General features: G+C 41.5%; 6 protein-coding genes across 9 annotated transcripts in view; 4 read left to right on the plus strand and 2 right to left on the minus strand.

The window, feature by feature from the left end:
* LOC113003267 (protein ANTAGONIST OF LIKE HETEROCHROMATIN PROTEIN 1-like) overlaps nt 1-479 on the minus strand; it is a 2,539-nt gene extending 2,060 nt beyond the window's left edge. For 2 of the 4 annotated variants that reach the window (XR_005575101.1, XM_039451040.1), the window contains exon 1: nt 349-479. The gene's annotated coding sequence lies outside the window, so the exon portion shown is untranslated. The other 2 variants (XM_039451041.1, XM_039451042.1) reach the window with 2 other exon arrangements.
* Nucleotides 480-3,838: 3,359 nt separating this feature from the next.
* LOC105203937 (zinc finger MYM-type protein 1-like) lies at nt 3,839-7,064 on the plus strand. Its single transcript, XM_039450469.1, has 3 exons — nt 3,839-3,979; nt 4,174-5,908; nt 7,012-7,064. The coding sequence occupies exons 1-3, from the start codon at nt 3,839-3,841 to the stop codon at nt 7,062-7,064; spliced, it is 1,929 nt and encodes a 642-aa protein (XP_039306403.1).
* A 1,082-nt stretch (nt 7,065-8,146) lies between these two features.
* On the plus strand, nt 8,147-12,329 carry LOC113002799. Its single transcript, XM_039450981.1, has 3 exons — nt 8,147-8,457; nt 8,555-8,683; nt 9,742-12,329. Exons 1-3 carry the CDS (start codon nt 8,349-8,351, stop codon nt 10,068-10,070), a joined length of 567 nt encoding a protein of 188 aa, XP_039306915.1. The 5' UTR covers nt 8,147-8,348; the 3' UTR covers nt 10,071-12,329.
* A 24,512-nt stretch (nt 12,330-36,841) lies between these two features.
* LOC105202196 lies at nt 36,842-37,414 on the plus strand. Its single transcript, XM_011170588.1, has one exon. The coding sequence runs from the start codon at nt 36,842-36,844 to the stop codon at nt 37,412-37,414; it is 573 nt and encodes a 190-aa protein (XP_011168890.1).
* An 8,161-nt stretch (nt 37,415-45,575) lies between these two features.
* LOC120358035 lies at nt 45,576-54,464 on the plus strand. Its single transcript, XM_039450470.1, has 8 exons — nt 45,576-45,642; nt 45,716-45,873; nt 46,623-46,750; nt 46,832-47,201; nt 47,280-47,415; nt 47,570-47,703; nt 47,799-48,034; nt 54,347-54,464. Exons 1-8 carry the CDS (start codon nt 45,576-45,578, stop codon nt 54,462-54,464), a joined length of 1,347 nt encoding a protein of 448 aa, XP_039306404.1.
* A 12,352-nt stretch (nt 54,465-66,816) lies between these two features.
* LOC105194554 lies at nt 66,817-67,326 on the minus strand. Its single transcript, XM_011159531.2, has one exon. It carries the CDS (start codon nt 67,324-67,326, stop codon nt 66,817-66,819), a length of 510 nt encoding a protein of 169 aa, XP_011157833.2.
* Nucleotides 67,327-72,089: the final 4,763 nt, after the last annotated feature.

The following is a 72,089-nucleotide window of genomic DNA, read 5'->3' on the forward strand; positions in this document are numbered from 1 at the left end:
CTAAAAAATAAATTGAGCGTTTTATATTAGATTATTGTCAAACCGTTAACAAGTAAAGTTTTTAAATAATTTCATACAATTCCATTTTAATTGGTACCTAGTACTTGTACTAAATTTGTTTAATTCGATGTTTTTATAGTGCAAATATCGAATTAAACAAATTTTTATATAATTTATACCAAAACTTTGATATACGTACTAAAATCTTTACCAATTAGTTTAATAACCTCAACCAAGTGTTTTGGTACTGATGTAATATAGTACTTAGTAAGCGTATCAAAATAATAAATTTAAATTAAATAATTGCCTTTCACTGTATATTGTACAATCAAAGATTTTTATACATACGCTGTCCGAAAAGTTGAACATTAGGCCTGTTCCAAGGTCCGTGGATTGGCGTTGGAGGGGAAGGAAGGTCGTTGCATCCACTTCAACGATGTGGAACGAAAATGGCGGCGGCCATACTTTTACTGCACACTCGCTCACTCACACAACTAATAGCTGTAGTACCTTACTATCTACGTACATACACTAACACTGACTCGCTGTCTCGAAAATGGCGGCTATGCAACGACCTTCCTACCCCTCCAACGCCAATCCACGGACCTTGGCCTGTTCGTGTTGCTGCCCTTTTTGAATTAATTTCTTCGTCGTCTCTCTCTTTTTCACGGTCGAATATATATTTATCTCATCTCGAGTGCAAAAATTTTTGGGGATTTCAAGCAACTCGAACAAACCTATTGTCGAAGTTTGGGCACCGCTAGTGTCACTAGAATATCACTAGACAGTTATTATGGCTGCTGAAGATCAATTTTTTTTAATTTTATAAAAAACGTAAAATCAAATAGATTTGCATATCATTAATTATGAAAAAACATAATAAAGATAGTTTATAATTTAAAAGTTCATTTATCAAATTAAGTGAAAATTAACGTTTCTATTATTCTCAATTGAACATATTTCATTGGCTGTTGCTCAACATTTGAAACAGCGCTTGAGCACTGGTGCTAAAGCGCCGGTGTCTGCATGAGGATTCAGCCTAAGTTTCCGCCGTTTTACAAAAAATGGCGCCACTAGTATATTATGGTTGAAATTGTCTGTTGTAAAACGTTATATCGTAAGGTTGGACATCTGGCAACAACATAACCTTAAAATATTAGCAATTTTGTATCAGCATCATATATCTTTTTTCGTGCGAAAATGTCGAGTTTTGAGCCGAATAAGCGTCATTTGCGGGAGCTTTTTATTTACTTCTTTAATTTGAAGAAATCTGCAGCCGAGGCGCATCGATTGCTTGTAGAAGCATATGGTGAGACTGCCTTAAGTGAGAGAAGTTGTCGTGAGTGGTTTCACAAGTTTAAGAACGGTGAATTCGACGTCGAAGACAAAGAACGTAGCGGAAGACCGAAAGAGTACGAAGACGCGGAATTGGAAACATTATTAGATTTGTGCCAAACGCAAGAAGCACTTGCACTTACTTTAGGAGTGACTCAACCAGCAATTTCACATCGCTTAAAATCATTGGGAATGATTCAAAAACAAGGAAACTGGGTTCCATATAAACTGAAGCCGAGAAACGTTGAACGCCGATTTTTCACATGTGAAATGTTGCTTGCCAGGCACAAACGAAAGGGTTTTTTGCATTGTATAGTCACTGGTGATGAAAAATGGATTCACTACGATAACCCAAAGAAGAAGAAATCATGGGGACAACCTGGCCATGCTTCAACATCGACAGCCAAGCCGAACATTCATGGAAAAAAGCTCATGTTGTGTATTTGGTGGGACCAGCTTGGTGTCGTGTATTATGAGTTACTCAAACCGAATGAAACCATTACTGGGGCTCTCTACCGAACACAATTAATGAGATTGAACCGAGTACTCAAGGAAAAACGTGCCCACTACTACTCCAGACACGACAAAGTTATTCTTCTGCATGATAATGCTCGTCCACATGTTGCGGCGCCGGACAAAACCTACCTGGAAACACTCAATTGGGAAGTTTTACCCCACCCGCCGTATTCACCAGATATTGCTCCTTCTGATTACTACTGTTTTGATCGATGGCGCATGGCCTGTCTGAGCAACACTTCACATCATATGAAGATACAAAAAATTGGGTCGATTTGTGGATAGCTTCAAAAGATGAAGCATTCTTCCGACGCGGTATCCGTATGCTGCCAGAAAAATGGGAAAATGCAATAGCTAGAGATGGACAATACTTCGAATAAAACATTAAGTACCGTTCTTTCACAATAAATGCCCAATTTTTGATAAAAAACGGCGGAAACTTATTTATACTCCTAATAAAAAAACAATTAAAAAATATTGTTTGTTCATTGGGCTGTAGATCGAGGTTTCTTTATATATGGACCTATTTCGTCTATTAATATAAATATTTATGTTTCTTAACAATACTATGATGCACACAGCACTACGGAACCGCATGTCTTTTTCTAGACATCTTAGAGTCAACATTTAAAGGATGTCTGCAGATGTCTATGCAAAGTCAATTTGCAGTCAACTTTGAAAGCCTGACTTGGATGAGTCAACTTACAGTCGATATAAGGACGGTTGTAGTCTTAGGGAATGTAGAGATTCAGCGGAAAATTTAGTAACGTCGCCCGACCTTAATTCAGGGCCGGATTTTGGCATAAGCAATATAAGCAGTTGCTTAGGGCCCCGCGCCAGCAAGGGCCCCAAAGTTCCATACAACTAATTTCATACGAGTATTAAATTAACGGAAAAAATGAAAAAAAAATACGTTTTCAGTATTACATAAAAGAAATATTTTCTGAATTTTGTGTTGCTAGAGATGAATTTGCAGGGGCCTCTATAAAGTCTTAATAAAATCAATGTAGAAAATATTTTACATACAAAACAATAATAAATCTCTGTTATACTTTTCTCCGTTAATTTTTATTTCGTGAAAAATATTTTTAGAGCACTATCAAGAAGCATTTGTGAATACTCTCTCTTCGATTTTTTAAATGGTCTATTGCGATGTTGATAGTCTGAAGGTCCCTTCTTAATCCAGTAATCAACTATAAAAAATATGTTTTAGACAAATGTGTGATTCTAAATAAGACCAACATCAAATCACTGAATATTTTGCAGCGATTGCGAAAGGATATGCATTATTAGTATTGGTCAATGGTCATATCATTATTCATTTGATTTTTCTCAACTGCATTTGTAGATATTTCAGCTTTCTCTGAATTTAAATCAGTGCTTTCATGCGTAAGTAGGATCCTGCATGTATATTCAAAATATAAATGCTACGTTATTTTTTATTCCATTAAGTTAAATCACTCCAAATCTAAAGTGTAATGCTTTGTCACGTGTGTAAAATATGAATATATAAAAGGCATAAAATCTTTCTAAAATGCGCCGACCATTTTTTTCACGATTATTAACTTATTGTTAGTTAAATATTAAAACACAACACCTTTGCATTTAAGTTTTCAATTTTCTGCAATTTTTCCTTCGCACGTATAAAATTCGTAATTTTTGTTAATTTTTTTAGAGCTTCTTCCAATCCTTGTGCTTTTTTTTTCTTTTTTGGGACTCATTTTCGTATATTCTTTTCATTGTTAGTAAATGATTTTAGAATAATAAAGAAGTATCCGCGATTTCAAGTTAAAACACTTGACCGTCTATTCGTAGACTGTCTTCTTTTTTTTTCCTACCAAGTCACTGTTTTGTCTTTGTCTTTTTTGAGATCTTTTGTTTTAACGCATGCTGCAGACGGTCGATGTGCGAGTAAACGATCAGTGCTCTAACTTGAAATCGCATAATCGCAGATACTTCTTTATTATTCTAAAATCGTTTATTAACAATGAAAAGAGTGTACGAAAGTGGCTCCCAAAAAAGAAAAAGAAAGCAAGAATTGGAAGAAGCTCAAAAGAAATTAACAAAAATTACAAATTTTATAAGTGTGAAGGAAAAATCACAGGAAATTGAAAACTCAAATTCACAGGTATTGTGTTTTACTATTTAACTAACAATAAGTTAATAATCTAGAAAGAAATTGTAGGCACAGCGTTTGAAAAAGAATGTATTTCTTTCATATTCATATTTTACACATTTGATAAAGCATTTACACTTTAGATTTGGAGTGATTTAATTTAATGGAATAAAAAATAACGTAGCATTTATATTTTGAATATACAGGATCCTACATTTGAAGACGCTGATTCAAATTCAGAGAAAGCTGTATCTACAAATGAGAAAAATCAAATAAATAATGACATGCCCAATACCAATATTTCTTCAAAATCGCTGCAAAATATTCAGTGTTCTGATGTTGGTCTTTGGAGTCATTTATCTAAAACGGATTACTGGATTAAGAAGGGACCTTTAGACTATCAACATCGCAATGGACCATTTGATAAATCAAAGAGAGAATTCACAAATGCTTCTCGATATTGCTCTAAAAATATTTTTCATGGAACAAAAATTAACGGAGAAAAGTATGATAGAGATTGGTTAGTTTACTCTCCTGCAACGGGATGTGTTTATTGTTTCGTATGTAAAATATTTTCTGCATCGTCAACATCTCTTGCAAACGAAGGATTTAGTGACTGGCGTAATCTAATTTCTATTCAACAACACGAAAATTCTGAAGACCACAGAAATGCTTTATTTTCATTTTTAACGAGGAGACGTGAATCGAATTTGGATTTGCAACTTGACATGCAAGTTACTCAAGAAAAAGAATATTGGAAACAAGTTTTACGCCGAGTAATAGACGTCATTAGTACTCTAGCAGAACGCGGCTTAGCTTTCCGAGGAAGTGAAGAAAAATTCGGCTCATCAAATAATGGCAATTATTTAGGAATCCTGGAACTGATTTCAAGATATGATCCATTTCTTGCGACTCATATTGGACAATACGGTAATAGCGGTTCTGGAAAATCATCCTATTTATCAAAAACAATATGTGATGAACTCATCCATTTGATGGCCTTAAAAATCAGAGAATCAATTTTACAAGATATAAAAACTGCAGGATATTTTAGTATATCTGTTGATTCGACGCCAGATTTATCACATATTGATCAATTGGCTGTAATTATTCGATATGTCTCACCGGATAATGGATTACCTATTGAAAGATTTCTAACATATCTTGACATAAAAAGTCATACTGGCGAAAATTTAGCAAAGGTTGTCTTAACATATTTAAAAGATGAATGCCAAATTAATTTTAGTAATTGTAGAGGTCAATCTTATGACAACGCTGCTAACATGTCCGGAGTATATAAGGGAATGCAAGCTAAAATTCGAGAGGAAAATGAATACGCTATATACATTCCATGTGCTGGCCACTCATTAAATCTCGTTGGACGCTCTGCAGTTGATTCGTGTCTTGAAGCTGTTCGATTTTTTTCTACCATTCAAGGGTTGTACGTATTTTTCTCAGCATCGCCGAAGCGTTGGTCCATCTTGAATGAATATTCGCAGCAAAATAAATCCTTTTTACAACTTAAACGACTTTCTGATACAAGGTGGAATGCTCATGCACAAGCTACTTCAGCTGTAGCTGGAGGTTACAATGAAATAATTGCTGCTCTTTACCACATTGCTGAAGATGGAAATGAAAGCGGGGAATATCGAAATGAGGCTTCTGCTCTGATTAACATAATGGAGGAGCTCGAATTCGTCTTTATGTTAGAATTTTGGGAAAAAATATTAAATGAGTTCGACAAAACATCTAAAGCTCTCCAAAATGCAGAAATAACAATAAGCACAACTGCAAAACTTTACTTTGCACTGTCTCAGTATGTGCAAAACGTTCGGCAAGATTTTGATGACATCGAGTCTCAGGCAAAAGGAAAACTTCCTGATATTGATTATAAATCTGCGAGAAAACGAAAGATAAAGAGAAGGAAGCAAGTTAATGATGGTAATGCCCCTGATGCTGCGGAAAATTTATCTCCTAGGGATAAATTTAAAATGCAATCTTTTATTCCAATGATTGATGCACTGAAAAGAAATTTGGAAGAGAGAGCGTTAATTTATAAAAATGTATCTAACATGTTTTCTTTTTTGACAAATTTGGATGCATCGGAAAAAGAAATCCAAAAAGACTTACTCTTTCTAAAACAGGAATTTCCAAAAGATGTCCAACATGACTTTTCCAGCGAAATAAAACATTTTCATATGTACGCAAAACAAGTTTATCAAGAAAAAAAATATTTAAGTCATGAACAGTTATATCAATTAATTTTTCAAGATAAAATTCAAACCGCGTATCCTAATGTAGAAGCAATTTTACGTTTATTTTTATCTTTAATGGCGACTAATTGTTCTGGAGAAAGATCGTTCTCAAAATTAAAACGAATAAAAAGTTATTTGCGTACAACAATGACTCAAGAAAGGTTAGTAGATTTAACATTAATGTCCATAGAGAACGACAAATTACGAGCTATATCTTTTAATGAAATTATTGAGCAATTTGCAGCAATTAAAAGCAGAAAACAAAATTTTAAATAGGCTTTATATACAGAAAAATATGTTAAAATAAATTTTAATATATATGATTTATTTATTGTGTTTTCTATATTTGCCTTTACCATAAGTCAGTTTGTTAGGTTTGGTTAAGTTAAAAGGGCCCCCTTCAAAGCCAGTGCTTAGGGGCCCCCTACGACCTAAATCCGGCCCTGCCTTAATTTGCTAAATGCGGATGAATAATTATGGATGAGTTAAATTAATATATTATTATACGCGAATATTCTGCTTTGGCTCTTTATTGCCACTACTTTATTAAAAAATTATGATATTGCAATGTTTCCGGAATATTACTGGCATATGTCATGCGATGTTGCAGGCATATTGTTAATTTATGTTTCTGCAATGTCTCCGTAATATTGCATTGCAATCTGCAACATTGCAACAGTGCTGCAATGTTGCTGGAATTTTCTGTGCTGTATGGGAAACAAAACCAATATTAGAGGAGAAGCAATTGCTTATCGCTATTTGGTTTATGGCTACGCCTGATTTTTACAGGTACAGGGGTTGAACAAAATAATATGAACACCTATTCTAAATCCGAAAGATAGGCATAATTCAAGAAAGTGTAACTTTGTTAAAAATGATCGTAAAAAATTTAAAAAAAAGCATTTTAAAGCTTGAAATCTCTAGTTTTGAAATTGATAAGTCATTAAACGATTTGAAGGTTGTTTATGAAATTACGCGGATTTAAATGAGAATGCGTTAAATCTTGAAATATTTAACAAACTTTGCATAGCTCCACAACGCAAAATAAAATTGCATGCAAAATGCGGTTTACAGCATTCGAAAGCGTGAATTTTTGCCTTTAATTTGCCTTTCTGGTGAGCGTGATACAATTTTTATTCACTGAATTATACAACATTGAAGCAAAAGAGGCCATTTTTGCTTTAGACTCAGAGTCCTTGGGTGTACACCCAAGGACTTTGATTCTGTCCATGAGGAAATTTTCCAAACTAAGAAGTCACCACTTTCTACATACTCGCAGTTCATGATTAATGAAACGACTAGAGCTTATTGGTCGTTACGTTAATCATGAACTGTAAGTATGTAGAAAGATAGTGACTTCTCAGTTTGGAAAATTTCCCCATGGACAGAATCAAAGTCCTTGGGTGTACAAATTTAAATTCACAACATATGCGCAGGAGCGCATAGTTTGCAACAAGTTTTACTTCGAGCTGATGCGCTCCTCATGCGCTAATGGTGGGAACAATCTAGAGAATTTCATGCGCTACTAATGCGCGCATTAAAAGCATATATGTAATACTCCTATATTGCTAACGGCAATGGAGAGCTGCCGAAAACATCACGGTGCAGACGATCGTTTCTCACTTCCACAATTCGTGTACTTTCGCAATGCGCATGCGCGTGTTCCCAACCTATATTTCATTACCACGTTTATTGTGTCCGACCAGTTCGACGTATTCATCAGTAGCTTTATATATTTCTGTATTCAGTGTTCAGTAGTGAATATTTAAAGAAGGAAATAATACCGCGATCTTGTTATTTGTGTAAAAGAAAAACCACGGAGGATGAAAAGGTTACTTTACATAAGTAAGTTTAATGACAAATAATGAAAGTACATACGTATCTGATTGTTTACAATAGTTAATAAGAATTAAATTATTCTTTTTAGATTTCCGAAAACACCCGAAATACGAAAAAAATGGATCGACGCTTGCGGATTCCATGAAAAAGATGTGTTCAAAATTTATATTTGCTCACATCACTTTGATTTACCTAATAACACTGAAAAGAGATTACCTCCTGGGGCTATACTCACTGTACAAATAACTGTACCAAATCAATCAGTTGAATTATCAAATGCATCAACAATGAGAAGTACTACAGTGAATACGTCGAAATCATTTGAAGTAAACATCTTCAATGCTGATTGTGCTAACGCTGTTCATTCAATATCGGAAGCTTTAACTTATCATTCATGTAAGTTACATATAAATTATGTAGAAATAAAAATATGTACACTGTAAGAGGAAATAACATAAATGTCATTTTTGTGATAAATATTTTATTCTTTCAGTGCCAATAATAGAAAATACTAGTGCGTCAAATTCATCTGAAGAAAATATTACATCTCCAATTGTATCTAATGAAATAGATTTTGATGATGAAGTTCAGCCAATATCCGAAGTTTCCACTTATTATCCATGTAAGCTACATACGAGGTGTGTTCAAAAAGTATCGCGAATTTTGAATTTTCGCGGGTTACGTATATTCGAATTTCGATCTTTTTGTGGCGTTATGTTGGTACTCATGTCTCTCACTTATGCCGACAAGCTCGGCCATTTTGAATGTTCACTTAATTGTTGACAGCTGCTTTGCTTGCACGTGTTTTGGATCGTCTTCGATTTTTACCTATTCAAAAAAATGGATCAAAGAACCTGTATCAAATTTTGTGTGAAAAACGAAATTAAGTGCGCGGATGCATTCCGAATGTTGACTGTGGCATACGGAGAAGCTACCTTGGACCGAAGCAACGTTTATCGGTGGTACAAAATGTTCTCAGAAGGCCGAGAAGATGTGAACGACGAAGAGCGTGCCGGACGCCCGAGCACTTCAACAACAGACGAAAAAATTAATGAAGTGGAGAAAACGGTATTGGCCAATCGTCGAATCACCGTTAGAGAAGTTGCTGAGGACCTAAACATATCGATTGGCTCGTGCCATTCGATTTTTATCAATGATTTGGGCATGAGACGGGTCGCCGCGAAATTCGTACCAAACGCCCCTGCTCACACATCGTTGCTTGTGCGCGACTTTTTGGCCAAAAACAACACACTAATGATGTCGCAGCCACCGTATTCCCCAGATCTGGCCTCCTGTGACTTTTTCTTGTTGCCTAAACTGAAGAGGCCCATGAAAGGACGACGTTACGCTACGCTTGACGAGATAAAGACGGCATCGAAGGAGGAGCTGAACAAGATAAAAAAAAATGATTTTTTGAAGTGCTTCGAAGATTGGAAAAACCATTGGCACAAGTGTATAATATCTCATGGGAATTACTTTGAAGGGGACAAAATAGATATTCATGAATAAATAAATAATTTTTGAAAAAACACAAAATTCGCGATACTTTTTGAACACACCTCGTATAAATAATATAAGTGATATGGCTCAATAAATTAAAAATAATTAATATAATAGAAAGGCTATAAGGCTAAAGGCTAAATAAGTATCATTTTTGTGATAAATATTTTATATTTTTAGCTTGTGAAGAGAACATTTCTCCTCCTCGAAAGAAATGTACGTTTGCAGAGCCAAGATATATCTCAGAAATTAATACTAGTGACGTTAGCACACCGAGAAGAGCGAGAAAAGTAATCAGTTTTATTAAACAAAAGGATAAAAAGAAAAGTGAACAAATTAAATCTTTACAAGATGAAAACAGAAGACTTCAAAAGAGAATTGTTACATTGCAAGAACTAGTATCTCATTTGAAAGAATCAAAATTAATTTCTGAAGATGTTGCAGATAATTTAATAGTATGTTATGGACTAATAACGTATGGAATATTTTTTCTTAGGCTGGGTTGTTAATTATTATGAATAATTAATTTTTAGGATATTTTTTATAATTATTAATAAATGAATCGTAGAGTCAACTTAAAGGTGATAAAATAAGTATTATAAATTTGTTTCAATTATTTTCTTTCTATTATATTTAGAATACATTACCGGAAAGTGTGAAGGCGATAATATCAAGAAAAATAGGAAAAGGTGGTACTTATTCTCCTGCAATTCGCAGCTTTGCATTAACATTGCACTTTTATTCACCTAAAGCATTTAATTATGTACGAGAAAAGTGGGATAACTTGTTGCCAAATCCTTCTACGATACGAAATTGGTATCGTGTAGTTGATGGATCTCCAGGTTTCACAACAGAAGCATTAAATGCCATTGCAAAACGCAAGAATAATAATAATTCTAAACCTCTTATTATTAATTTAGTTATAGATGAAATGTCAATAAAGGAAGAAATGATTTATGATAAAAAAAGACTTCACGGTGGTATTGACTATGGTATTATAGAAAATGATAACGATTCTGCTTCTGCTGCTAATAACATGTTAGTGTTCATGGCAGTATCTCTAAATGATAGTTGGAAAGTTCCAATTGGATATTTTTTAATTAGATCATTAAACGGTTCAGAACGCGCGAATTTGTTAACACTTGCATTTGAACAATTAAATAATATTAATTGTAAAGTTTTTTCCATAACTTTTGATGGTGCTTCAAGTAATATTAGTATGTGTAATGCTTTAGGTGCAAACTTGCAATATGAAGAAAATTTCAAGCCATTCTTTACAAATCCTGTTACATTAGAAATATGTTACGTGTTTTATGATCTATGTCACATGTTAAAATTAGTGAGAAGTACTTTAGGTGACAAACAAATTTTGAAAACATCAAGTGGTGAAAGAATTGAATGGGCTCATATAGTTAATCTTCACAAATTACAACAAAAAGAAGGCTTGAAAGCTGCAAATAAACTTACTAGTAAACATATTTATTATAACAATAACAGAATGAATGTTAAGTTAGCAATACAAACTTTAAGTGAAAGTGTATACAATTCACTTATGTTTTTATTAAACTTACCAGACCCTACAATAAACAGTCAATTTGCTAATTGCAAACCAACTGCTGAGTTTTGCTTAAATTTCAATAACATGGGTGATATATTAAATTGCAAAAAATAAATTTTCTCGTCATAAGTTTAATACACCATTAACTTCTGAAAATTATGCACAACTACAAACACATGCTAAATACTTTGAAGAATGTATTAATACATTACAAGACGCAAATGGCATTCCCATATTACGATCTGGTAGAAAAACTGGTTTCCTTGAACTAATTGTATGTTTAAGAAATATATTTCCTTTATTTGATTGTTTAAAGACCTTCGGGATGACATATTTGTTAACATATAAATTATCTCAAGATTTTCTAGAAACATTTTTTAGTGCTATAAGGAGTCGTGGAGGATTTAATAACAATCCTAATGTTCTACAAGTAAAAAGTGCATACAAACGTCTATTAATCAGGCATGAAATAAAACAGTTTGATATCGGCAATTGTCTTTCAGATAGTTTTGAAATTTTGCACGTATCATCGAATTCAAAAAAAATTTAATGTCCCATAGTAAATGAAGAAATTGAAAACTATGATGAAGAAATATTGGCTTTTGATCATGACTATATGAAAACAATGTGGCAGCTAACATCATATGTAGACAATATAGTTCAATATATAGCAGGATATATTTGTAATAAACTGTATAACATTATAAATTGTGAAATATGTAAAACTCAGTTAGTAGGTGAAAAAATGCCTTTATTATCAGAACTTAAAAATAGAGGGCCATATTTAAAACCATCTGATGATGTTTGCATTATCTGTAAGGTATCAGAAACCACAATTCGGCAGTATACGGACGAATTAAAAAAAAATAATATTAAACAGTTTTTAACAAATATCATACTTCGTAGATTATCGTCTCCATTTTCTAACAATACCATGCAAAATCACATATTCACTCAAGAAATATTCGATAACCATAGAACGCAATTGTGTAAACATATTGTATCACTGTACATTGATGTAAGATTGTTTCATGAAGCCAAAAATATGTCTAGCAAAGACGATTACGTTCGTCAAAAATATACAAAACTTATTTTATTTCATCATCAGTAATATTAATACTCTATAATTAGGATTGTGCAAAATTTTGTACTTCTAATATATGTAGTATGTTGTGTTTTATAAATAATAAAAACATGTTCAAGTTATAAACACGCTTATATTTATTTCTATTCATATTTTAACGTATTTTATGTATTTTTAAAATTAATTGTAACTGTATTTATTAATAATTAATAATATATGCACCAGTAATTCACAATTAGAAAACTCACATTTAATTTATTTTTTATGTAAGTGTAAAAGTTAAAGAAATTACTAAGAAATCAAATGTGACTTTAATAATTATAGATTTTAGATATGGTATTTCTTTTAATTGTACTTTATAATATCTAACCTCTACAATACACGTATGCCATGAGTGCACGCGCATACATTCCCACGCATGCGCATTGCGAAAGTACACGATTTGTGGGAGCGAGAAGTCGATTTTCTATCTCACTCTCTTGGCACACCCCCCACTCTCAAAAAGAGGCTGCGTTAGCAATATAGGAGTATTACATATATGATTAAAAGAAACGGAACGGTTGTCTATGCAGTCTATGTTTATTGCGCGAGAAACGGAACGCACCTCTATTGTGTCTATTAGTCGTAGCAAGCGTCCTCCCCTCGAATCGCGTGTGTTACGCGAACTCGCGCTCGCGCGCGAGGCAGGAGGATTTTAATGCGGAGGTTACACGATTTAAGGTATGAAAAGATAAGTTGACATAACTTGGTGGAAGGAAACCTGAGGATAGGAAAAATATTAATTTCGTGTAAAGGATATTCATTTTTTCAGTATTTCCTGAGTTTACCGGATTTAGGAATTGTAAGGGGACAGTAGAAAATAATGTGATTGGCGTCCTGCCGGCTTTCTTCACAAGGGGCAACCCGGTGAGTCTACCATGTTTTTCCTGTACAAGCTGTAATTGAGGTTGTAATGGTTGCTCCTCACACGATTGATGACTACAATTTCTTCTCTGCTAAGTTTTTTGTAGTAAAATCACGGCCTCTTGTAATATGTTTATTGATATAAAGTGGCGTGTTGGGTGCCCTTACTACGAGATGTTTCTTCTAGATAGGCATTGAATTTTTTCACAGCGCTTTCTTTTGCTTGGGCGAAGAAATCTGTATGCGGGATGCGGAACGGAGGGACGTACCCATATTGAGTCGCCTCCTTGGCGGCCTTATCCGCGGCCTCGTTTCCCGTAATTCTTTTATGCGCCGGGACCCAGCAAATAATTAAGTTGAAGCCTGCTTGTTTAAGAGAGGAGAGTTTGTGTTTGATCCGGTATAGAATATAGTGGTCTGATTTATGGTTTTGTAGAGCGATGGCATACAGGACACTTAATGAGTCTGTAAAGATGACCGGAAAGAATCAAACCCCTTACACTCAAAAATTTAAAGACTTGATCCACAGATTTCTGCAGAAGACTAATAGCACTCTCAGCATCCCTGGCAGCGACAAACAGCGCGATGTCATCCGCATATTAAAGAATTTAAGTATCCATTGTAATCTGCTTGCTAATATTTATTAAGTAGATGTAGAACAGGATCGGACTTAGGGTAGATTCCTGTGGAGTACCCCTGTGGGAGTGATATGAAACCTTCAATTCACCGTTAACGACAAAGAAAACTTTCCTTTCTCTAATAAGATTAACTATGAACCTACAAAACTTCCAGGGTATTCCCATATTTTTCAAATCTTGAGCCAGGATTGCAGGAATCACATTGTCAAAAGTACCCTTAATGTCTAGAAACACACGGGAGGGTTCCGATAGCGCACATCCCGATAGCCCACCAACCAATCATCTTGACTTATCTAACCCAACATACGGAAAATCTCTAGGCATCTGCCATTGTGAGTAGTTTGTGTGCTATCGGGATGTGCGCTATCGGGACCCGTCGGAAACACACAAGCAACAGATTTATTTTCCAAAAAGGCAGAATGGACGAAACACGAGAGAGAGACCAAGTTGTCCACACAAGATCTGCTCGGTTTGAATCCGGCCTGGAAATCCGGAAGAGAGCAATCGTTCCCAATGGCCCACCTAAGCCTGAAATTTAAAATTTTTTCAAGTAACTTGAGAAAACATGATAGGAGGGAGATGGAACAAACCCCTCCCTGCGGCTTAGGAATGAGAACAATAAGAAAGTGAGTCCATTGTTCCGGAAAGAGGCCTTCCCTCAATAAAGCATTGTAGAGCTCAACTAAAACTTCTAAGTATTTATATGGTAAAGCTTTAATGATCTTGTAAGAAAACTGGTCTAGACCAGGGGCTGAGGCTTCCCTCATACTTCTTATAATTGTGATAATTTCCGAAAGAGAGATATTCGAATTCAATACCTTATAACTCTCATTATCAATTTCTTTCTTAAACCTGCGAGAATAATCTGTTTGCTCAGTGTTTCTCAGGGCCTCAAAGTGGTCCAGGCATGAAGATGGGCATAGTTTTTCTATGGTTGCAAGTTGAGATTCTATTACTTTTGCTGGGTCGTTTTGATTAAGAGATTAGGCCAAATTACGCTTTTTAAATAACTTTATCAAAGACCAGAGCTCTGAAGTAGGAGTCTTTGAATTAAAAGAGTTACAAAGTTTCCTCCAGCTGTTTCTTTTCTGCTTTTTCAAGATTTGGGAGCAGGATCTCATAGACTGTAGTAATTGTAATTGTCTAGAGAGGGGTAGTTTCTGTATATAGCTGTGGCCTCTCTGAGGAGGTCGACAGCCCTCTGATATTCGTCGTTTCACCACGGGGGGAATTTTTTGAGAAGTTATGGTCTTTGGATGCTTGTTTTTGTCTGGGATGAGGCTAAATAAAATGTTTTTGATATGCTCTGTAAAATGTTCATATTTCTCGGTACTATGTAACCCCGGAAGTTCTTCAAAAGTTATTGGGTTATTAGCGCACATGGCTCTGAAGGTATTCAATTGCTCATTGGATAAAGACCATTTATATATGTATTTATTGCCTTGTTTTACCAAACCATTTATTTGTGTGACCACAGGTTAGTGATCACTACCCCAAGCGTCTCCCAAAGTCTTAGACAAGCACAGCGGAGCCAGCCTGCGAGAGAAAAGCAAAAGGTTGATGATCAAATTTCTGGAGCCTGGTGAAAGAATAAGCATAGGAGATTTATCATTTAGAATGACAAAACTGTTATAATCTATGGCTTTAGCTAGAGATCTGCCCGGACCGTCATCGTATGCATTACCCCAGTATAAATGGTGACAATTAAAGTCTCCTACCAGAAGAACAAGGTCGAATTTTTCTTGTAGCTTAAGCAAGTTGTTCATAATACTGAACGGGGTACTTCTACCCGGGTGCCGATAAAAGTTGACAAAGAGACACTGTAAATTGTTAATTTCAATAACTATGCCTAGAATTTCTATACTGGGATCAAAGAAAGAACTGAGATCTACAATGGCGAACGTAATGTTGTTACGAATAAGTGTGCATTTACCTCGCAAATTATTACCGGTGATGTCACCTCTAACTATACTGAAAACTGTAAGATGGAAACTGCTAGACCTATACAGAATTGATTCTTGAATACAAATGACATCGTAATCATACGCGATATTTTGCAAGATGGGAATCTTACTGCGAAGACCCTGACAATTCCATTGTAAAACATTGATTGTTTTACTGACGTCAGTTCTTTGATCGGAAGGGAGGTATCTTCTGGTTTTGTTGGTGTTGTTATTTATATAGATGCGTTGGTTAGGATTCATCACGGGGAATGAGATAAAACAAGATTAAGGTTTTAATTGAAAAGTTGGTGTTAACAAGTCTAGGCCTGGAAAACGCTTCCCAGCAAACATTTTGTACGCAAAAGGATATCAAATTGGCACCAATTTCAGCGGAATTTTGTACCAAAACCGTATCCTACTGTGTCCGCATTAGGATACACAATGTAAACCAAATTTAACGAATATATCTGAAGTCAAATTGAAATCAATACCAGAACAAATTTGATAATAATAATGTGAAGACAAAATGGCATCAAACAAAAACCAAATCTGTTATCAAATGCGTTAACAAAATAATGCCAAATACAAACCAAATTTGTTTTTAAATGTGCTGACAGAATGATACCAAATACAGATCAAATCTGATGTTTTCAAGACCAACAAAAAAATTTATTTTTTTTTTACAAATCTTATTATTCTTATAGCTTAATATGTATCCACAGTTTTACATGTAACATTTTCATTCACTTATTACAATTACGCATTATTTTATAAATTTTTGAAAACGCATGTCGGCGCCGGCGGGATTCGAACTAAAATTTCGGAATAACAACTTAATACGCTAACACTGAGCTAATCATACACATGTGATATCGTTAACAAAAAGTTATATTTAAAGTAAAGCTGAATTGAACCAAAAGAAACTTGCGTTTTGAATATTACGCGAACACTATCATTAACCCTATGATTATTTAGCCTTAGATATTTTAAATATAAACTATATAAATAATTAAAATTTTTTCCTGCCCATGGCCAATCAGTCAAAAAATAACAATTAAAAGTATTAAAGCGTAATAAAACATTGTTGACCTAAAAAGCACGTTGCAAAAGTTAATTTTGCAATTAATTGTTATAAACAAATTGTTAAAAATAACTGTAGAGAAAAACTAATTGCACCAATCGATTCACCAGGAAAAATTACTAAAAAAACATATATGACGCTTTCTTAATTGTTATAGTTGTTATAATTATTATAATTATAAGCAAATATTATAATTGTTATAATTATAAACAAATTAGTTGCATAATTGTTTTGACAAAGGTAATGGCCGAATTTCGTAAAGAGAGCATGATGTGCGTAATGTAACATTTTATCCTTGTTTAACTTTTGGTAATCAACAAGGATTATGTTATGCGTATTATGAGCTTTACGGAACTCAACTAATGTTGCATTCTTGTGTGGTAAATGCTGACATTTTTGTAATAGCAAGCTTGCTTACTATCTGCCATCAATTTGTCAATCATACATACAACAGATCTGTCTGCTATCAACTTCCAATCTGTCGTGTATTTTGACAAAAGGATAATATTGCATTCTTGCGTGAAAATTACTAACATTTTTGCAATAGCAAACTTGTTTAATATTTGTTATAAATTTGTCGCCAAAACTTTCAACAGATTTGCTTGCTTTTCAACGTCAATTTGTCATATATTCTGACAACAAGGTTGTAGTATATTTGATATAAATCTGCTAATAGTACCAGAAATACTAATGTATGCGGACCATATGTGAACCAAAATCTGTTACCAACCTTTGCAGTTGCAGAAATGGTTATAAGGGTTGGCCGGAAGCAGCTTGGCCAGAGGCATTCCCCCCACTCGGTAAGATTCTGGAATTGTCTATGTGATGATCTGTGATCAAATTGATGCCGGTGTTGCTATTGTCCTTAAAGTTATCGTCCTTATTAATGTTATGATGATTGCCGCTTATGAAGTCAATGACATTTTTAAAAATTCCATTTGAACCTATATAATTAACTAGAAAATTAAGAGAGGCATCTATTACTGCCGTAGAGTCCTTTGTGTAAATCAGCGGCAGGAGTTCCTGCATGAAGAACACCCCAAATTCCTTAATAAAACTGCCTACATCAAATGTGTTAAAAACCTGTTTGCCTTTTGATCCATTGTCATGTCTTATTTCTTTTTCATTATTATAAGTTATCCCGTTCTGAGAAGGAGTCAATAATAAGCGGCCATTGGGGTAAATATGACACACAAAATATGCCTTGGTCAACCTGTTGTCTAATTTGAGGAGGACGTCGAGGAGATGTTGGTGATGGTTGTGAGTTACCACCAGAAACAAATCGGGCACGAGTCCCTCTAGCAGCGGTACTTGCGTAGGATTCGCTTGTGCCTTGTGGCGCAGAAGACCCGTAGTCATCACTCTTGTGATTTTATATCTCATATCTGTTTTGACTATGAAAAGGTGAGAAATTCGAGGAGTCTTGTGTAAGGTTATGGTTCCTATTTTTTAACCGAGGAAAGTTCGTAAAGTCTGTTCTACCGTCGCGTATTGGATCAAGAGGTAAAAAGCTTATTAAGTTGTTACTATTGCTCTGCCTGATAATTTTCCTGGCTTCAAAGAGTGGAATATTTTCAGTTGCCGCCAGGACAAGTACCTGTCTGTACCTGATCACGATTGGTCAATCTGATAATGTGGCGAGATAATCTCCTTTGCAATTGATGCATTCTGGAGGCTTGTTTAACATGGGACAAAGATCATCTTCCTCATGACTTTCCTGGCCACACTTGAAACATTTTTCTATTCCTCTGCAGGTGTTTCTGATATGCCTTATCCTAAAACATTTGTAGCATGTCTTAGATCTGGGAATATACGGGTAAACTTCATGCCTGGTCTTTAAAATAAACGCGTATTTAGGTAGAGTTTGTCCTGTAAATTTAACGCAGATTAGCGATGAGGGTATTAACTTATTAGACCCCGTGGCAGGGTCTCTTTTTTGTAATCTTTTAACTTCTAGAATTTTTTGCGAGTATGCGAGTATATATTCAACAGATTTAATTATAGTATCTATACTAATATTAGGGGGACGTCTCTAATGATACCCACACGCATGATGCGTTAGGAGAGTATAAAGGTACGTAGGCCTTGAGCAGTCAAAATATGAGAAGTGATAAGATTGTCAGCTGCCTCGGCCGACTTAAGTTCTTCCACAACCCTTCCTACCCCGACCAATTTTTTTGATTTCTAGAATATCCTGAGGGACTATGTTAGATATGATGCGACTAACATGGAGAGGATGGGCGATCTCAGAATTGTCTGAATTGTATACTATGTATGGAGAGCTATCTTCTTGTGTGTATTTGTAAGAAGCAATTTTCCCCACCAAAGTAGAATTTTGGGGAGTATTCAAGTCGTTGTTGCTTTTTTTGCTTGAGGCGGCGTTACCATTTTGTTTATTGTGATTAGAAACAGTGATATGTGCTTTGATGTCCGAGACTTTGACCGTAACCTTTTTTTCTTTTTAGGTTAATTTGGATAGTTTGGATTGATGTCCATGCTTTCTTGCCCTTTATCTCCTGAATGAATGGCATTTGCACTTTGTTGTAGCGAATTTGACGTGGTGTCTAAGCCTTCTATAGCATGTTCTGAGCTTTCTTCACTGTTTTTGCTAGAAGTATTCATCTGGAACATTTGAATGTCTTTAGAAATCACACTGGGATTGCCACAGTTCAATACGGATTCAAACTCGTTGATTTTTTTGGTAAGAACGCCTTTATTGATAGAAAGATAAGGAGGGTGGGGAGGAGGAGGAGAAGGGCTAATGGAACCCGTGAGGATCCCCGAGCTCGACCGGCCGGGATTTCCCTCCGGCGAGACTACCCCGCAACCCCTCGCCCCGACGGCCGAGGAGTCACCATCCATAACTTGTCGTACGCTTATGCTAAAAGTCCGGTTCGCGCACAACGGTACCGATAATAAGAAAGCAGAGGAGTTGCTTCCTCGATGCAAAAACGCTCAATTACCGCCTAAAGACTTATTTGAACAAGCACGCGGTCTAGTCAAGACACATCCAGTCGCCATGACAGTTCGGCGCGAACCCCACGAATCAAACACGAAAAGTACACACTTTAACTTCAATCTAGTTTCTACAAAAACTTTCATTGTTCCATTCATCGATATAAAAGGGCTGTTTTCCAACTAGAGGCTTGTTTTTTATTTCTGCACTGGACTGCATTGGAACGTTCCTTCTTGCTTTCCCTAACTTTCAAGCATATACTTATTTCATTTTAAGTTTATACTAATTCAGGAAGTTCAGGAACAAAAAACAAACGGTAAGACACACTGGGTGCATTCGTTTATGCAGTGGTTAGCGCAGCTACTACTCTTTCATCTGCCGATCACATGACCTTTTTTTTTTTTGTTTACGGAGAGGAAATGCGTTACCGCATACCCCAGGCCCCGGGGGAGGCCTGGTGGTTATGTGGGGCTCTTCCCCGCCGACGACGTGTCGGCGGGGACATACCCACTAAAACCTCTCCGGGTGTCCTGCCCTGGTCCATGACTGGAGGGCTCCGGGAACGCGTGAAGCATACTTCCGGAGCCCCCCGCCGATCACATGACCTAAAGGCTGGTCTACAATGAGTTGCAAAGCGTAGTTGCAAATTGCAAGCGGCTAGTTGTCAGTCGCAAGTTGTAAGTAATTTCAATGCCTAAAGGCTGGTCTACAATGAGTTGCAAAGCGTAGTTGCAAATCGCGAGTGGCTAGTGGCGAGTCGCAAGTTGTAAGTAATTTCAACATCTAATCAACATTTGAATGTCGAGATTGTCGAAAGGTGCAAATTGAAAGTTTGATTAAACGAAATATGTGAACACCAGACGTTTAAGATATCACTACCAAAAATTGTCCTACCACAAATCACGTTTGTCGCAATTCTCGCTACGCTTCGCCACGTTTTTTCAATTCACTTTACAGGGTTAAAGTGGTGCGATCGCCAATTGCTATCGCCAAAGTTAAAAGTTGGCCAACTCTCGTTTGGCAACCGCGATACTCTCTTGCCACCGGAAATAGCGCTAGTTGCCATTCTTTGCAACTGGCAACAGAGCGTTTTCAACTTATTGTAGAACAGCCTTAATCCACATTTGAATGTCAAGTTTGTCGAAAGGTGCAAATTGAAAGTTTGATTAAACGAGATATGTGAGCACCAAACGTTCGAGATATCACTACCAAAAATTGTGCTACCACAAATTACGTTTGTCGTAATTCTTACCGCGCTCCGCGACGCTCTTTCAATTCACTTTATAGGGTTAAGGTGGTGCGATCGCCAATTGCTGTCGTCAAAACTAAAGCTAGTTTACAATGAATTGCAAAGCGTAGTTGCAAATCGCGAGTGGCTAGTTGTCAGTCGCAAGTTGTAAGTAATTTCAACATTTAATCCACATTTGAATGTCGAGATTGTCGTAAGGTGCAAATTGAAAGTTTGATTAAACAAAATATGTGAACACTAGACGTTCAAGATATCACTACCAAAAATTGTCCTACCACAAATTACGTTTGTTGTAATTCTCCCCACGCTCCGCCACGCTCTTTCAATTTACTTTATAGGGTAAAGGCTGTTCTACAATGAGTTGCAAACGCTCCGTCGCCAGTTGCAAAGAATGGTAACTAGCGTTATTTCCGGTGGCAACGGACTGTCGCGGTTGCCAAACGAGAGTTGGTCAACTTTTAACTTTGGCGACACCAACTGGCGATCGCACCACCTTAACCTTATAAAGTGAATTGAAAGAGCGTAGCGGAGCGCGGCAAAAATTACAACAAATGTGATTTGTAGTAGGACAATTTTCGATAGAGATATTTTGAATGTCTGGTGCTCAAATATCTTGCTTAACCAAACATTCAATTTGCATTTTTCGACAATCTCCACATTCAAAGGTAGATTAGGTGTTAAAATTATTTACAACTTGTGACTGGCAATTAACCACTCGCGATTTGCAACTCATTGTAGACCAGCCTTTAAAGTGGTGCGATTCACAGTTGCTATCGCCAAAGTTAAAAGTTAGTCAATTTTCGTTTGGCAAGCGTTACACCCTCTTGCCACCGGAAATAGCGCTAGTTGCCATTCTTTGCAACTGTCGACGGAGCGTTTTGAACTCATTGTAAAACAACGTTAAATTTATCGAATGGATTCTTGCGTGAATGGCTGCTCGGATCGTATTAGTCAGATATGTACCAATAGAAAATGTGAGCAAAATCTTAATTAAAAACTGTTTGCAGTGTGTAAGGAAAGAAAATATTTTTAATATAACTTTATATTTAAATAAATATAATGTAATTTTTTAAATTATATAAGAGATTATATTTTTATTAAAATTATTAAATTTTAATAATGTTACGTCCAGAATTCTCGAAATAAGTCTCTCGGGTCGATTGGCAGTAAAACTTATGGAAATAATTTGAGTGAGATAGAAAGAACGGAACAGGCCTAATCTCGCTCACACATTTCCGGGCGAGTGCGACGAGTCGAATGCGTCAGGTGAGTCAGAATGTAGGTCAGGTGTCGAGAATGACGGCTTATGACTCTCATTCCAACTCTTGCATTCGTGTAGTCTTTATTTTGCGTAAACGAATTAAATCGCTTTTACGCAGGATCGGACCAAGTGCAATTTTATCGGAGCGGGAATTAGAGGTGGTAGAAATAAACGAAAATGGTTAAAATTAAAAATTACAATTTATTTTAATATAATAAAAGGAATAAACGATTACAATGATAGGTGGTGATTATTAAAATAATAATAATTAATTCGTGAATAACATTTTTGTTTGCAGAGAACATGTGTGAATAAAGAAAGAAAATCTTGTGATCGATTTAAGAAAATCTTAACAAAAATATAATTATAAACTTAAGTTCTAATTGGTTACGTTTGTGCTTAACGGAATTTATATAAAGGTGGGTGTGTGAGTGTATATATCGTAGTCAGGAAATTTTTGGTTATTCAGGTAGTTCTTGAACCGAGTCGAAAATTTCTTCCAATTCGTTGGCTACTTCTTCGATTCACTCTATTGGGATTTTGTTTACGATATTTTCTATTTCTTCGGGAGTAAATAGTGAGGAGGGACGTTGGTATTCTACGTGAGGTTTAGGGGAGTAAGAGGGGGAAGGATGACGACAGGGGGAAGGAGAGAATGATTCGGCGGACGGATTTGAGACTGGTGGAAATGAATCGGTCGGTTCGTCGGAAGTTCTTAAATTAGTTGGAGCGCTAGGCAAAACAGAATTTTCTCCTTGCAGATTGTTTAATTTTTTGGAGAGCGATAACGATGCGCCAAGCTTCCGGCCTTTCTTATTTTGATGATTGCGACAGTTCTTAATGCCTCTTCAAGATTTATGTTCAGGGACTCGCTTACGCACTAGAATGAATTTGAGGTTTAAAGCTACGTTCTCTCTTTCTAATAAGGAAAATAAAATCTAGATTGTAACTTCTTGAAAGAAAGAAAAAGAAAGAGTTTGAATTAATAAAAGAAAAGGAATTCTTCGTTTCCGATGGAAGCAAAGAAAGTTGCAAATTTAATCGAAAGAGCTCGATTGTATTCTGCGGAAAATAAAGAGAGTTGCGGATTCAATCGAAAGAGAGTTTGATTGTATCCTGCAGGAAGTAAAGAGAGTTGCGGATTCAATCGAAAGAGAATTCGATTGTATCCTGCTGGAAGTAAAAAAGTTGCGGATTCAATCAAAAGAGAATTCGATTGTATCCTGCGGAAAGTAAAGAGAGTTGCGGATTCAATCAAAAGAGAATTCGATTATATCCTGCAGGAAATAAAAGAATTGCAGATTCAATCAAAAGAGAGTTCGATTGTATCCTGCAGGAAGTAAAAGAATTGCGGATTCAATCGAAAGAGAGTTTGATTGTATCCTGCGGAAAGTGAAAGAAAAGTTGCGGACCCAATCGAAAGAGAGTTTGATTGTATCTTGCAGAAAGTAAAAAGAGTTGCGGACCCAATCGAAAGAGAGTTTGATTGTATCCTGCAGGAAGTAAAAAGAGTTGCGGACCCAATCAAAAGAGAGTTCGATTGTATCCTGCGGAAAGTGAAAGAAAAGTTGCGGACCTAATCGAAAGAGAGTTCGATTGTATTCAGCGGAAAGTGAAAGGAGAGATGCGGACCCAATCGAAAGAGAGTTCGATTGTATCCTGCGGAAAGTGAAAGAAAAGTCGCGGACCCAATCGAAAGAGAGTTCAATTGTATCCTGCAGAAAGTAGAAAGAGTAATAGAGGGAGGAAAGGAAGGATAGTGAAATAATACTGGGTATATAAGTATTTTGAAAAATATAATAAAAATCTTACTAGAGAGAGAAGGTAGTCTTATGGAGAGTAAAAGTAATGGATGGCTAAGACTTACTGTTGGTTGAAAATTATGAAGGTGCGAACGATTTGGTGTTTGGCGGAGCGGATTCATTTTACAACGGCGGACGGCTGGTTGACGGTTGGCACTCAGAGTGTTCGGAAGTTGCAAAAGAATTTGTTGACTAAATTCTCACAATGCCGCGTCAAAATTAAGTATGACGAGCACGAATCCGGACGTCACAAACTCGGACATATAATGTCACGGAATGTGCAACGGATCGAACTGGAGTGAACTATAACAGTAACAATGGCGAAAATAAGCAAATAAGCAGAATGAAAGAAAGTGCTTACGTGAGTAAGTAAGTACTGTAAGTGAGCGTGAGTGAGCCCGAGCTCCGGAGCTCTTTCCTTTTAGAGTGGGTGCCGTTAGCGCACAGTGCGATAGCGCACATCCCGATAGCACACATAAAATTTAAAGTAATTCCCGATAGCGCACATCCCGATAGCGCACATCCCGATAGCGCACAACAGAGAAAGGCGCGTTGTCCCGATAACGCACAACATAAAAGGCGCATTATCCCGATGGCACACAATGAAAAAAGCGCATTATCCCAATAGCGCACATTCCGATAGCGCACATCCCGATGGCGCACATCCTGATAGCGCACATCCCGATAGCGCACATCCCGATAGCGCACATCCCGATAGCTCACATCCCGATAGCGCACATCTCGATAGCACGCGACTATGTCCTCTATCGGGAAAAAGACGCGTATGTTCCCCTTAGCACACATATAATACTATGTAACGTGTACCGTATACAATGTGATTCATTATAATGTATTAGTCTTTTTATTTACATATTCGTAATCAAAATCTGAGACGATTTTTCCTTTAGAAAAATATTTGTCCTGAACTTAGTTGTTAAGTTATAAAAAAAGTAGCGTATGTCGTGTCGGATAGTAGTGGTATACAGGGGAGGCGCAACTCACTGTTATATGCGGGTGTTTCCGTGAGGCGCTTCAGATGACACAACAGAATACGGACAACACTTTCACATTTAAAGTTTCGCTTTCTCTCTTTCACTTTAATTATGCTCTATTTAACTTGTCTAATATCGGTCTCTGTCATTTGGCCGTCAAATACCAGGATGACCGTGAGATCTTCAAGTACACGCTCACAGGCGCCACATATACAGGGTGATTCAAAATAACCTATTGGTCCCGAAGCTGGCATATTCGTAATCGAATTCTGAGACGATTTTTCCTTTTGCAAAAATTTGTCCGAAGCTTAGTTTTCAAGTTACAATAAGAATTAGCGTATTACGGGTCAGGTACAAGTGGAAGACAGGGGCGGCGCGACTCACTGTTACACGCGGGTGTTTCCGTGGGGCACCTCCAGCGCTCAAATGACTGACAAAAGTACATGGACAGCACATTCCTATTTAAACTTTCTCTCTCTCTCTCTCTCTTTCTCTCTCTCTCGTTGTCACTTTAATTATGCTACATTTAACTTGCCAAATTTCGATCTGTCATCCGGCCGTCAAATATCGGGATGACCGTGAAATCTTCAAGTAAGTTTACATTATTATAATAAATGTACGCCCGCGAATAATAAAATTTAATGCAAATTAGATTACTTAAATGGGCACTTGCAAGTTAAAAGTAGAACTTTTAAAACGCACAAAAGGGATAGAAAGGAGAGAGAGAGAGAGAGATGGGGGGGGGGGGCTTTGAACAAGTTTAAGCACGTTTACTTACGCACATGGCGATCAGCTTATTGTTTCCACGATGCGACAATTTAATTTAAATTTGTGCTTTATCCAGATCTATCCCTCGAAGTTGTTTCATATTTCACCACATTTACACTATTTACTCTTCATTTGATTGATAAACGCGGAACTACGCGACGAACCGATCGATCAACTTTATTAATTACTATTAATCACTACTGTAATCACTACAATCATTCAATGCGTTAAAATTACTCGAAGAAACACGTATTTACGTTACGATCACACAACACGTGTTCACTCGACGATATAAAGCAGTTGACTGAATGTTATTGGTTATGTCGTTATAAGAGTGTCGAACGATTGGTTAAAGCCATAAGTCAAAACGCGGTAATTCAAAATGAAAATATTGATTAATACGATTTACATCGGTACAATTTATTAGAAAAATGTGGCAAATGCATGTTTATTATTACTTGTTAAAAATTGTAAATGACTTTATCAAGATAATTATTTAGAATATTTATTATAAAAGAACTTTAAGGATATAATTCTTGAAATCTCCTTGCAGCAACGGATAATTTGCCCTTTTCAGGGCAATCAAATATTTTATTTTGAAGAATATTTTCACAGTTTTCACAAATATTCAAAAATAAGAAATAAAAAAAGTATTTAGAAAAAATTGATTTTGATAAAATTATTTTTTGAGTATTTAGAATGAATAATATTTAATTATCTTGATAAAGTCACTATCATACAATTTTTAACAAATAATGATATATATGCATTTGCAACATTTTTCTAATAAATTGTATTGATGTAAATTGTATTAACCAATATTTGCATTTTAAATTGCCGCGTTTTGACTTATGGCTTTAACCAATCGTTCGACACTCTTATAACAACATAACTAATAATATCCAGTCGACTGCTTGATATCGTCGAGTGAACACGTGTTGTGTGATCGTAACGTAAACACGTGTTTCTTCGAGTAATTTTAATCGAATAATTGTAGTGATTAGAATAGTAATTAATAAAGTTGATCGATCGGTTCGTCGCGTAGTTCCGCGTTTATCGATCAAGTGCAGAGTAAATAGTAATGTGGTAAAATATGAAACAACTTCGAGGGATAGATCTGGATAAAGGACAAATTTAAATTGAACTGTCGCATCGTGGAAACAATAAGCTGATTGCCGTGTGCGTGAGTGAACGTGCTTAAACTTGTTTAAAGCCTCCTTCTTCCCCGTCTCTATCTCTCTCACTCTCTCTCTTTCTCTCTCTCTCTCCTTTCTTTCCTTTTTGTGCGTTTTAAAAGTGCTACTTTTAACTTGCAAGTGCACATTTAAGTAATTTAATTTGCATTAAATTTTATTATTTGCGGGCGTACATTTATTATAATAATGTAAACTTACTTAAAGATTTCACGGTCATCCCGATATTTGACGGCCGGATGACAGATCGAAATTTGACAAGTTAAATGTAGCATAATTAAAGTGACGGAGAGAGAGAAAAAGAGAGAGAGAGAGAAAGAGAGAGAAAGAGAGAAAGTTTAAATAGGAATGTGATGTCCTTTTGTCAGTCATTTGAGCGCAGGAGGTGCTCCACGGAAACACCCGCGTGTAACAGTGAGTCGCGCCGCCCCTGTCTACCACTTGTACCTGACCCGTCATACGCTAACTAATTTTTATTGTAACTTAAAAACTAAGCTCCAGACAAATTTTTGCAAAAGGAAAAATCGTCTCCGAATTCGATTACGAATATGCCAGCTTCGGGACCAATAGGTTATTTTGAATCACCCTGTATGCTCAACATTATTGTAATGAATGTACACCCAGCGTCATTGATTCTTTAAATCGGAAAATTTTCCAAACAGAGGAGTTACCATCTTTCTACATACTCCCAGTTCATGATTAATGTAACGACTAGAACTTATTAGTCGTTACGTTAATCATGTTCTGTAAATATTTTTAAAGATAGCGATTACTTAAATTGGAAAATTTTTCGAAGAACAGAATCAATCATGCTGGATGTACGCTCGCGAATAATAAAATTTAAGACAAATAGGATCGCTTAAATATCATTTGCAAGTTAAAAATACCACATTTCAAACGCACAAAAAGGGAAGGAAGGAGTGAGAGAGAGTGAGAGTGTGCATTTGAACAAGTTTGTGCACGTTTACTCGCGCACATACCGATAGTGAACATCCCGATAACGCACATCCCGATAGCTCACATCCCGATAGCGCACATCCCGATAGCGCACATCCCGATAGCGCACATCCCGATAGCGCACATCTCGATAGCGCACATCCCGATAGCACACATCCCGATAGTGGACATCCCGATATGTTTTTCCTAATTAAGCATTACATTAGAAAAATATTTAAGAAGTAAATATGTTTACAAATATTTATAACAATTTTTTCAAAAAAAAATATTTAAAATTATTAAAGTTGTTAGTAAAGTATACTATCTATATGCATTTGTTAACGCTTCTGGTTTAAGAAAGGAAATAAAATAAAACAATTATTTCATTTTTAATGTCTTTTCAAAAATTAAAAACGAAACTTATTTTTGCCCAAGAAAAAAAAAGAAGAAAAATAATTGTGCTAATATATTATATAATAATGTTCAAAAAAAACAAATGCACTACTCAAAAAAAAATAAAGAACACTTTCCAGACACCAAAAATTAGGCTATTTTCAAATGACTGTAACTCGGTGAAAAATCATCGTAAGTAAAAAATAAAAAAAGCATTTTGAAGCTTGAAGATCGAGCTTTAACGTTCTACTAGCAGATTTTCAAAATTCTCTTAACTTCCTTGTCTTACGTAGTAAAAAGCACACCTTGTTTTGTTCGTTCAAATTTTGTATCTTTGACACTTTGCAGATCGACCAACAAATTTTTTTCGAATAATTCAAGTAAAATTTCATAAACTACAACATTTTACCTACAAAATACTTTTTCAAAAATTTCTCTACGATTTTTTTTGACCGAGTTACGCAACTTTGAAGCTAAACCTGCATTTTTTACAAATGATACCCGTACTCCGTGAAAAATCATCGTAGACAAAAAATCAAAAAACCATTTTACAGCTCGAAGTTTCAGCTTTAACAGGATATTAATGGTTTTCAAAAATTTTCTTAATTTCTTAGTACTATGCCCCAAAAAGGATACACTGTTTTTTCCTTAAAATAACGTATCTTTAACAGCCTGTAGCTCCATAAAAAAATTTTTCTTGACAAATCCAATGCAAGTGCCATAAAGTATGACACTTTCTCTACAAAATGCTTTTTTTAAAGTTTTTTCTACGATTTTTTTTGACCGAGTTACAAGACTTTGAAGATATACATTTTTTACAGTACATTTTTCCGAAAAATTACGTCTACCGCCGACATTAGCATTACCCAATGTGCACCACGTGGAGGTTGTCGGTCGGATTTTTGCACATCGTGTGTGTGTGTGTGTGTGTGTGTGTGTGTGTGTGTGTGTGTGTGTGTGTGCGCGCGCGCGCGCGCGCGCGCGTATGTATCACAGCAGAGATAAGGACCCCGCAGTTCGTCACTTCTGCAGTATTTAATGACTCCAAACCTTCTCTGCTGTGTGTGTGTATGTGTGTGTGTGTGTGTGTGTTTGTGTATGCGTGCGCGCGCATGAGTGTTCAATAGTGTGTATTTCCTCCTCTCTGATCAATTACTGCTTGCAAGCATTCTCGCATTTATACATCTTGCAATACGATCTTGCGGAATGTTGTGCCAAATTTCCGTTAAAATTTCTCCCAATTCTTCTAAATTTCGCGGCTGTTCCTCGCGACGCCTTAATCGTCGTTCCATTTCATCCCAAATGTGCTCGATTGGATTTAAGTCCGGGCTATTGGCGGGATGATTTAACAGTCTAGACGACTGTAAACATATAGTCGTCTTAGTCTAAAGAAAATCTCTTTTTAGACAAAGATGACCATATGTAAACATTGCATGCTCAATACAATAAAATTTTGTTTAGTACGCCGGCGATTCTCGCAGTGTGATAAGCGACACGGAATTTTCAAAATGCCGCGTAGACATTTACCGGCCGTAGAAGTTGCACGCATAGTTGCGCTTATGCAACAAGGTTTTAGTATGCGTTATGTGGCGCAAGATATTGGTGCATCCGTGTCCGTAGTGAGTAGAGCTTGGTTACGATATCAAGACACGGGAAATTACACGAGACGTGAAGGTAGTGGTCGTTCTCGATTAACGACAAATAGACAAGATCGAGCCATTGTTCGTTATGCATTAGAAAGAAGAATAATTACCGCAAGAAACATTTGCGATGACATTCATTTGCGCCATGTGTGCGAACAAACAATTCGCAACCGTTTGAAAGAAGCCGGTCTTCGTTCTCGTGTTCGTGCACAAGTACCAAGACTCACACTCGTACATCGCCAAGTACGTTATCAATTTGCGCGCGATCACATAAATTGGACCGCTAGGGATTGGAGAAATGTATATTTCTCCGACGAATCACATTTTTGCCTTTATGGCAATGATGCTCGTATACGTACTTGGCGTCGACGAAATGAACGCTATGATCGACGTTATGCCAATACGATCCTACAACGGCGGTTCCGTGATGGTGTGGGTGTGTATATCACTTACAAGACGAAGTGATCTAGTGATCCTGCCACCTCCGGCAATGACGGGTGTTCGTTATATCAACGATATTCTACGACCACACGTTTTGCTATTAAATCGAACCTGTCGGAACTTTATTTTTATGCAGGACAACGCTCGACCTCATACGGCGAATATAACGCGACGTTTTTTTCAACGACACGCAATTAGACTGTTAAATCATCCCGCCAATAGCCCGGACTTAAATCCAATCGAGCACATTTGGGATGAAATGGAACGACGATTAAGGCGTCGCGAGGAACAGCCGCGAAATTTAGAAGAATTGGGAGAAATTTTAACGGAAATTTGGCACAACATTCCGCAAGATCGTATTGCAAGATGTATAAATGCGAGAACGCTTGCAAGCAGTAATTGATCAGAGAGGAGGAAATACACACTATTGAACACTCATGCGCGCGTACGCATACACACACACACAGCAGAGAGGGTTTGGAGTCATTAAATACTGCAGAAGTGATGAACTGCGGGGTCCTTATCTCTGCTGTGATACATACGCGCGCGCGCGCGCACACACACACACACACACACACACACACACACACACGCTCTCACACACACACACACACACACACACACACACACACACACACACTCACACACACACACGATGTGCAAAAATCCGACCGACAACCTCCACGTGGTGCACATTGGGTAATGCTAATGTCGGCGGTAGACGTCATTTTTCGGAAAAATGTACTGTAAAAAATGTATATCTTCAAAGTCTTGTAACTCGGTCAAAAAAAATCGTAGAAAAAACTTTAGAAAAAGCATTTTGTAGAGAAAATGTCATACTTTATGGCACTTGCATTGGATTTGTCGAGAAAAATTTTTTTATTGAGCTACAGGCTGTTAAACATACGTTATTTTAAGGAAAAAACAGTGTATCTTTTTTGGGGCATAGTACTAAGAAATTAAGAAAATTTTTGAAAACCATTAATAGCATGTTAAAGCTGAAACTTCGAGCTTTAAAATGGTTTTTTGATTTTTTGTCTACGATGATTTTTCACGGAGTACGGATATCATTTGTAAGAAATGCAGGTTTAGCTTCAAAGTTGCTTAACTCGGTCAAAAAAAATCGTAGAGAAATTTTTAAAAAAGCATTTTGTAGGTAAAATGTTGTAGTTTATGAAATTTTACTTGAATTATTCGAAAAAAATTTGTTGGTCGATCTGCATAGTGTCAAAAATACAAAATTTTAACGAACAAAACAAGGTGTGCTTTTTTACTGCGTAAGACAAGGAAGTTAAAAGAATTTTGAAAATCTGCTAGTAGAAGTTAAAGCTCGATCTTCAAGCTTCAAAATGCTTTTTTTAGTTTTTACCTACGATGATTTTTCACCGAGTTACAGTCATTTGAATATAGCCTAATTTTTGGTGTCTGGAAAGTGTTCCCTATTTTTTTTTTAGTAGTGTATTTACATGAAACGTGTTTTACATATACAGGGAGGTTCGGAAACGGACGAACGTCTCAAAAAGAGCATCCGTGAGAAAAATGTTTTAAAAATTGTAATCATTTTAAGTGAGGAACTACATAGTATTATAGTAAAACCTCGAATAACGTTGTCAGGGTCACATAAAATTCAGATCTAATTTCTCAAATAGAAACTTATTTTTCGTTGTTATTATTGTAATTAATCTCTAAAACTTTTCAAACACTAAATTATAGTTTCACCAATTATTATTGCCATTCCACTTTTTAAACGTATACTAAAATATTGAAACTAAATAAAATAACGGTAGAAGACCATCTCATTACAATATATGTAGGCTCTAATAGAAGCGCAAAACGCGAATAACCCTACAATGTAAAGTAAAGAACAAAAAAATTACGATGCAGAGTAAAGGTTATACAAAATGTTTTAAAATAATTATATATTAAACATTAATATAATTAATTATACATAATTATATGTAAATTATGTCAATATATATTAAAATATACGTAATATTTTATAAACAGTTATACCTAATTATACATGTTTTATATATATGAATAATATATACAAATTTTCTTCGGAAAACTTCTAGGAAAGAAAACAGAAAATAAAGCAATAGTAAGATATGTATTAACGGGAATAAGAACGTCTCTCTCCCAATAGCACATATCAACAGGTATGTGTGTTAACATACGCGTCTTTTCCCGATAACTCACATAATCGCGTGCTACCGGGATGTGCGCTATCGGGATGAGCGATTGCGGGAATTAAAACATCTTTTTCCCTATAAAGCACATTGTCGCGTGCTATCGGGATGCGCGCTATCAGGAAGTGCGCTGTCGGGGAGTGCGCTGTCGGAAAGTGTGCTGTCGGGAAGTGCACTATCGGGATGTACGCTATCGGGATGTGAGCTATCGGGATGTGCGCTATCGGGATGTGAGCTACCGGGATGTGCGCTACCGGGGTGTGCGCTATCGGGATGTGCGCTATCGGGATGTGCGCTATCGGGATGTGCGCTATCGGGATGTGCGCTATCGAAATGTGCGCTATCGGGATGTGCGCTATCGGGATGTGCGCTATCGGGATGTGCGCTATCGGGATGTGCGCTATCGGGATGTGAGCTATCGGGATGTGCGCTATTGGGATGTGCGCTATCGGGATGTGCGCTATCGGGATGATGCGCTTTTTGCATTGTGTGCTATCGGGACAATGCGCCTTTTATGTTGTGCGTTATCGGGACAACGCGCCTTTCTTTGCTGTGCGCTATCGAGATGTGCGCTATCGGGATGTGCGCTATCGGGAATTACTTTAAATTTTGTGTGTGCTATCGGGATGTGCGCTATCGCACTGTGCGCTAACGGGACCTTCCCTTCCTTTTATACCTGATTTTGCCTATGATTCCTATGGAATTTTAATCCGCAGATGTACTGTCTCTTATTGTTCCCTACGCACTCTCAAAACGTTTAGTTTTTAATCTGTTTTTTCCTCTGGGTAATCCATCCTATCGGTTAGGTTCCTTAAAAGATCGTTACCTATTAATTGCGCGACAAGTGTTTTGTGTTGATGGGGTCAATCATCCGCATTTCAACGCTTGCTTCCCTCAAAATCGGCACGTGTCAATCGTAGACAAACCATATTGTCTCGACCGGACAATATTAGCGTATCTGCGCGGTTAAGATAGACCATCTGTTCGCGGTTTTTGGTTGCTTAGCTGCATCGATTTCAAAAGAAAGGAATTGTTACTCCGCAGGACGTAACAGTAATAATTAAGCAATAGCTCAAAAATATTTAATCTATGAAGTTTATTTAAAGGTTAGATAATGTAATTCTTTGTAAATTTTATTTTTAAGCGTATTTTATTTAAATACTTCAATTTTCAGAAGTCACAATGGAAATTAAAGTAATTGTAGATTGTGCTATGGATCTTATCGATAGTAGCTCATCAGACTCCGACTTGTGGTCAGGGATCAGTTTTAATTAATTTTCTTGTGTTTTTTTCATCTTTATTGTAAAGAAGCAATTTTTATTATACACAGGATACGCGGAGGCAGTCTCAGGTTTTAATTTGTTATAGCTTTTGTTCCTTTTTTTAACAATGTAGAGACGATACGGTCAGTTTTCAGAGTCATATAAACGAGTATTCGTTTACGCAGTACTGCAAGCAGAGCATCCAGGGCAGGGGGTCGATTGTGTATCATGTAACTAGAGTAAAAATGATAAAAGTGTACAAATTTACTAAAGTATTTATAATTTTATTGGTCAACACCTAGTAAATTTGCTCACTTTTGTAATTTTCGCTCTAGTTACATGCCGTTTGTTTTCTGTTCCTGAACTCCCTAAGTTAGTGTGCACTTAAAATGAAATAGATATATATTTGAAAATTAGTAAAAGATAGAAGGAACGTTCTAGTACAGTCTAGTGCAAGAATAGAAAACAAGCCTATGATACACTATCAACCCCCAGGACTTCGTAGATAGCTGCGCAGATAGGATGCATTCCTGCGTAAATGAACAACAAACTGCGCTGCAGTTGCTTTCGCAGACGAAGTAAACAAACAATATCTGTGGCAGTGACTGCATAAACAAACGCACCCACTATATTAAGGTGCATTTACATGCAATCGTCGAGCGTCGAGCATTGAGTTACGGGGTATTTACAATAACTAATCAGATCTCGGTAGAACCTCCAGGACACGTATTACGCATTTTTTTGGAATTGATTCCGATCGGAATTATTCCGTTTTTCTCTAAATTTCTATTGTGTTTTCTAAAAAAAACGGAATAATTCCGATCGGAATCGATTCTGAACAAATGCATAATACGTGCCCAGGGGGTCAATTATGTAACATTTTCCCTAGGGCGAAAACGTGAAAAGTTTTACGTGAACTCACTATCGACATACAGAATGGACTGCTGCTGACCGTGGTGGGAGTAGAAAGATTCATAGAGTGAGAAGCAGACGATACGTAGAACGTTCGTTCTCTGTCTACTAAGTCTGATTGGTTGTTGGAGCCTTTTTTTTGTAACGGAGGGGAAATGCGTTACCGCATACCCCAGACCTCGGGGGAGGCCTGGCGGTTATGTGGGGCTCTCCAGCGCCAGCGACGTGCCGGCAAGGGCCTACCCACTAAAACTCCTCCGGGTGTCCTGCCCAGGTCCATAACTGGGGGGCTCCGGGAACGCATGCAGCATACTTCCGGAGCTGGTTGTTGGGGCCTCTCACTCTATGTGTCTTTCTACCCCCACCACGGTCAGCAGTCCATTCTGTATGTCGATGGAACTTACAGATATCTATACTAAACTAGATCGCTAACCTATGGCATTAGCATATGACAGTATTGAGGCAGGAAGAATATCCAGTTTTAGCCATGTTACCTACAACAAAATGGCCGCCTTTTTTTTCAAACAGCTCTATATGTATACAAAATATTTTTTGTACTTAAAATAATTAAAAAGTGTATAAAATAAGAAAACATTAATAATTTTAATTAAAAATGCATAAAATAGTAATAAAACAAATCCATTTATAGTAAAAAAATAAATTTTATTGTAAGAATTATAACAAAATGTTTATTATTAAAAGGAATCAGGTTGATAATTTTTGGCGTTTGTTTATAAGATTTACAACGTCTTTATTTAATGTTTTGGAATGTAAATGCATTCGAATAGTCAAATATTTTTTGCATACAATTTTTATTAATTGTAAGCGATGTACCTATTTCCAACTCTTTGTAACATTCATCATTATTACGAAATACATTCACGTTTGGGTGGATCCCGACAGCGCACGGGACCGATAGCACACCACCACTCACAGCGGCCGATGCCTAGAGTTTTTCCGTTGGTTGGGTTAGATAAGTCAAGATGATTGGTTGGTGGACTATCGCACCGTGCGCTATCAGATCCCCTCCACCTTTTGCTACAGACTGCAGAAACTCAATTTTGGTGACACAAATAATTTTTTGCACATAATTCGATGCATAAACTAAACCTCCCTTATTTTTAACATCAATTAATATTGTATGTAATATTAATGATGCAACGTTTTCTTGCTTATCATCGGTTTATCTAATGAGGATTGGCAATGCAGCCTTTGCAGGTTAACTTAAAAAGCATTTTTTTAACTACAAAATCTGCTGCATAATATAAAATATTATCTTTTAGGTAATTATTGTCACCCACTGTTCGTTATTTGAAACTAATTTAAATGTGTCGCAAGATTCCTATCGTATTTGTACGGCTCTGTTTGCTTCCCCGGCCTCGTTGTCGTTTTCGGTGCATCGAGGAGCTGGGAACGACAGGGAGACGCGGGGGCTGAGCTTCGCGACTTTTCGCGCTCTCGTGAGCCAGCGCTCGCTCTCTCGTTCGAGGACGGTGTTAGGGAAAGCACACGACTAGCGACCGCGATCCTCTGTGACTCCGCGAACGGCGATTCTTAAATCGTACAGAGCGTTTTCTATTGCGTAGGCCCAGAGATCGCTGAGCTCTGTGCCAAAAGTGAAATACAGTAATCTTGATTAGATACTCCAGTGCGTGTCTCTTTAGATACTTGTAATTTTCGTTTAAGCGCTCTAAGTCCAGAGAGTTCGTCTGGACCGAGGCGATACGCGAACATTTGGTCCTTCGAGCCGGATTCGCTTGAATCCGGAGCTCATTAATAGAGTCAATTAGCAATCTTTGCTCGCACTCCGCAGACGTGGGCAATTTTTTCCGCTGCGTTCCTTTCCCGCGATCATTAAACGTCGGAATGCTAGTGCGTAGAACACGTGGTTGCACGCGCCGGAATCGTGATTCGCGCGGCAGTAGCACCCTGCGCCCGTGTTACACGAGTTGCGAGGAGCCCTCGCTTGAGCGCTGGGATCGCGTGAGCTCACCGTGTGGCCGCGCAACAAGTAACTTTGGCCGGCGTCACGCGCGCGGTGTCTGATCCTAAGCTGAGCTCGCCGTGCTCATCGCTATGTTGGATCGAACGATCAAACAACAAGTCGTCCTGGCGGGATACATTTCCCGCATGTGGGTAAACTTGCAAAAATTAGGACAAGCCAAAATTACGACGTACGAAGTCTCGAGCAGACTGGCGCGCTTCGATGACTATTGGAGGCATTATCAGGACGTGCACTTCGAAATTGTGGCCAATCCCAAGGTTGACAAAACGGACTACATAAAAAACGACTACTTCACCATCACTGAAGAGGAGTATTTTGGTATGCGTAGCAAACTTAATGATCTTTTCGTTCATCTAAATAGAGCGGGAGCTGCACTACAGGAGCGCCCGGGGCCGAGCTTCACGGCCGTTGCACCGGTGCTTAGACGAATGCAGCTTCCAAAGCTGGAATTACCGAAATTCTCCGGCGATCAACTTGAGTGGGAGGGATTTCGAAACTTATTTCGTTCGTTCGTTTATGACATCACGGGGGTTCCTAAGGTGCAGAAGCTGCAGTATTTGATGGGGTGCTTGACCGGTGAAGCAGCGGAGGTCGTCGCAGGCGTTCCATTGACGGACGGTGCCTACGGGCGTGGCAGGATTTGATGGTGCGCTATGACAATCCGCGCGTCTTACTCTGCGCCCACATACGTCATTCGATTTCTTGTCCGGCCGCCGGCAAATCTTCGGCTGGTGAGATCAAGCGGCTGTTGGGCGTGCTCAACCAGGCGAGGCGCGCGTTTGCCTCATTGGGGCGACCAGTGGAGACGTGGGACGCTTGGTTCGTCCACCTGCTCGTTAGCAAGTTGGACGCCACGACGCGGATGCACTGGGAGACGTCGCTCTTGGATTCGCGCGATTTCCCGACGTTCCAGTAGTTATAGGTCTACCTGGAAAACCGAGTACGCGCTCTGGAGGCGGCTAGGGCGGACGTCCCCCTCCCGCGGGGAGGACCAGGAGTGAGTGCAAAACCCACGCCCAAGGCCACGCGCGTCGCATACAGCACGCTCGTGACTCTGAAAACAAAGTCGAAGACGTGCTCTCTTTGCCAGGGTGCGCACGCTTTAACATTCTGTCCAAAATACAAGGCGTTGCCAGTTGCTCAACGCGCGGACCAGGTGAAAAAGCTTGTCGCGTGTTTGAATTGCGTCAAGCCAGGACATCAGGCGGACTCTTGTCCAGCGATCGTTGTTTGGTATGTGGCGCGAATCATCACATTACTTTGCACGGACTTAATTTTAGGCAATCCGGAGGCACCTCCAGGGACCAGCCAAGAGGAACGGAAGATACGGGCGCTGACGCTAACACCTTGACCACAAGGGTGAGCTCGGCGGTCGCTACTAGCGGAGGAACCATCTTGCTGACCACGGCTCAGATTCTGCTTGAAAGACCGTCCGGCAGGCAGCTGACGGTGCGAGCCCTGCTTGATACTTGGTCAGAGGCTTTCTTTATAACAGAGAGTGCTGCCTTACTGCTGCGCGCGTCGCGCCGCCGAGTTTGGGTAGCGGTGTCCGGTCTGCAGGGTACGAACTGAAGAAGCCGCTACTGCGGTCAATCTTAGTATTAAGTCCCGAACGGACCCAACGTTCCGTTTCGAGACGGAAGCATTCATGCTTCGGCGACTGACGGATCTACTCCCCCCTGAATGCGTTGCGGCGCGTGCATGGCTGCACCTGACGAACCTTCCGTTGGCCGACCCGGACTTTGCGACGCCGGTTGCGGCAGACGTCGTACTTAGCGCCGATATTTATAGACGGGTGATGCGACCTGACATTTGCCACGGTGGACCAGGACTCCTTCGGCACACCTCTCCGCCTTCGGCTGGATCCTGACGGGCGCGGTGAACTCCGAGGAGAAGGCTGCGGTCGCTACATACACTGTGTCTGTGCTGCTGGCACAGCCTGTTGATGAACTCACGGCAGCTCTTAAGCGGGAGCTCGAGGAGGTTGACGATCAGCGCGTTCCGACTTCGGACGAGGACCAAGCGGAGAAACACTTGCGACGGACGCACTATTGGGACGCGTCGGGCCGATACGTCATGCGGCTGCCCTGTCGTCCGAATCGGCTTGGTCGGCTGGGCGAGTCACGCTCGACCGGGCTGTCTATGTTGCCCGGCTCGGAGCGGCGTTTGGTGAAGAAGCCCGAGCTGCAGAAATATACCGACTTCATGGTGGAGTATCTCGCGCTGGATCACATGGGTCCGGTACCGGATGACTGATTTGTCGGTGTTCTACTATCTGCCGCACCACGCAGTCTTCAAGGCTGGAAATCCCACAGGGAAAATACGCGTGGTTTTTAATGCATCCTTTAAAACGACATCTGGTTATTCGTTAAATAACTGTTTGTTACCAGGTTCTCGATTACAGTCCGACTTGTGGGTCATCCTGACTAGATGGAGAGGGTTCAAGGTCGCATTTGGCCGACATCATCAAGATGTTCCGGCAGATCCGAATAAACCCGGCGGACGTGGACTTGCAGAGGATACTCTGGCGTGCCAGCCCGACGGAGAGTGCTCCAGAGTTCCAGCTTAGGACGGTGACTTACAGCACGACCTCGGCACCCTTTCTGGTCATACGCACGCTGCAGCAATTGACCAGGGACGAGACTGTACGCTTTCCGCTGGGAGCGGCGGCCCTGTTACGACATTCCTATGTCGACGACATCTTGGCAGGTGGAAACAATCTGACTGGGACCCAGGCGGCTCAGCACCAGCTGACGGCGCTGTTGCAGGCTGGAGGTTTTACGCTCGACAAGTGGGCCTCTAACGCGCGGGAACTTCTCCCGCGAGCGTCGCCGGGGGAAGCGTTGCTGCTGGCTTTCGATGCAGTAAGCGTCCTCGGGATGGTGTGGCACTCTGACGAGGATGCTCTGTCGGTTAGAGTGTTCCAGCAACACGAAGCCACCACGAAGCGGACGGTCCTGTCCGACGCGGCTCGGTTGTTCGACTGGGTTGGATCGCGCCGGTCCTGATATTTGCCAGGATCTTTATGCAGGATCTGTGGCTGGTCGGCCACGGCTGGGACAATCCGCTGAGCTGATAGAGGCTTGGAGCGCCTTCACTGCGTCCCTGCCTGGACTGTCGGCTCTACGAATACCGCGCTGGCTGCAGCGTGACTTGGAGGACGACATAGAGCTCTACGGTTTCTCCGATGCATCGGAGAGAGCCTACGCGGCGGCAGTCTATGCCCGGGTCACCAAGCAAGACGGCCAGGTAGAGGTGACCTTGCTGACGGCTAGAGTCAAAGTGGCTCCCATCAAGAGGCAGAGTGTGCCTCGCTTAGAGCTAAGCGGAGCCGTCCTGATAGCTCGGTTGCTGCACCAGGTGGCACGCGAGCTAGATATGGAGGACGCGCCGGTCATGGCCTGGACGGATGCTAGGGTCGTCCTGTGCTGGCTGTGCTCCCTGGCGCTGGCGACCATTTGTAGCGCATCGAGTGACGGAGGTGCAGAGTCTCGTACCGGGCGAACGATGGAGACATGTCCCCACGGTTTCCAATCCAGCGGACGTGGCAACCAGGGAAATTCCTGTCTCGGAGTTCCTTGGACTGAATCTGTGGTGGAGAGGTCCCGAGTGGCTTCGGGGACCGCCCGCCGCGTGGTCTGTGGTGGGTGACCTTGCCACTTGCTACAAAGAGGAGGAGAGGAGGGCGATGCATCTAGCCGCTTCAAAAAATAAAGAGGATCTCCTTGAAGAGAGATTCTCAACATTGACGCGGCTTGTGCGCGTGGTGGCGTATTGTTTCAGATTTTATCGAAACGCCCGAGGTATGAGAGAACAGGGTGGATTCTTGACGGGCGCGGAGTTGGAGGCTGGCCTGTCTGCGATGGTGAGACTGACGCAACGAAGGGAGTTTCCAAGGGACCTGGAGGCGCTTACGGCGGGCAGCCTGCTGCCGGCTCGTCACTGCAAGCGTTGAGTCCGTTCCTGGACAAGGATAGGTCTTTGCGAGTGGGCGGTAGGCTTCAGTCAGCTCAGCTGCCCTTTCCCGAGAAGCACCCCCGGATTCTCCCAAAGGAGGGTCCTCTTACTGAGCTAGTCCTTCGCGACGCGCATACGGCTATCCTGCATGGGGGCCCTTAACTCATGCGGAGCTATCTCCTTCGCCGATTCTGGGTTGTAGGGGTGGCCACTCGAGTGCGAAGAATCGCTAGAGAGTGCGTGCGCTGTGCCCATTTTCGTGCGGAAACGGCGCGGCAGAAGATGGGTCAGCTGCCACCCGAACGCGTGCGTCCGTCTAGACCTTTGCATCGGCCGGGGTCGTCTACGCCGGTCCCCTGCGTATTAGGGCTCACAAGGGACGAGGACACACCTCTGACAAGGGCTACATTTGTCTCTTTATCTGTTTAACCACCCGAGCGGTTCACCTGGAGGCCGTATCAGACCTGTCGGCGTCGGCTTTTATTGCAGCATTCCGCTGATTCACTGCTCGTCGAGGTTGGTGTCGCCTGCTGCTTAGCGGCAATGCCACTAACTTTTGTGGAGCGGACGCTGAATTGAGAACCAGATTTCGGGCCTCCTCCGAATTCTATAGGAAGGCCGGCAAGGTGCTGGCTAACGACAGGACCGAATGGAAGTTCATTCCACCGCAGGCTCCTCATTTTGGGGGCCTCTGGAAGGCGGAAGTCCGTTCGGTCAAGCATCACCTGCACCGTGTCCTCGGTGATCATGCCTTGACCTACGAGGAGCTGTCAACGCTGCTGTGCCAGATTGAGGCCTGTCTTAATTCGAGGCCGCTAAGCTCACTGAGCACGGATGCAGCGGATCTGCTGGCGTTCACGCCTGGGCACTTCCTGGTGGGCGAGGCGCTCGGGAATATAGGTTTCAGAGTCCGATCTCCATCCCACCTCGCGCTGACGGTTGATCTCCGCGATCAAGGAGTCATTTTGGAAGCGGTGGCACGAGGAATATTTGCATCAACTGCAGCAGCGCTCCAAATGGACCTGAGAGCGGGCCAACCTCACGCCGGGCATGATGGTGTTGGTGAGGGACGAGCTGCTGCCGCCTGCTAAGTGGCCACTGGGTCGGATTACACAAGTCTTCCCGGGACCGGACGGATGCGTGCGCGTGGCAACGATCCGCACGGCGGCGACGGAGCTGAAGAGGCCCGTTACTAAGCTCTGTCCTCTCCCAATCGCCACGGATCTGGGTCCTCTCGGAGCAGTGAACGAGCCGCCTGATGCGGTGTTGCCCTGATCGACGCGCATTGATCGCGAGGACGCTTCAACAGCCCTCTTCAATTTTATAAATCTCAATTTTGTTATTTAACGTTCGCTTTTATTAGATTTGCTTTCGGGTTAGCGTATTCTTTATTAATCGTTAAGTTAGAGTAGTTATTCGTCAATTTTTTTTTCTTTTTGTTCATACTTAGTTAAGCCAGCTTGTATTTCGTCGACCGGACGAGGCGGGCGGCATGTTTGTTATTTAAAACTAATTTAAATGTGTCGCAAGATTCCTACCGTATTCGTACGGCTCTGTCTGCTTCCCCGGCCTCGTCGTTGTTCTCGGTGGATCGAGGAGCTGGGAACGACGGGGAGACGCGGGGGCAGAGCTTCGCGGCTTTTTTCGCTCTCGTGAGCCAGCGCTTGCTCTCTCGTTCGAGGACGGTGTTAGGAAAAGCACGCGACTAGCGACCGCGATCCTTTGTGACTCCGTGTCGAAAACGGCGATTCTTAAATCGTACAGAGCGTTTTCTATTGCGTAAACCCAGAGATCGCTGAGCTCTGTGCCAAAAGTGAAATACAGTGATCTTGATTAGATACTCCAGTGCGTGTCTCTTAAGATACTTGTAATTTTCGTTTAAGCGCTCTAAGTCCAGAGAGTTCGTCTGGACCGAGGTAATACGCGAACACCCACATTAATAATATTGTATAATTCTTTGTTTTCAACGTCAGAAAAAAATTGTCATTGTTAATATCGGAATTTACACTATGAATATCATCATGCCAATTTTAAACGTTTGTTTTCTTTGTCCATGTTAATTTAAATCCTATATCTGTATGTTCTAGGTCAAAACCGACACAATTTGCTTTTTCTAACGCTAAAATCGAATTTTTCACAAGTATCCTTACCGTAAAAGTCGTATGTGATGAAATCATATACGATCGTATATGATATTGTCACGTGTGTTTTTGGAATGCGATCGTATGTGCATGATATACGATTTATATGTCTATCGCATACGAAAAGAAGCACGAAGTTTCTTTGAAATATCTACATAAATATGTATATTATATTACACCACATAATCCCAATGAGCAACACAATATTTTTATAATATTTTAAAAAACAATTTTTGCAAAAAAAATTCATTCTTAAGAATTTTTTTCGGAAATTCCTAAGCGGTCATCCATCCAAGTCACGACCCCGGTGAACGTTGCTTGACTTCCAAGATTGCTACAAACTGATCCCTCATATGATGACCTGTGAACACTTTATGCGTATATAACTAATAAATCATGTCAATATACGTTATCGAAAAAATGAATTATGTATAATTAAAGCATAATATTTATATTTAACATACAATATATAAAATTATTATTAATTTTATTAGTTAATAGAATAGTTCTTTTACTATTTTCACAAATGCGAAATAGCATCTAAAATAACTTTTATTATTTGTTTAAATAAAAATGCAACTATAAAATATATACAATTTAAACAAGAATGTTTTCAACGGTCGCAGCTAAATCTTCGTATTTGTATTGTTTGTGTGATTTTTATATACTTTACTCAAATTCAATGAACGGCGTGCCAAATTAATTTTCAGTCATAACACAGTTCTAAATTGAACAAGATTTGAGTAAAGTATATAAAAATCACACAAACAATACAAGCACGAAATCTAGCTGGGACCGTTGAAAGCATTCTTCTTCAATTTGTATTGACATAGTAACGGTCAAAATATCGATTTACTACTTTAAAAAATATATGTTAATATAATACAATAATTAAATTAAATATGAAAAAATTTTTATTAAAAAACATTTAACAAATATTGTCTGCTCATTAGGATATAAATCGAGTTTTCTTCATTCATGAACCTATTTCGTTTAAAAGTATATATATGATTATATATTTTTCATTATTAATATCATTAGTAATCTGTAAAAAGATTCAAATATTGCATAGATTACGAAAAATAAACTGATTTTAAATACATCAACAATATATGTATATTATCCAATGTGCAACAGCCAAAATAAAATAATTATTTATTTAGAATGTATATAATTATAATTATTAGAAATAAATAAACAAATGTAAGATAATTTATAAATCAAGTTAACATTTATTGTCGTTATGCGAGAAGAAACTCGGTTTCAGAAAACTTTTTCAATGATGACTTCAATGATTTAATTAAAGTTACGCTTGGCAAAATATACATGTATTTCGTATGATATGTATATCGTATATGATGGATGTGCTATCGTATAGAATCATATATGATTCTTATACAAAAAATCCGCATGCTAAACACGTGATTCTATATAATTTCCGCCCGTGATATATAATTTGTATGTGATCGCATAACGATCGTATGTCTAATAATGCGATTGTCGTGTGGTCGCATACGAGTCATATAAAAATCGTATGAACCTTATACGCAATCTTATATGATTCAGACACACACTGAGAGAAAAATATATGGTATTTAGAACCATAATGACATAGTAAAATAATTATAGTTAGAATTATCATTTATAGTAAATGTTACCATAATGTTGGTTATAATAACAATATAGACATAGTATAACTGACCCATGTAAAATTGTTACCATAAATTATAATCATTTTAAGTAAAAATATAGTAGGATTGCAAATATAAAATGATAAGAGAAAGTAACCATTTTTAATAGTCAATACAATTAGAATATTTTACAAATATTGGTTCAGATAACTATATTTTTATTATTATTTTATTATTATCGTGTAGTGCGCGATATCCAATGAGCGTACAGAGCGGAATGGTGACATGCTCATTGGACATTGCGCATCGCGCGCGAAGAAATCGCGCTGGTCTGCAGATGACGATTGTCAAGTGTCTCTCGATACGTGCAAGTTCGTGCGTGCACGCGCAGTTTGGACGTGAACAAAGATTCTTTGCCTTTCGGGCGGCAGCTACCGAAGTATAAGAAGCAGTGTGTGAAAAAAAGTATCGTCACATGTGTCTCGATACGTTTGTGCGTTTGGACAACGATTCTGTTTTGGGCTGCAGCTACCGACGTAGAAGCAGTGTGTGACAAAAAGTATCGTCGCATGTGTCTCGATACGTTTGTGCGTTTGGACAACGATTCTGTTTTGGGCTGCAGCTACCGACGTAGAAGCAGTGTGTGACAAAAAGTATCGTCGAAAACAGTTGCTGTTTACGAAGAAGTAAGTTATTTGTATTATAATAATATTTGTATATTATAAAATATTCTGTATAATTACTGGGGCCCGGACGTCCGGGCAAGTAATTTTTTAGAACTGTTTTTTAAATAAATAATAATATGAATAAAAATAATTTTACTGCAAACAATTACAAAAGATTCTAAAACACATGGCGCAAACAGATTCAAAATAACTCTAAAATATTCATTGACAATTAAAGTATTTTAACTGAATAACTTTTTTCATTAGAATGTAACTTTGTTTTGTATGATTTATTTATTTTTTTAACTTTTATGTATTTCTTTAATAACAATTTATATTTTAATTTTTCTGTCTACCATACTTTTGCAGGTCGAACGAGTCTTAAGTTTATCCTTACAATTAGAAGTCACAATGTCTGATTTGATCGAAGACTTGTTAAGAAAGTGGGGCCTTTCCCAATATATTGAAAAATTTAAAGGTAATTATTATTATTATTGTGAAATATTAATGTAAAATAAATGTATAATTACATTTTAGTCTTATTTATTTAGATGAGCAAGTTGACGAGCAAGCATTTCTACACATGCCTGATTCGATGATAAAAGAATTGATACCTTCTGTTGGACATCGTTTTTCTTTTCTTACAAATCGAAAAATATTCCTTGAAAGTATTAATGAGACATCATCGGTTGCTAACAATTCAATAGTGGTAAGGTGTGATGTGATTTATAAATTTATTTGTTTTAATTATTATGTGTTTTGTGTGTAATCAAAATTAAGAAATTATAGAAGTGTATGTTTTAAGTCTATAATAAAATTATTACAATATTTTATTTTAACAAATTTAAGTATATTTAATAATTAAAAGTAAAGTAATATATATAACTATAACTTTCACACAATAACACCTTTTTTTGTTTACGTAATAGCACATACAATATAAATATATTATTCTTAACTTTTTTTTCTATTTCAGTTATTGTGAAGATTATTTTATATGAATATTATTGTTTTAGGATACGAATATAGAAGAATCAGAAAATGAGATAATTAATAATGTGCTAACATAACAAAGTGAATCCGAGGACAATGTTAGCATAGTGTTATCACGTACAAGTGAACTTGACGATATTAGTATAGCTAGTAGCTCGTCGATGAACACATGTTTTTATCGTAAAAAGGTATGCATTATCTTATATTATTTTTATTGTATAAAGGCATTGTATATATATCTTTTTATGTTTGCTTCCTTGATTAAGTTAATGTTAGTCTCAGAACTATTTCTTTTTCATAATCTGTTGGATTTATTAGAATCTTTCCTCTTTCGTAGAAAAGTAAGGAATAAATCGATGTACTTCTTTTATTGAAATTGTAATCATTTGATTACATAATACGAACCTGTACCATTAAATATGAAAGTACTAAGCACAGTTTACAGTTTTATTTAATATTTTTTAGAATCTCAGAAATTTACTCTCAGAATCAGGCACCGGTAAAAAATTATTGACACAAACACGATTAACTCCATCGGATCGCAATAATTTATGTAAGATAATTATTGAGAAGCTTCTTAGTAAATCTATAAAGTACGTATAAATGTATTTAAGCTTCAGAATCTATAGAGTTTTTGTTGAACTTATTTATTTTACTTTATTTTCTTATTGTAGAATAAAGACTGAAAAATTTCAAGATTGGGCTACAGAAATTGTTAACCTTTTTAAATACGAAAAGATTTCTACATATTTCGTTCCAAGTAACGCTAAATTGAAACGTTTTGCTCATGGAAAACTTTGGGACAAGTATAATAATGTTAAAAAGTTAATTATAAAACACAAAAAAGCGTGTAAAGAAGGCAATGTTGAAATAACTCCTGAGAATAATAATGACTGTGAAGAGGCACTAATTGCATTACGTGCAATTCAACCGGAAGATATAAATATTGAAAAATTGTGGAAAGAAACATTTACAAGAAGAAACAGAGGAACTTCGATTAGAAATTATTTTGAAGAATATCCTATTTTAAAAACTGCTACACTTGTAAGAATATACATTGAAATTTTAACGTTCAATAACTCAAGTTAGAAATGCGTTGTAATGTAATGTCAATGGTCATAGTTGCAGATTGATTTTCAACTGGAAACAAAAACAGATACGCTCACTTTCCAACAGAAATGGCCTGACATCGCTCCGTATATAAGACTTCTCGCTGAGAAAACAGAAGTATGCCCAACATTATGTGAGGTGACAAATGGTAAATATTATACATAAATAAATTTTGAATGCTATAATTAATTTTTGCACAAAACATTCTATTTTAATACAATATTTCCAAAGTCATGTCTAAATATAAGGGGTACTGCATGAAAGTAGAAGATTGGCATATATGATTTGTATATTACTTGCAGATGTACCTGTTGAAACATTAAGCCTTCTCATGTTACCTTATTTATTAAAACCGAGTAATGTGAAAACAGGCAATAAGAAGAGGTGGAAACCATCCAAAATAGAAACTGCTGAAAGTTTTATTTTTCGAGTTTCTGTAAGCAATTTTTTACATATCTTTAAAAAATTATTCGCAAAATATAATTATAATTGGTTTATTTTATTGTATATATATATCATATCTTTTTTCAGAATATAGCAGATTTGGAACCTAAACTCCATAAACGAAAAGAAAAACTTGAAGCTTATGGATTGACACTTCAGCCAATGGTGGTAGCAGTGGGTTCCATTTTAAACTTGACATCTTTTTACGTTATTATTAACGATATTAAATATACATCAACAAGTTTAATGAATGCAATTGATTTATGCTTTAAAATATTCTTTGCGCTAGATGCAACATATCCAGCAGATTCTGAAATTGTGTGGTATTTTTTACAACAATATATTTATGGCATTACTAACAAAAATTATCACCGTAATTTTATTTCTGTTGAGACCACTTGGCATGATGTAGAACAACTTATGCTTACTCGTAAGTAAATCACTTCAATAATAATTATAGCATCGCTAACTCGTTTATGGAAATATAAGCACATATGTACATTCCAAAGATGATGAAATGTGAATATTGTCGAAAAACCTTTCCGAAAAGGTATCTCAAGCTACATACACGTTTTGAACACCGTAAAAGTATTGCTAGTGTAAAATATACTTGTAATTTCAAAGATTGTAATCGTTGTTATTCTAATTATAAAACTCTTCATCTACATAAAAAGCGTTGCAAACATTTTGAAACAGCAATATTTGAATCTGACATTTTCACAAATGTAAATATCGATGACATGACTTTAAAACAAAATTTTTGTATTAAAAAAATCGAGTCTGATTGTGATATTAATGATATTAATGTTAATAAAAATTGGAACACTGAAGAAATACATCATGAACTTCGTACATTTGCATTACAACTAATATCTTCTCTACATTCTGATGCAACATTATCTCGATTACACATTACTCGTATTACGCGTATATTTCATACTTTTCTTAATTCTAAGTACATGGACAATATAAAAAGAAGAATATCTCTCGTTAAATCATCAGAATCGGATTATATAGTTGAACAGTTTGAAATATTACAAAATGTTTTCAACGATATTGACAGTGAATATAAAAAAAATAAAATTTTAGTAAATAATGGATATAATATTAAACCTGTAAAAATATTATTTGGGACAATGGAAATTAGAAATAAAACTGGATTAAAAATTCAAAACGTGTATGGGCAATTAATGCCATTAAGAAATATTTTAAAAGCATTTTTCGACATAAATGACATATTTCAAAAAACTTGCGAGTATATTACAACATTAGGTGAAAATAATGATATTTCCAATGTTATACAAACCGATTTTTGGAAATCAAAAATCTTAAATGTCTCAAAGGAAAAATCTTATATTTTTCCTTTGTTTCTATACGAAGATGTTTTCGAAACAATAAATCCACTTGGATCACATGCTGGTATATACAAGTTATCCGGAATGTATATTTCAATACCATGTTTGCCACCGGAATTGTATTCTAAGTTAGATAGTATTTTTCTTGCACAATTGTATCATGCAGATGATTCCAAAATATTTTCAAAAGAACAAATTTATTCTTATTTAATTCACGAATTAATGTTTCTAGAAAAAGAAGGCATTACATTGAATGTAGGATCTGCAGTTATTAAAGTATATTTTAAACTCACATTAATCATCGGTGACAATTTGGGATTACATGGTATTTTGGGATTTGTAGAAAGTTTCTCTACCAATATGTGCTGTCGATTTTGTAAAGTATCAAAGGACATGTCTCGTAAATTGTGTTGTGAAGACGTTAGTATATTACGCAATAAAGAAAATTACGCAGAAGATATAGCAACAAATAATTTCAGTTCCACAGGTATTAAACAACAGTGCACATTTAATGTCTTAGACAGTTTTCATGCTATTGAAAATTACAGTGTTGACATAATGCATGATCTATTAGAAGGCGTGTGTGTATACGAAATGAATAACATTTTGCATTACTGTATTGTGGAAAAGCAATATTTCACTTTAGAAACTTTAAACTGGCGTTTAAAACTTTTTGATTTTGGTTCCGTAGCGAACCGACCTCCTACAATATCACAATCGCGTTTACTTAAAAAAAGTATTAAAATGTCAGCTTCTGAAATGCTAAGTTTTGTGTTACACACTGGCTTAATTTTTGGTGATCTCATTACTGATCTCAATGATAGATATTGGGAACTTTTCATATTGTTGCGAAAAATCCTTCTTATAACACTCCAAGACAGTGTTACAGAATCAACAGCAGATCTGTTAGAAAACTTAATTTATGAACATCATATGCTATATATCGACTTGTTCGGCGAAACTTTGAAACCGAAACATCATCTAATGTTGCATTATCCTTGGATTATAAAAATTGTTGGGCCGCTCCGTTCTCTGTGGGCAATGAGGTTCGAAGCAAAATATCGCCCTTTAAAACAATGTGCACGTACAATTACTAGTAGAGTAAACCTATGTTACAGCATTGCAGTGAAAGAACAATTAATGTTGTGTGACTTATTTGCAAAAATGCAGTCTGGTTTTTTATCATTTATTACATATAAAAAAAGTACTTCAATAATTTTTGAAAACAAAAATTTATTAAATGACTATACAAATTATATCATATTGAAGAGTCTTTTTTTTGGAAATATATCATTTAAGAAAGGATCAATTGTCATATTAAGTATTAATAACGACAACTATCCGACATTTGCAAAAATTATTGACATTTTTAAAAGTAACAGTACTGTATCTAACACATTATCTGTATCTGATTTTGTTGCTCATGTGCAATATTTATTTACAAACTACTTTGATGTTCATTACCAAGCTTATGCTATAAATATTTCAAATAAATACAATGTCGTAAATTTCAGTTCTTTGGTATACTATAAAATATTTACGTTAATTCAGAAAACAGATGGCAATTTTTACATAAGTTGTTAAAGAGTGAACTTTTTATCTCATCTTTGGAATGTACATTTACGTTACGTTATGGAGACTTGAAATAAGAATTTTAACGAAAATAACAAAATTACATACTGCTTCTATTCCACTATACTATATCACAGCATGTGTGTGCATATGTGTATGCGCGCGCGTGCACACACACACACACACACACACACACATATGTAAGCAACGAATTATATTTTAATTATAAATATATAAATATATATATAATTCGTTGCCGTTTATATCACTGCTGTTTGTGTAATATGCATACAAAGTTATAACTATTTTTATTTTCAAGCGATTGTATTTTAGTTATTAAGGCTTTAGTTATAAGGCTTTTGTATTTCCTCGGCATGGAATTCTTAAATTGTATTTTCTTGTTTCCATTAATTGGCACAGAATCACTTGTAGTGTAGCTTTAACTTATGTTTATATATATATATATATATATATATATATATATATACAGGGTGTTTCAGACCACCCGTACACCCCTTTTCTCTTCGCAGGATTAGGACCAATCAAAAATATGTTCAGACGAAAGTTGTAGGGTTTCAAAAGATCTATTCAATGATCTTATCAGTTTGACCTTGGATGGCGTCGCCAAGGTCAGATCGAAATCACATTAAGTTTTTTAAATGAAACACCCTATTTTTGATTCCAGAATCTAATAGCTGGTGTCAAGACCTTTCCAAAACACAAGAAAGTTTATTTTCGTTGACTACTTTCCGAGTTGTGCGGCTTGAAAGTTACACTACCGCCAACACCATATAAATAACAATATAAAATCACGCGTTACGCAGAAAGCCGTGCAGCCGACACAAAGAAAGTAAACACGCGAGCCGGGCCAACAAAAACAGATCGTGAAAAATCGTGAAAGTTAGCTGTCGCGACCGTAGATAGTCACATACATATGTATGTCATAATATTATGTAATTACATTATTACTTTAACGGTAGCACACGAGCAATAACGAGCGCGGCTTTCTGCGTAACGATGTCTAACTCGTGATTTTATACATATTGTTATTTGCATAGGATGTAGTAGAGATGTATTCACCACAACGCTATTGTGACTCAACTCAACACGAGTGACAATAACTCTCTCAAACTTGTCACCTACGTCTTCAATAACCGTCATATCAGTATCAATCGCGCAACAAAAATCCGACCATCTTTATTAGTCTAGGTTTATTTAGCCATGTCCTATTCCAATGAAGAAGCATATGATATGCTGCTAATTTTAGGTGAGTGTCGAGGTACATTCATTGCAGCGGAAAGATTGTGGCGGGAACGTTATCCTGATCGGACTCCTCACTCGCGAAATGTTTTTTCACGTTTGGCTAAACGAATCAAAATTAAAGGTGTCGTTCAGCCTCAACATAACAAAGGTACACAAATTCGTCGTCCGATTATGGATGAAAGAACAGTGGAAATTCTTGCATCGACAGAATTGAACCCTTATGATTCTTTAAAACGACGAGAACAAGATTCTGGTGTTAGTAAAATCAGTGTTTGGCGCATTCTAAAAAATAACAAATTTCACCCTTACAGAATGTCTGTTCATCAAGCGTTGAATTATAACGATATTAGACAGAGACTTGTATTTTGCAACTTTATAAGACAGCAACCACTTGATTTCCACTTGAAAATTTTATTTTCTGACGAATGTACACTTAAAAGTGATGGATCTGTTAATACTTGGAACTCTCGTTATTGGGCACAAAATAATCCTCACTGGTTGAGAGAAGTAGATCATCAAACCATTTGGAAAGTCAATGTTTGGTGTGGAATTATTGGAAGTCAAATCATAGGTCCTGTTTTCTTTGACGAAAATCTAAACGGTGATAGATATTCCGCCTTGATAATGACAGATCTTCCTGTCTTACTAGAAAATATTCCTCTGCAATTGCGCCTGAACATGTGGTTCCAACAAGATGCATGTCCGTCTCATACATCGAGAGTTGCTCGTGCGGCATTAAATACTAGTCCAGCATGTACACATACATGCTGGAACACACACACAGATTTTTAAATAAACTATTAAAAAAGTGCAATGTTGATTATTTATTGTATAAATATGTACATCCGACCTTTTTCTTATCTTATAATTAACCGTTTTACAGAAACTGACGGAATCATATATAAAGTACGTTTACACAGCGTTTATAATCATCCGGTTTAATAACTACTGTATACTATCTAATTCAAAATTTGTTTCCTTTTGATTATAATGATCATTTAAATATAAGCCTTTTTGATATTTAAACTACAGTTTCTAGTATATATATATATACGTCTATTAAAAGAGACTAATTCAAATGTTAAAAATATCAAAATAGGCTCATAATGAAATAATCATTATAATGAAAGGAAAAATTTTTAGATTGGATAATATATACAGTTACTAAACCAGATTTTAAGCCGACTATGTGTAAACGTAGTCATATATATATATATATATATATATATATAGTGAACGAAATCATATATACAAAAATAAGATCTTACTATAACTATTAATACAGTTTATTACTATATAGGATGTTTCATTGTACTATCAACTGTGTTTCATGTAACTATATTTTATAGTATGGTTAACTACACGAAAATCTAATTTTAGTTCATAATAACCATTTCATATGGTTAGACTAATTCATGTCATAGTAAGGCTGACTATAAATCTGTGTCCATTTTACTATATTTTGTATGTTTAACTAAACTATAAATATATAGTTGATGCCAAAATTAACTATAAAATATAGTGAGTTTATAGTTATTTCAACTATTATTTTCTCTCAGTGCAGATATCTATACTAAACTAGATTGCTAACCTGTGGCATTAGCATATGACAGTATTGAGGCAGGAAGGATATCCGGTTTTAGCCATGTTACCTACAACAAAATGGCCGCTCCAATGCCGCTCTAATGCCGCTCTTACTTGGCATTATGGCACGGTATCAAAAAAACACACTCGATAATCACAATTAATATACTCAATGGTGTTCAGCGGTCAATCGGCTTAGTTGTCAAACCTGTCAAACACATACGCACTAACCTAATCCTAATCTACGCGTAGACGACATTTTCTTGTTGGGTAAGATGGCCAAATCCGGATATCCTGCCGGACATAGCTATTCAGCCGAAAGTAGCGATCTAGTTGTTAGATAGATATCTGTACGTGAACTGCACAATCATGTACGATTCCACGGGATCATGTAACTCACTCATAAGCGGAAATATGAACTTTTTTACGTGAACTTTTTCGTCATCAGCCATGATGGCAAAAAGGTAAAAATTTAGGGAATTAATAAATTGTATGTATTTCAAAATTAGAATGAAAGTGTGGTAACAGTGTGGTAACAGTTTGAAGAGGTATTATTAAAGAGGTTAACCTTTTTGGTATTGCATTGCGTTGACAGGATAAGGTAATGTACATACCCCGTCAGCCAAACGTGAATGAACAGATCATTCGGAGAGTCTGCTATCAATTTCTGTTGCTAGAAAGGCAACAGATTTCACACAAACTCTGCAATATCTGTGGTGTCAGCAAACTGTTGTCAGAAATAAGACAAAAACTGTTGGCATTTAATTCCAGCAAAAATCGAGCAAATAGACTATTGACAGTGCTGTTGTCAGATTGGCGGTAGAAATCAAGCACAACCTGCGCAACACAATCTGATGGCAGCAGAAATCTAGCACCGTGTGCTGATAAGACCTGGCGTCAGATTGGCGGTAACAAACGAGCAGATTCGACGCATCAGACTGGCAGCACCACACAAACACGCCGTGCTGCCAGCACCTAATGTCAGATAGGCGACAGAATTAGAGCAGGACCTGTACAATACAATCTGACGGCAAATTCTTAGCACAAATCGAACACCCCGTGCTAACAGGATCTGACGTCACGCTGGCAGCAGAAATCAAGCAAACCAAGCTGTTTTGCAAATTTTTAAAATGTGAAACGTTACTCTTCATGAATTTATTAAGGGTCTATTCAAATAAACTTGCATAATTGCACGCATAAATAACATTATCCATAAAGAAAGTGATTGATCCATTTTCTTATGCATTTGCTTAATTATTGGACCAATCAATTTCTTTATGTATAAGTTCTGTCTGTATCTGTTTGCATTCTATACGCTGCAATTTTTATCTGCACCTGTCCGCGATTACGTACAGGAATTCGTATCTATCCGCATGTGTCCAGATTTCTATCTGCATCTGCCCGCATATATAAATAATTAAAACCCATTTCTGGCCATGGTCTGACTAACAAAATAGTCAAAAAAATTGGAATTGGAAATAGGACCAAAGCATAAAAAAATATTATTGACGTAAAAAAAACTTTTCAAAACTCAATTTTGCAATCAATTGGTATAAATAAATTATTAAAATTTTACTTTAAAAGAGAATTGATTGCGCCAATCGATTCTACAGAAAAAATTACTAAAGAAACAGTTGCAAAAACAAATTTTGTAACTAATTTGTTTATAACAATTAAGAAAGCATTATGCATGTTTCTTGATTCATTATTCCTGTGAAATTGGTTGGAGTAAGCAGTTTTCCTCTATAATCAATTTTTAGTAATTTGTTTATACTAATTAGTTGCATAATTAATTTTTGCAAGCGTACTTTTTACGCCAATGTTTCTTTTATGCTCTAGTACTATTTCCAATTGTTGTCTTTTGACTATATTACTTTGGGCAGGAACAGGTTTTAATTATTTATATAATTTATACGCTTTATACAGTTTATATAATTTATTTTAAAAGTGTTTAAAGCTAAATAACGAAAGGGCTATTGAGAATGTTCGCGCGATACTCAACACGATAAGTTTCTTCCTGTTAAATCAGCTTTACTTCAAATATAACTTTTTATTAACAATATCACAAGTGTATGATTAGTTCAGCTATAAACTTCTCTCTTAGGCGTAGATATTTAGGCATTGAATTTATATATGTATATATACTACTAAAAAAAAATAGGGAACACTTTCCAGACACCAAAAATTAGGCTATTTTCAAATGACTGTAACTCGGTGAAAAATCATCGTAGATAAAAAATAAAAAAAGCATTTTGAAGCTTGAAGATTGAGCTTTAACGCTCTACTAGCAGATGTTCAAAATTCATTTCAATTCCTTGTCTTATGCAATAAAAAGCACACCTTGTTTTGTTCGTTAAAATTTCGTATCTTTGACACTTTGCAGTTCGACCAACAAATTTTTTTCGAATAATTCAAGTAAAGTTTCAGAAACTACAATATTTTACCTACAAAATGCTTTTTATATAATAAAATTATTCAACGATTTTTTTTGACCGAATTACGCAACTTTGAAGCTAAACCTGCACTTTTTGCAAATGATATCCGAACTCCGTGAGAAATTATCGTAGACAAAAAATCAAAAAACCATTTTAAAGCTTGAAGTTTCAGCATTAACATGTTATTAATGGTTTTCAAAGATTTTCTCAATTTCTTTGTACTATGCCCCAAAAAGATACACTGTTTTTTCCTTAAAATTACGTATTTTTAACAGCCTGTAGCTCAATAAAAAATTTTTTCTATACAAATCCAATGCAAGTGCCATAAAGTATGACATTTTCTCTACAAAATGCTTTTCTTAAAATTCCTTTTATGATTTTTTTGAACGAGTTACAAGACTTCGAAAAAATACATTTTTTACAGTACATTTACAGTGCACCACGTGGAGGTTGCCGGTCGGATTTTTGCACATCGTTTGTGCGTGTGTGCGTGCGTGCGTGAGTGCGTGCGTGCATGCGTGCGTGCGTGCGTGCATGCGTGCGTGCGTGCGTGCATGCGTGCGTGCGTGCGTGCGTGCGTGCGTGTCACAGCAGAGAAAAGGTGCCCACAGTTTGTCACTTCTGCAGTATTTAACAACTCCAAACCCTCTTTACTGTGTGTGTGTGTGTGTGTGTGTGTGTGTGTGTGTGTGTGTGCATGTGTGCGTGTGCGCGCGCGTGTGTGTGTGCGCGCGCGCGCATGAGTGTTTAATAGTGTGTATTTCGTGTGTGTTCGTTATATCAACGATATTCTACACCACACGTTTTGCTATTAAATCGAACTTGTCGAAACTTTATTTTCATGCAGGACAACGCTCGACCTCATACGGCGAATATAACGCGATGTTTTTCTCAACAACACGTAATTAGACTGTTAAATCATCCCACCAATAGCCCGGACTTAAATCCAATCAAGCACATTTGATGAAATGAACGACGATTAAGGCGTCGCGAGGAACAGTCGCGAAATTTAGAAAAATTAGGAGAAATTTTAACGGAAATTTGGCACAACATTCCGCAAGATCGTATTGCAAGATGTATAAATATGCAAGAATGTTTGCAAGCAGTAATTGATCAGAGAGGAAGAAATACACACAATTGAACACTCACGCGCGCGCAAACACACACACAGCAGAATAAATACTGCAGAAGTGACGAACTGCGCGGTCCTTAACTCTGCTGTGATACAGACACACACACACACACGCACGCACGCACGCACGCACGCACGCACGCACGCACGCACGCACGCACGCACGCACGCACGCACGCACGCACGCACGCTTGTACGCACGCACGCACGCACGCACGCACGCACGCACGCACACACACACACACACACACACACACACACACACACAGAGTAGAGAGGGTTTGAAGTCATTAAATACTGTAGAAGTGACGAACTGCGGGGTCCTTATCTCTGCTGTGATACACACACATACACAGTAGAGAGGGTTTGGAGTCGTTAAATACTGCAGAATTGACGAACTCTGGGCTCCTTATCTCTGCTGTGACACACACACACACACACACGATGTGCAAAAATCCGACCGGCAACTTCCACGTGGTGCACATTGGGTAATGTTGGCAGACGTCATTTTTCGGAAAAATGTTCTGTAAAAAATGTATTTCTTCGAAGTCTTGTAACTCGGTCAAAAAAAAATCGTAAAAAAAATTAAAAAAAAAGCATTTTGTAGAAAAAATGTCATACTTTATGGCACTTGCATTGGATTTGTCGAGAAAAAATTTTTTATTGAACTACAGGCTGTTTAAAATACGTAATTTTAAGGAAAAAGCAGTGTATCTTTTTGGGGGCATAGTACTAAGAAATTGAGAAACTTTTTGAAAACCATTAATAGCATGTTAAACTGAAACTTCAAGCTTTAAAATGGTTTTTTGATTTTTTGTTTACGATGATTTTTCACGGAGTACGGATATCATTTGTAAAAAATGCAGGTTTAGCTTCAAAGTTGCGTAACTCGGTCAAAAAAAATCGTAGAGAAATTTTAAAAAAAGCATTTTGTAGATTAAATGTAGTTTCTGAAGCTTTACTTGAATTATTAAAAAAAAATTTGTTTGTCAAGCTGCAAAGTGTCAAAGATACGAAATTTTAACGAACAAACAAGGTGTGCTTTTTTACTGCATAAGATAAGGCAGTTAAAAGAATTTTGAAAATCTGCTGGTAGAGCGTTAAAGCTCGATCTTCAAGGTTTCAAATGCTTTTTTAATTTTTTCTCTACGGTGATTTTTCACCGAGTTACAGTCATTTGAAAATAGCCTAATTTTTGGTGTCTGGAAAGTGTTCCCCATTTTTTTTTGAATGGTGTATATATGTACACACACCCAGTCAACAACATGTTAGCACTGTGTCGGCAGGCTAGCGGCAGATTCGATCAAGACATGTTGGCAAACTGAACTCAATTGATCTCAAATTCTGCTTACGTTCTGTTGACAAAACCTGATGATATTTTATATAAGTGAAATGACAGCAGCAGGCAAGCACGCCGTGCTATCAGCATATGACGCCAGATAGGCAGCAGAATTCGAACATGACATGCGCAACACAATCTGATTGCAGACTGCTAAGCACAAATCGCGCACCCCGTGCTGACAAGATCTTCTGTCACGCTGGCAGAAGAAATCAAGCATTTTTAGTCAAAAACATTTATTATAAATATAATTTTTTTTTAGTTTTCTTGCAAACTTTATTTTTATTTTTATTATAGGTGAATCTAATTCGCATTTATTCTACTTTACTAATTACGATTGCGTATTATATTACAATTTTTGAAAACGCATTAAGCCCGGCGAGATTTGAACCTAAGGTTTCGGGATAATAATCTGATACGCTGACACTGAGCTAATTCTACATTTGTGATATTGTTAATAAAAAGTTATATTTGAGTAATAAGTAAAGCTGATTTAAACAGAAAGAAACTTACGTGTTGAGTATCACGCGAATATTCTCACTAACCCTTTGATTATTTAACTATAAATATTTTGAAAATAAACTATATAAACTGCATAGATAATTAAAACCTGTTTCTGCCCTAAATAATATATAACAACCCGTGTTTCATATTTAGAAATCGCGCACGGACGTAGCACGTCGGTGATTCCAGGGCACGATCCGGGTTAAGAGAGATAATTAGGTCGTTTAACGTGTAAAATATGTACAGTTTATTGTAGAAGGACGAAATGCAACATACTACTAGTATATACAAGATTGCTTTTCGGACGCGTCACCGGTAATACGTCGTCAACCGTATTGTTAGTGGTGACGATTATTACTGAACGGCGCGGTTACAGAGGTGCGCCGGATTCGGTGCGCGTATCGTCGCTGGCGCGGTCTCCGTTATTCGTGCGACAGATGCGCGTGTTGACATCGCTGGCGTTCCTTCAGCGCAATGGGCGGTTCGACGTTTACCGGTTTTGCGTGGTCGCTTGCGCGGTTTTCGCGGTCGCCGGTGCGGTAGCGGAGCGCGGGGCGACGCTCGGCCGAGCGTTCCTTTAAATTCGCCGGTCGTACGGCGCGCTATTGTTCGCAGGCGGGATGCGACGTCTACGTCGAGTACGCTCGACGGAGGCAAAGACGCTTGACCCCAGGACTACTTCGGGAGACTTCTTCGGAAACTAGTCGGCGGAGTAGCTGTCCGAACAGTCGGCGGAGAAAAAGCCTCGCATCTTGCTGCTCCGGCGCTTTTATACCCGTATCTCGAGACGTCGGGAACGCTCGATGGCGGTTCGGTTTGTTTCGGCGCCAGCATCCCCGCCACTCGAGATTGGTTACTCGGAGAGCGAGCGGAGGCGAGCGAGCACGTCGCCAGAGCGTGCCGGTTTGAGCCGGTGCGCGTGCGCGGCGAGATACTCGGCACGCCAATGCCTCGTCGCTCGTGTCGGCGCGTTTGAAAGTCTTTGTGGGCGCGCAGCGCCTTGTTTTACGCTCGGCGCTTGGCGAACGGTGACCGTTCCGCCGGTGGGTCGCGCGGAGGCGGTTTGTTACACCATCCCCTTCCTAAGGATGCCTGAACTGAGAGGCATACATTGTATTTCCCCGGTGTGTGGGGGACGTCATATGACTTCTCACGACAAGATCGGAGTCGTCCGGCACGATCGAAGCGCAGGTGCCACCGTCGTGTTCCGAGTCTGGCCTTGTATAAGCGGCCGGAGTGGATGGCGAAGTACGGTACTTCTACCGTGATGCCCGGTGCGACTTTCACTGGCACAAGTGGTGGCAGCAATGGCCCCACCTCGAGTCGGATCGAGTCAAGGAACGGCTTCGGCCTATGGTTCCGGCCGTGTCGCTATCGGCCGTGGTATCGGCGGTGGTGGCATCGTCGTGAGCCAGGAAATTTTTGTCTGCGTCTGGCGGTCGGATGGCTGTCGTAGCTGGCCCCGTTTGACTCTGGCTATAGCGGCCGGCTTCTTTGGAGGCTTCCTCGACGGGCCGGCCTGTTATACCGGAGGCTGTTGGTAGTCGGCTCAGTCCGGCTTCGTCCATGTCCGGTCGCTCTGGGTCGTACTCGGCCACGGGTTTGCCCAAAAAATCGCGAATAATATTTAAAATATTGTCCTGCTCTCCGTTGCTCGCCATAGTTCGCGTCAAAGTGAGCTTTACGGTGTTTGGATCGTTGTGTTCAAATTCGAGCGGACGCCCTTCCCCCAGATTGCTGTTGTCATCTTCGGCCGTATTGTTTTCGTTCTCGGTGTCGGTGGCATCGTCGTTTTGCGGGGTGGGGGCCGGTTTCAGTTCTTGTATGTGCGTGTGCCGGTACCACTTCCCGCCTTTCCTTCGGAGGTCGACTATAACGGGTGATATAATTTTTTGGACTTCTAGCGGTCCGATATATTTCGGCGCGAGTTTTGCTTTAAAAGCATCCGCGCGTCGAGACAAGGGGTGCTCGCGTTTCAATACCCATTCGCCTAGACGCGGTCGCCAGCTACGGCGGCGGAGGTTGTAGTACCGTTCTTGTCGTTGAAACGCTCGGGCAAGTTTTATGCGCACGACTTCGTGCGCCTCGCGTAGCCGTTGTTGCAGCGCGTGTGGCGTCTCTGCCTCGTTCGGTACCGTGCGCTCCTCCGGTCGTCGCAATTCGCGGCCGTGATTTGGGAACGCCGACGTATGCCCCGTTGTCTCGTGCACTGCTGTGTTGTAGACAAACTGCAACTCGGCGAGGCATGCATCCCATCTACGGTGGTCTCTATTTACGTATTGACTGATCATTGTTTTTACGGACCGATTAGTGCGCTCGACCGGGTTACAGTGAGGGGCATACGTCGGCGTTAATCGGTGACGGATCTGCAGTTTCTGCAGGAGCTGCGTTAGTGATGCCGAGCAAAGCTGTGTTCCGTTATCGGAGAGGATTTCTTCGGGGGATCCGTGGCGGAGCATGATGGTCTCCGTAAGCGCGGTTGTTACGTTTTGCGCGGTGGCTCGGCAGAGAGCACGCATTTCGAGCCATTTAGAAAATCGGTCTTGCATAGTGAGGAGCCACGTGTGGCCCCTGACTGATCGCGGCAGCGGTTCAATAAGATCGATGGCAACTTGCTGCCACAGACGCGTGATTACGGTTGGATGGAGCAGTCCAGCCGGTCGCCGCTGCTCTGCCTTGTGAGCCAGGCATGTCTTGCATTGTCGCACATATCGAGCTATATCGCAGAACATGCCGCGCCAGTGATACTACGCGGCGATGCGCAAGATGGTTTTGGCGATCCCGAGATGTCTAGCGGTTGGCGCGTCGTGGTACCGCCGCAATACCTTGGTGCGTCCTTCGCGAGGAACGCACTCTTTCCACTGTACGTCGCTTGGTGTCTCGGAAAAATCGAGCGTGTGTAGTACGTGTTTGTACAGTTTCCCGTCCTCGATGCGGAAGTCTGGAGCGTCCTACGGTGTATCGCGTACAACCTCCCACCATTTACGGTACCACGGGCATCGGGATTGTGCGACGACATTGACGGCGTGTCGACGTGATAAAGCATCGGCTACCTTGTTCAAAGTTCCCTTGCGGTACTGCACGTCGAAATCGTATTGGCGCAGCTCGAATGCCCATTGTCCTAGTCGTCCGGTGGGCGAGTCGAGCTTTCGTAGCCAGCGCAGTGACTGGTGGTTACGATCTTAAATCGGTACCCCTCAAGGTAATCCCTCATTCGGAGTATCCCCCATAGTACCGCGAGACACTCCAGCTCCGTCGCGCTATAATTCCGTTCGGCGGAATTCAGGGTACGACTGGCATACGCGATCACGCGCTCGCCTTCGGGGAAATATTGCGTCAGTACGGCCCCCAAGCCGGTCGGGCTCGCGTTGGTTTACAAGACAAATTCCCGCTCAAAGTCCGGGCAGGCCAGCACAGGCGCGGTCGTGAGCGTCTTCTTCAAGGCATCAAATGCCTCCTGTTCCGGCGCTCCCCAATTCCAAGTGCCGTTTTTGCGTGTGAGTGCGGTTAACGGGGCGGCAAGAGTCGCGAAATAGCATAAAAAGCGTCGGTACCACGAGGCGATGCCGAAGAATTGGCGCACTTGTCGCACGGTGTCGCGGTGTCAGCCACTCTACGATTGTGTTGGTCTTCTCGGGGTCGGTTTGAATGTCCTCTCGATCCACGACATGCCCGAGATACTTGATCGACGTCGTACAAAATCGGCTTTTCGCGGGGTTAAGACGGAGTCGGGCGGACCGCAGCTGTGTAAAGACTTTCCGCAGGGTGTTGATATGCTCGTCGAATGTTCGCCTAACGATAATAATATCGTCTAGGTAGACAAATACACTAGGCTTTAATTCCGGGCTCAATATGCTGTCCAGTAACCGCTAGAACGTGGCGGGCGCGGAGTGCAGTCCGAAGGGCATCACGCGGAAGTGCATCAGCCCGCGTCCGGGTCCCGTGAACGCGGTGATTGGCCTGCTTTCAGGTGCTAGAGGTACTTCTTTTTTTTGTTTACGGAGAGGAGGAAATGCGTTACAGCATACCTCAGACCTCGGGGAAGGCCTGGTGGTTATGTGGGGCTCTCCCTCGCCGGCGACATGCCGGCAAGGGCAAACACACTAAAACCTCTCTGGGTGTCCTGCTCTGGTCCATGACTGGGGGGCTCCGGGAACGCGTGCAGCATACTTCCGGAGCCCCCCGGACCCGGTCGGGCTGGACCAATTCGGCGCGCCAGGTGCGCCCTAACCTTGGGCGCACCTGGCAGGGCTTTTGGGCCTAATTTGCCCTAGGTCGGGGGAGCGGGGACACCGTCACCCCGCCTCTTGCCCGGGTGTTTTTGGGGGTAAAGCACGGGGTATCCGGCCCCCACCGTAACCCTGGGCCTCTTCGCGCCGCACAGACGGCGCGGACCTCTTTCCTACCCTGGAGGGAAGAGAGAAAATCCTTTCCTCTCCCCCCCCCCGGTAAGGCAGAGGGGGGAGTGACTTTGCGTTATGTCGCAGGGTCGCTCTCCTCGGACCGTCAAGTCGGATCTGCCTCGCTGGGCTCACTAATGTGCGGGGCCCTCCTCCCGCGGCTGCGTGTCCCGAAGGCGGAAACAGCAGCAATAGGGGAGGAGGGTCGCCTCCTCTACACATAAGCGTTGTCGCTCCCCTCCATCCCCATTAGGGGAGGGAGGGGGTGACCGCGACTGATCTACTGGCTCTCCGTCGCCTTTTAGCAGACGGGCCGCGAGGATCCGGGGGGGGGGCAGGGGGCAGGCCTTCTTCTTTTTCGGGGCGGCCGGGGAGAGAGCCAAGGTGGGTCATGGCCCCCGTCCTCGCTGCCCCTGCCTTCATTGTCTTCGCCGGGGGTCATTCGTCTCCCAGGCCTCCTTTTCCTTGATGTTTCGGCTTCTTCCTTCTGCCGCATTACTTGCTCGCAGAAGGAGGAGACCGCGATTCATGCTCTCTCCCTACTGACCATCTGACTAATGATGGCCCGCAGAGAGAAGTCGTTGCCAAATTCTTTCGTCAGAACTCCGCGCAGCTTATCCGACACTGGACAGTCTTCCACCGTGTGCTACGCGGAATCCCGATCCGTTTTGCTGTGGTGGCACTGTGTCGTCGGCTCCTTACGTATCCTGCACAGATACTCACCGAAGCAGCCATGCCCGGTGAACACCTATGTCATCCGGTAGGACAAGCCGCCCCAAGAGCGGCCCACCAATTCGTCCAAGTGGGGTAGGACGGCCTCCAACATCCGAGATCCTGCCGCCGGCGGGTCGTTGGCGAGACTCTCTTGACAAGCTCTTATGGCCCGCCGGCGTGCCCTCTCCCGTAGTAGCACGGCGACCCTGGGGGTATCCACTTCTCCCTGCAGGCGGACGGCCTTCGCTCTGGCGTATGACCATGCCAGAGCGTCGGCCGTTAATTCCGCCGGGGGGAGCCCCGCCAGTACCATGGTCGCCGCACTTGGGGCGGTGCGGTACGCGCGCACCATCTTTTGCGCCAGCCGCCGCTGCACTGCGTACAGCACATCGCGTATGCGGCGGCTGGCTAACGCCTCGCGGAACCAGACTGGGGTTCCGTACAGAGCCCCAGCCATGGCAGCGTAGGCGTACGCGCGACTCGCACCGACTCTCGGACTTCGGAGATTGAGCATCAACCCCAGAAGAGCGTCCATCTTCTAGCCCAATTGCTGGGCCAATTTGTCGAAATGCTCGACAAAGGCCCAGCAACCGTCCAGTAGCAACCCCAGATATTTAAGAGTTGCCCCTACTTGGACTCGGGTGTTGTCCACTCGGACGAAGGCCCGAGGCGGTACCCCGGAGGAGCCATCATAGAAGAAGATGGCTTCCGTCTTCTCCGGCGCCACCCTCAGGCCCAAGCTCTTGATAGAGCCGACAACACAGTTTGCCGCCCAATTGCCCATGGCAATCGCTATCACCCGGGAGGTTCCCCCGGCCACCACGAACGTGTCGTCTTTGTATCTGACGACGTGGCAGCCGGGGGGGAGGGTCCCGCGGAGCACCTTGTCGTATGTGGCGTTCCATAGCAGGGGGCCCAGCACGGACCCCTGCAGAACGCCACACGACATGTCCCTCCGCTGCTGGAGTCCGGTTTTATCCCGGAACTCCAGCACCCTCTCCCGAAAGTAGTCCCGAACGATGGCGACGAGGTAGGGCGGCAAGCGAAAATGCTCGCTGAGCTACTACCCTGCCCCACGGGATACTGTTAAAGGCGTTGGCGATATCAAAGGATATCACCAACGCCACCTCCTCGTCCCCCGTGATGGACTCCAAGAAGGACTAAACCTGTCTTACAGCATCGACAGTCGATCTTGCCTCTCGGAATCCATATTGTCCGGGGGACAAATCGGGACCAATCCGGGATATATGCCAGATGATGCGGTTGGCGATAATACGCTCGAATATCTTACCCGCATTATTCAGCATACAAAGGGGCCTATACACGGAGGGACTCTTCGCTGGCTTGCCCTCCTTTTTGAAGAGGACAAGCCGGGCACTCTTCCACCTCCTGGAAAAAATTCCTTCCCGGAGGCACTTTGTGTACAGGCCACGAAGTGCTTCCCCAATAATCGGTGACGCCCGGGCCCAGACCTTGGCGTGTATTCCGTCTGGCCCGGGCGCCTTGGCCTTCTTCCCTTGGATGCGGGCGAAAGCCGCCATTTCGTGTCTGGACACCTCCAGTTCTTCGGACCATCCTGGGGGAGGGCCGGTCTTCCCCGGTATGTCCCTCCCCCTGGTGGGGAACAGCTTGTTCACCACCTTTCCGAGAAACTAGGAGTCGAGTTTCTCCGAGACTGGGAGCGCCCATGGACGGATCCTTTTCATCACAATTTTGTAAGCCCTTCCCCATGGGTCTAGCTGGGAGAGCAGCTCATCCCAGGCCGCAGCTTTCGCCCTCGCTATTACGGTCCTCAGGGCCTTCCTGGCTTTCCTGAAAACCGCCGCGTCGCTGTTCAGCGCATCCTCCATGCCCCGCCGCTTGGCGCGCGTGAGTGCACGCCTGGCGGCCACGGTAGCTCGCCTCAGTTCGGCAAGCTCCACGGACCACCAATAGGCGGCACGACGCGCCATTGGTCTGCTGCGGGGCATGGAGGCGTCGCAGGCGCGCAACATCATCTCACATAGGCGCTCCGCCTCCTCCTCGGCTCCGAGGTCAGCTTCTCCTTCCGGCCAAGTGGAGGCGAGGAGGCTGACTTCGAGGGCTTCAGGGTTGAATTTCTTCAGGACCCATCGATTCCTGTCCCGGGTTCGGCGGCGTTGCTTTCGCACCTCCACGGGGGGGGGGGTAGGAAGACCAGCTTTATAGAGATTAGTCTATGAGCAGACGTCTCCCCAAGAGAGCCGGTCTCCACTTTCCATCCCTTTACCCTGTGAAGGACGTTGTGGAAAGCCCACGTCACGTCGACGATGGACTCCCCCCCGGCTCCTACGTAGGTGTTGACCTGGCCCCGGTTCAGGAGGACCAAACCGAGCCCCGTCACAAAATCCAAAGCGAGGCTGCCCCTGGTGTCCGTGCGGAGAGAGCCCCAAACCTCAGCGTAGGCATTGAGGTCTCCCCCCACAACGACAGGCCTTGGAGAGCGACTAAGTATGTCGCTTTCCATGCCATCTAGGGCCGCCTCATATTCCCCCCTAGTTAAGCTAGGGGGGAGATAACATCCCAGGACATCGATGGGTCCATACTCGACCATAACAAAGCCCTCGCCTGCCAATATTGGAATCATCGGCGGAGCGCCCGGTACATAATGGCTGACCATTGCCACCTTCCCCGAGGGATTCCCAACCCGGTTGGGGATTCTATACGGATCGATGACGATGGCCAGCCCGCCACCCTCCTCCGCCAGGCACTGCATAAGCACGTCTTGTGCAGCCTTGGCGTGGTTAAGGTTGGCTTGGAGGAGCCTACGAGGCATTTTTTGATTGCTTTCAAGGCTCCTCCACCTCCTGCATTTCGACGCAATTATTTGCGTTTTCACCTTCGTTTCTCTTCTCCCTTTGTGGGAGAGGAGGTTTTATCTCTGCCTCTACCTCGGGGGCCGCGGTCTGGGGTGGGGTCAACGTTGTTGTCAACTCTCTCTCCTTCCGGCTCCCCGCGCTCGGGGATGCCCTTTGAGACTCATTGGCAAGACACCCCTTAGCGCCGATTCGGTGTTCGGCGGACTTGCCTGCGTTTTTGCAGACCAGGCAGCCCGCCTTCTCCGTACAGGCATTGGCCAAGTGGCCAATGCCCCCACACCGGTAGCAGCAGTCGGATCTATCAATCCGGCTGCTGCACTTGGCCTGGATGTGTCCCGAGGCCAAGCACGTGACACTGTAGTCCCCGCAAAGGGAGCAGTGTTGCACGACAGCTTGACCAGCCCACCCTAATTCGGGGGGCGGCCAAGACTGTCTTGCCCGCCTTTGCGGGGCAGCACACCCAACAGGTGCCCAGCCCATTGAGAGCCATGCGGATCTCCCCCACTTTGAGATCGTGGGGGGAGCATCCGATCGCTCCCAGGACCTCAGCCACCTCGCTGGAGGTGACTGAGTCGTCCAGGCTAGTCAAACGTAGCTCGACCGTCTTACACGATCGAGCTACCTTGACATCGTCACGGTCGTTTAGGGCTGCCCTGATACCCTTGGCCAAGGCGTCGGCCTTGGTGCCGTTGTCTACGCCCCTGACCTCCAGTATCAGGGCTTCCGTTTATGGCCCTGCGGGGTCGCAGGTCCTCAATCCCGAGGGTGGCAAGGTCAACCTTCTCCCTCGCGGTCCTGAGGACCTGCGCGTACGTTCCCGGGTCGGCGCAGGTGACCGTTACTGCCGCCGTAGTTGGCGGCCTAATTTTTGTCACCTTGGTCGATCCTTGGAAGCTGGCTCCTCCCGGGGTTACACCCCCGGGTCCGCCCTGGTCTATTCTCTGCCCTCCCCTCTTCTTCTTCTTCTTCTTCGACAAACAATTTTGGGGAGGGGGATTCTTTGAGGAGGGGGGACCGATAGGACCCTTAACGGCCTATTTGAGGGGGGGGGGGTCGTCTTTGCCGCCTCATCGGCGGTTTTGGCGGCCCTCCTCTTACTCTTTCTTGAGACCACCTCCGTCCATAACTGTAGTATAGAGGGGGAGGTGGTCTTTTTTGCTGAAGCGGGTTTTACAGCCTTAGCGGCTGCGTTGCCCGCTCCTCTTTGGAAGACGGTCCCGGACTGTGGGCAATCCTGACACCAGTCGGGACTGCCTGGGGCTTCTTCATAGCTTTTTAGGCTGGCAGAAGCCCCATCTCCGCAAGGACGGGGAGGACTCTACTCAGAGCCTCACGTAGACCGTCCTCCGTCATAGGCCTTCTCCTCCTCCTCTCCTCTTCACCAGGTCGTTTTGCCTTTTCGGCAGGGCGCCAAGAAGCAGGGGCGGGAGAGAGAGAGGGATGAGAGGCTGGAGCTTCAACTATGTCCGCCGCATTGGACAGGGAGTTCATCTGTTTGCAAACCCCCTTGAGCGGCGGACGAAAGTACGGCTACTTAAACTTTTGAATGCTTACGACCGTTGGCTTTCCTTTGGGCCGGGCAACCTTGGTCCCAAGGGGAGGGTACTCCTCGATGGGGGCCCTCACCACCGTGTAAGTTCCTTGCCGGGTTGGACCGGTGGGGCAATTCACCCGTCAGGGCGTCTATCACCTCTGCGTCAAGGTCCAGGTCCGTCTGGACCTCAACGTCAGTATGCCCCTCCGCGTCTGTGCGCGTATGGGAGCTTTGCTTAAGAAGCGCAACTCAGACGCGGAGTTGTCCAAGCTCCGCTTCGAGTTTGCGCTTCTCGGCCTCCTATTTGGTCCTGGCTTTAGCCAGGGCCGCGTTTTCTTCCCGGCGCTGTCACGCCTCCTCGCCTTCTCCGTTTCTTGACATAATGGCCGTCAGGCCAGCCGTCAAGTCGGTGTAGGCCATCCAGAGGTCCTTACGTATCGGGCCCTGGATATTTTTGGATCTCTCCACCGACTTGGCCAGCATTCCTAGACTATTTGTCATGACCGCTGCAACAGCAGCCATGGGTTGCGCCTCGAGTTCCTCAGCGCGCTCGAGGGCATCATTATTTGCCCTTGTAGCACGCTCCAAGGAAGGCTTGGGGTTGATAATGGCCCTGTTGTCTTTTTTTTAATTTCCTGGCCTTTTCGACCTCTGCCTTTTGGGCCAGAGCCTGGGCCGTAAGTACCCCTTGTGTGAGGGGTCTTTGACAGGCCTCCCGCGGCCCTTCTTTGTTGGGCCCGCGCTCCGACTCTGTTGACGACGAGATATAATACGACGAGGTTGCCTTCCTATGCGCCCTCTTAGTCCCCTGTCCCACCGACTCTACGTTGGTGTCCACGTCCATCTCTGTAGACGCCGGGACAAGGGACGGGGAGGGCGGCAGGGAGGCCCCTTTCTTATTTCCCAGGCCAGATGGCCCGGGAGCACTACCCGGTTCGAGGCAGGTGATATCCGACTCGCAGCTGCCGGGTTTTACCCCTTTGCTGCAGGCCGGGCCCGGCCTCGAGCCAGCGGAACGCACCTTACCACCCTTGGGCAGGAAGTCCTCCAAAGTGATCCGGAGCGTCCGCGTGTCCTTCTTGGGATTCTACTGGGAGCTGGACGGGCTGAAAAGCTCCAACCCGCCAGCCCCAGTAGAGAGTCCCCTCACATATTTAGAGACATCTCTCCCCTAAGCGGGTGAGATGTTTCCTGTCACCAGATCGGGAGAGGACGAAGATCTCGTCCCTCCCAAATCTCCACCCGAGCAAGCGCCCGTAGGCGTGCCGCTCTTCCCTACTTCTTTTGACATTTGGTAGTGCTCATTATAGTTAAATCCCACTCCCCGTGATGGCTGCACCGACCGGCGTATCTCTCACTCCGCCCCAATACGAATATTGAGGAGTGCTCCCGAGGGCTCGGCTTATGGCGCGGGCACCAGGAATGGTCCATCTGGTGCGCAGGCCTCCAGCCTCTTACACACCCATACGGAGTAGCCGTCAAGGGCTCGCCCCGCATGGGCTTTCGGGGGTCCCCCGCCTCCAACAGCGGGGCACCGTCACGGGTGGCGCCACCACGGGCCCCACCTCGAAATACTTCCAAGCGGCCCCAGGGCCAGTCCAACCCGTAGCCTCGGGGAGAGTTTCCCGCGAGGAACGCGCTGGACCGTCCTCCACCGCTCCGACCCTGACCCGGAATAATTCCGGGCGGTCCGGAGACGGCCCAGCCCGCTGGGTCCGGTAAACCGAGGTTTCAACGGCCCGTCTCGTCTGGTTGAGAGCGGCGAAAAGCTCCGTTCCGGGACAAATCCCTTCACAGAAACCCCTCGCCGTTTTCCGCACGCGCTCTCGGCCCTGCCTTGGAAAAGTCCGAGCGGCCCGAGGACTGTCCCGATCCGATGCACCGGGGAGGGTTTCCCACGATGCACGCGCCGGGACACCCCCGCCGCTCCGACCCTAACCTGGAATACGTCCAGACGGCCCGAAGACGGCCCAGCCCGGCGGGTTCGGTAACACCGAGGTCCCGCCGGCCCGTCCTACTTTTTGAGGAGCCAGGTCTCTCCATACCAGGACGCGAACCGACACCGTCCCCAGACACGGGAATTGCTAGCGCCTCCGCCTCTTGTGCCCGCCGCGCCAAAGGCGCCTTGGGCACCGCAACTGCCTTCCCGGTGACCTCTTAGACTCTCCATCTTTTCTCGCCCGAAGGCGACTCGAGGAAGAGGTGGGTCACCATCGAGGGGGGTGCCAGCGGAATCTTTTTTTTTTTGTTCACGGAGAGGAAATGCATTACCGCATACCCCAGGTCTCGGGGGAGGTCTGGTGGGGTTCTCCCCCGCCGGCGACGTGCCGGCGAGGGCCTACCCACTAAAACTTCTCCGGGTGTCCTGCCCTGGTCCATGACTGCTGGGCTCCAGGAACACGTCCAGCATACTTCCGGAGCTCCCCGGATCCGGTCGGCCTGGGCCGACTCGGCGCGCCAGGTGCGCCCTAACCATGGGCGCTCCTGGCAGGGCTTAAGGGCCTATTTTGCCCTAGATCGGGGGAGGGAAACACCATCCCTCCCCCGCCTCTACCCCTGGTGTTTTGGGGGCAAAGCCCGGGGTGTCCGGACCCCGCCGTAACTCCGGGCTTCTTCGCGCGGCCCTCTTTTCTACCCTGGGAGGGAGAGAGAACATCTTTCCCTCTCTGCCCGCCCCGGCGAAGCAGTGGAGGGAGCGACTCCGCGTTATGCCGCAGGGTCGCTTCCCCCAGACCGTCAGGTCGAATCTGCCTCGCCAGGCTCGCTAATGTGGGGGGCCCTCCTCCCGCGGCTGCGGTCCAAAAGGCGGGGCCAGTAGCCGCAGGGGAGGAGGATCGTCTCTTCTCCTTGTAAGCGCTATCGCTCCCCTCTTCCTCGATTGTGGGAAAGGAGGGTACAGCGGCTGATCTATTGGCCCCCCGCCACCTTTTGGCAGACGGGCCCGGGGGGTGGGGGGCAGGCCTTTTTCTTCTTCGGGGCGGCCGGGGAGGGAGCCAAGGTGGATTATGGCCCCCGTCCCCGCCGCCTCTGTCTTCGTTGACTTCGCCGGGGGGCATTCGTCCACCCGGCCTTCTCTCCCTTGCAGTTTCGGCCTCCTCCTTCTGCCGCATTACTTGCTTGCAGAAGGAGGAGACCGCGACCCATGCTCTCTCCCTGCTGACCATCTGGCTAATGATGGCCCGCAGGGAGAGGTCGTCGCCAATTTCTCTCTGTGGACTCCGCGCAACTCATCCCACGCTGGACAATCTTCCAGCGTGTGCTGCGCGGAGTCTCTGTCGGCGTCGCTGTGATGGCACTGCGTCGTCAGCTCCTTACGTATTTTTCACAGGTACTCACCGAAGCAGCCATGCCCGGTGAGCACCTGTGTCGTCCGGTAGGACAAGCCGCCCCAAGAGCGGCCCACCCATTCGTCCAAGTGGGGTAGGACGGCCTCCAAGATCCGAGATCCTGCCGCCGGCGGGTCGTTGACGAGGCTCTCTCGCCAAGCTCTCATGGCCCGCCGGTGTGCTCTCTCCCGTAGTAGCGTGGCGACCCTGGGGGTAACCACTCCTCCTTGCAGGCGGACGGCCTTCGCTCTGGCGTATGACCAAGCCAGAGCGTCGGCCGTGAATTCCGCCGGGGGAGTCCCCCCATTACCATGGTCGCCGCGCTAGGGGCGGTGCGGTACGCGCGCACAATCCTTCGCGCCAGCCGCCGCTGCACTGCGTGC

This window comes from Solenopsis invicta, chromosome 6 (genome assembly GCF_016802725.1).
Source record: "Solenopsis invicta isolate M01_SB chromosome 6, UNIL_Sinv_3.0, whole genome shotgun sequence".
In the NCBI taxonomy this organism is placed as follows: domain Eukaryota; kingdom Metazoa; phylum Arthropoda; class Insecta; order Hymenoptera; family Formicidae; genus Solenopsis; species Solenopsis invicta.

Coding starts and splice junctions, on each gene's coding strand:
- LOC105203937 (XM_039450469.1), top strand. CDS start 3,839: ATGAAAAGAGTGTACGAAAGTGGCTCCCAAAAAAGAAAAAGAAAGCAA. Junction 3,980..4,173: donor TTGAAAACTCAAATTCACAG/GTATTGTGTTTT, acceptor TTGAATATACAG/GATCCTACATTTGAAGACGC. Junction 5,909..7,011: donor AAGGAAGCAAGTTAATGATG/GTAATGCCCCTG, acceptor TGATTTTTACAG/GTACAGGGGTTGAACAAAAT.
- LOC105194554 (XM_011159531.2), bottom strand. CDS start 67,326: ATGGGCTGGGCACCTGTTGGGTGTGCTGCCCCGCAAAGGCGGGCAAGA.
- LOC120358035 (XM_039450470.1), top strand. CDS start 45,576: ATGTCTGATTTGATCGAAGACTTGTTAAGAAAGTGGGGCCTTTCCCAA. Junction 47,202..47,279: donor TTTTAAAAACTGCTACACTT/GTAAGAATATAC, acceptor CAATGGTCATAG/TTGCAGATTGATTTTCAACT. Junction 48,035..54,346: donor GCAGATTCTGAAATTGTGTG/GTATTTTTTACA, acceptor ATCTGATGGCAG/CAGAAATCTAGCACCGTGTG.
- LOC105202196 (XM_011170588.1), top strand. CDS start 36,842: ATGTTGGATCGAACGATCAAACAACAAGTCGTCCTGGCGGGATACATT.
- LOC113002799 (XM_039450981.1), top strand. CDS start 8,349: ATGAGAAGTACTACAGTGAATACGTCGAAATCATTTGAAGTAAACATC. Junction 8,458..8,554: donor AGCTTTAACTTATCATTCAT/GTAAGTTACATA, acceptor TTATTCTTTCAG/TGCCAATAATAGAAAATACT. Junction 8,684..9,741: donor AGTTTCCACTTATTATCCAT/GTAAGCTACATA, acceptor TTATATTTTTAG/CTTGTGAAGAGAACATTTCT.